Genomic DNA, 72,089 nt, shown 5'->3' with positions numbered 1-72,089 from the left:
AACACAAGAATTCTGCTTGGATAGCGAAATAACATTTTTGGTATTTTGGCTAACTTTCAGAAAATCCCAAGAGAGAGAGTGAATCTAAATCTCACACCACACACAAATACTTTTGAAAACATGATTTAATAGCAACAACTGCCATGGAGACTTATAAACTGTGGCATTCTGACATTTTTATTGTTCCTTTGAAATATGTAGCAGGTGTGAAATACATCAATCACTTGTTTTAAAATTGTAAAAGTTTAATAGTAATAAAATGGTTATAAAAATAATAATACAAATTAGAGCAATAAGAATTTGGACAATCAGACTTAGGACAATAAAGTACAATAAAAGCAAGGAATACAAACGTTCGGATGCTTTCCTAAAAAAAGCATGGCTCACTAACAAAGGATTAACCCTTAAAAGCAATAGCTTGTTGCATATTCATATATCTCATACATGATTCAAAAACTCTTTTTGAACAAAGGGTGTTTTCTGGTTATGGTCAACTTCCCCCCCCTTCATCTTGTAAATCATGATCAGACTCCATGAAGTCTGCAAGGAGACTAGTTCTTCACGATAAGGAGGCAATAATTCTTTCTCTTTCGAATTTCAGCGTCTTTTTGCTGTTATGTCTGTGTGAAGAATTTATTGATTAACTCATCTCTTTCTTGAGCTAGTTAAAAAGTATCTTACATAGCATAGTTTCTATTTTAACATTATGTTATAACCTAAAACTATATTTAACACACTACTTAAGAGAATTAATACAGCATAACTTTCTAACATAACACATATAATATTCATTTTAATATTTGCAAAAAGCCAATCATAAAATACGCATTTTTCACACGGGTAAAAGAAAATTACAAAAAGCACTCAACATTAAAAAAATGAAACTAGAGAAGAGAGAAAATAGACTTCAAACGGAATCCATTCCATTACAAAAGATTATAATAGCAAGGGTGATGAAAAGATGGGTTTGGGCTATTTGAATAATTTCATTTTAGTCAACCTTGGGGTCTCGAATTATTAAAACTAGGATATTTGTGGCAAATGTAGTGTGGTAGAGCAGAGCACTGTCAATTTAAAGAAATAAAAAATTCTAAAAGTCTGCTGCCTCCCTGGGCCCCAGGTAAGGGACATTGTTAGGAAACTGTCCAGTCTTGTATAGCCCTCTGATTATTATCCACTATTGAGTCTTCGAGTCGGAAGTGATAGGATAACAAAGAGAAGTCTGAGAGCAATCAAAAGGGATTTCAGGGACTTGTGATGATTGGCTGAAATATCAGGAGCACAGGTAGTGTTCTCCTCAATCCTTCCTATCAGAATAAAACATGCAAGACTCCATTTTTCTTCATGCAGGAAAAAGCCCATTCTTTATTCATATAACTCATTTTTATACAGTTTTACAGACCTCGTGTGTGACTCCAATTGGTTAGTAGCTTTCTTGTCAATTACTCTATTGGTTAGTTAAAGCTATTTTACTTGTCCATCAAATCTCTCTATTCTTAAATTGTTTACATATTTTCTTCATTGATTCTCATGGGATAGATTTAATGTTTATGCAGGTACTAGTTGTTTTTCACCCAGGAATAGATTGTTATGTATGAGCTTCAAAGCTCACTGTGACACTCCTGCTCGGCTTGACCAGGAGGAGCTGGCTAATAGGTGAGGAACAGGATCAATGGGATAGCCCAGAAAATAAAAACTTTAATAATGAAAATAACAAAACATGGCGCAGGTTACAGAGGCTAGATTCCAAAGACCCCTATGCAGGGCAAGCACAGCCAGGTATAGGAGCCCAGGTCAAATCACAAATGTGAACTCAGAACATGACCTTATAAGAAAAAAGTCCTGAACCAACAGAAAACAAGAACTGGAAACTTGACCAAATATAGGTTGGTTCTATTAGCATACTACTAATTTCCATGACCCCAACTCTTCCCACTGTGGCCTGGTCAGGTTCCCCCTCCCTTCAGTACCCCACCTGCCACATTTTTTGGCCAAAGCCCTCTGAAAATGCATCTGAAGCAGGAATCCCAGCAGGACAAGATCCCTCAATTCCCTCCTCTTTAGAAAAATATTCTTTCAAGATTTCTGAAAAACTCTCAACAAACATCGTATAAAACAGGGTAACAACATAAATACAACAACAGCAACTACAAAAATCAGTAAACCTGTTTTGAGCAAAGATAAAGCCCAACCCGATAAGTTCAATTTTTTGAACAGTCCTTCGAGCCAGTCTTCATCAATTTCCACTTGTAGTTTTCTGACTCCTTCTTTGAGAATTTGGATGCTTTTGTGTATGGAATTGCTGTTATCTGAGAGATTCATGCAGCACATGCCCTCAAAATCCTCACAACCATGTCCTTGTGCTAGCAGCAGGAAGTCACTTGCAGCTCTATTTTGTAGGGTAGCATGGCTGATACTGTCCTCATCTGTCAGCAGCACACTTAGTGCCCAAGATGTAGCATTGGTTTGCCTACTCAGCCAACATCCTAGATTGCCAAACATTTTCAAAGCTTTTGCTGCAGCAACCCCAGATGCCAATATTGAGGTTGCCATTCTTTTTCTTTTACCTAAAAGTTAATTTTGTCTTTGCAATCTGATTTGAATTAATGGATAGATCTCTGTTTTGGTTTGAAAAGACAAGTGTCTTCCAAGGAAGGCAGGAACTTCCCTTGAAATAGAAAATGTAAACCCTCTCCCTTCGAATTATTATGATTTTGAAATTAAGGGGCTCTCAGGCAAAGATATGGAAAGTAGAAATAACAGTTCTTTAATAGGAAAATTAAAAATACAAATGCAATGTAGCCCCACATTTCTCTTCACAGAGAAAAGCAAGACACATCTTCCCAAGAATATTTCTGAGTTTCACATTCTCTGAACCTCAGAGACAGGGAAAACAATTCTTATCATTTGCTGTGCCTGTGATTGTGCAAAAGTAGAATGCAATATGGAAATTGTTTACCCAAAGTGATGGTGTTTTGTTTCCTTGGCCTATCAGGGCCAAGCGTGTGTGTGTGTTGAGATTGTCGGCTGACAGTCACGAGATGAGTGCAGTGGGAGAGCAGTTGTGTGCAGGGTTGAGTGCTTGGCAGATTCAGTTTAGATATAATGTAATATAGTGTAATATAGTAGAGAATAATATAGTACAATAAAGTAATTAATTAGCCTTCTGATATCAATGGAGTCAGATGCATCATTCTCTCTCCCCTTTGTTGGAGTTGTCTGCAAATTCGATAATGCAATACTACAAAAAAACCACTGACAGAGTCAGAATACGATCTGACACTCTGTTGGTCGGGGTGTTGGCAGTAGTTTGATTAAATGGCAGCTGCAGTCCTCCTGGAGTGACAGATGTGGTTCTGTGTTGAAGCAGTGATCTTGTAGAAGGGTGTAGTTTTCCTCTGAAGGTCCAATGGGGGTGTAGATGGGCCTGGTCTTCCTCTGAGAATCCAGTGGAGAAGAAAAGCTGCTCCTCTGGGCATCCAGTAGGAAAAGGCTGCTCCTCTGGAAATCCAGTGGGAGGAGGCAGACTGTGGTGTTCCAAATCTCAGACTATATCCAGGTAGGAATGATTGGCTCCTCCCCTTGGGCAGAGCATCTCACAATGGGATGATGTAATTTTCTCAGCCATGCAGTGAGACTCAATGGCCTATTAACAGAAGACATTTCCCTGGAGGGAGGATTGGTTGTGGAAGAGATAAAGAAAACTGCCCAATTAACAGAAGATAACTGCCCCACCTCTAACAGATGGCAATAGAATACACACCCCCAGCCATCTCTTGCATTTCCAGCCTAAGACATTATCCACTCCTTATTCTATTTCCATCTGCATCATACCCAAATCAATAAACTCTACACAATGAAGCCTTACAAACAGTTCTCGCTTAAGATTAGGTTTCCCTATGGTACGCAATGGGTTTCTCCATCTTTATGCATTACCCAAGGGTAACCAGGTCCTTGAGCAAAAAAAATCCCATGGATGGGTTTGCCCCTGCCTGCGGTGGGATTAATCCAAACAGTCTTTCCTAAAATACCTTTCATGTGTATCACAGGAACTTTGTCTCCATCCACTGTGTGCAGGGGTTCAGACTGGGCAGGACCAGATCGATTGATGGACCCCCGGGTGTTGACCATCCAGGTGGCTTTTGCTAAGTTCAATTCCCACTTTCTGAAGGTTAACCCGCCAAGTGCCTTCAGGGTAGTCTTAACAGTAGTCTGTTGCACCGTTCAACTTTCCCAGCAGCTGCTGCATGATAAGGGATATGATATATCTATTCAATACCATGTTCTCTGGCTTAGGGGTTTATAAAGCCATTCTTGAAATGGATCCCATTGTCTGACTTAATTGTCTCAGGGGTGCCATGACTCCAATGGACTTGCTTTTCCAGGCCTAAGATGGTGTTCTGAGCAGCAGCGTGAGGCAGAGGGTAGGTCTCCAACCATCCAGTGGTGGCTTCCACCATGGTCAGCACATAGCGCTTGCCTTGGTGGGTCTGGGGCAGTGTGATGTAATTAATCTGCCAGGCCTCTCCATACTTATATTTGGACCATTGCCTATCATACCTTAGGGTCTTCACTCCCTTGGCCTTCTTGATCTCAGGACATGTCTCACAGTCATGGATAACCTGAGAAATACTGTTCATGGTTAAATCCACTCCTCGGTCTCATGCCCACTTTTAGGTAGCATCTCTGCCCTAATGACCTGAGGCATCATGGGCCTATTGAGCTAGGAACAACTCCCCCTTATGTTACCAATCGAAGTCTATCTTTGACACCTCTATCTTTGCAGCCTGATCTACCTGATCGTTGTTTTGGTGTTCCTCATTAGCCTGACTCTTGGGGACATGGGCATCTACATGACAGACTTTCACAGGTAGCTTCTCTGCTGGAGTGGTAATGTCTTTCCATTCAACAGCAGCCCATATTGGTTTTCATTTAAGCTGCCCATTGGCCTTTTTCCACCTTACCAGCCAGCCCCACAGAGCATTGGCTACCATCCACGAATCGGTATAAAGGTATAGCTTTGGCCACTTCTCTCTTTCAGCAATGTCTAGGGCTAGCTGAACAGCCTTGAGTTCAGCAAGTTGACTTGATCCACCTTCTCTTTCAGTGGCTGGTGCAACCTGTCATGTGCGGCTCCATATGTCTGCTTTCCACTTTCGTTTCATCTCTACGATGTGACAAGAACCACCAGTGAAAAGAGCACAGCATGTTTCTTCTGGTGGTAGCTGGTTGTATGGTGGTGCTTCTTCAGCTCGTGTCCCTTGTTCCTGCTCCTCTTCATCAGTGAGACCAAAGTTTTCACCTTCTGGCCAGTTTGTAATTATTTCCAAAATCCCAGGGCAATTCGGGTTTCCAATATGGTCACATTCTCTGATGAGGGCAATCCATTTGCTCCATGTGGCATTGATGTCGTCGTGGGTAGAGGGAACCTTTCCTTTAAATATCCACCCCAGCACCAGTAGTTGAGGTGCCAGGAGGAGTTGTGTTTCCATGTGAACCACCTTTGAGGTGGCTTGAACTCCTTCATAGGTGGCCAAGATTTCCTTCTCTGTGGGAGTGTAGTTGGCTTCAGATCTTCCTTAACTTCGGCTCCAGAATCCCAGTGGTCAGCCTTGAGTCTCCCCAAGCACCTTCTGCCACAGGCTCCAGGACAAGCCATTGTTCCCAGCTGCAGAGTAAAGCACATTCTTCACCTCTGGTCCCATCCTGACTGGGCCAAGGGCTACTGCATGAGCGATCTCCTGCTTGATCTGGGTGACGGCTTGTTGCTGTTCAGGGCCCCAGTGGAAATTGTTCTTCTTGGGGGTGACCAGGAAGAGAGGATTCACAATCTGGCTGTACTCAGGAATGTGCATTCTCAAAAAACCTATGGTGCCTAGGAAAGCTTGTGTTTCCTTCTTGCTGGTCAGTGGAGACATTGTGGTGATCTTACTGATGACCTCAGTGGGAATCTGACGCAATTTGTCTTGCCACTTTACTCCCAGGAACTGGATCTCTCGGGCAGGTCCTTTGACTTTGCTCTTCTTGATGGTGAAGCCAGCTTCCAGCAGAATCTGGATGATTTTCTCTCCTTTCTCAAATTCTCAAATACCTCCATTGCCGTATTCCCCCACACAATGATGTCATCAATGTACTGCAGAGGTTCTGGACCTTCATGCTTTTCCAGTGCAGTCTGGATCAGTCCATGGCAGATGGTGGGACTGTGTTTCCACCCCTGGGACAGTTGGTTCCAGGTGTACTGCACACCTCTCCAGGTGAAAGCAAACTGAGGCCTGCCTTCAGTGGAAAAAAACACTTTAGCAATGTCAGTTGTGGCTAACCACTTTGCTGCCTTGGACTCCAGCTCGTACTAGAGTTCCAGCATGTCCAGCACGGCGGTGCTCAGGGTTGGAGTCACTTCCTTCAAGCCACCATAGTCCACAGTCAATCTCCATTCTCCTTTAGATTTGCACACAGGCCATACAGGGCTGTTAAAGGGTGAGTGGGCCTTACTGACCACCCCTTGGCTCTTCAGCTCATGGATCATTTTGTGGATGAGGATCATGGCATCTCAATTCGTCTGATACTGCCAGCAGTGTACTGTCGAGGTGACAATTGCTACTTGTTGCTCTTCCACCCTTGGTAGTCCTACTGCATATGGGTTTTCTGATAGTACAGGCAAGGTGGTCAATTGCTTTATGTCCTCTGCCTCTACAGCAGTTATTCCAATAGCCCACCTGAGTCCCTTTAGGTCTTTGTAATAGCCATTCTGGAGGAAGTCTATGCCTAGAATACATGGGACCTTTGGGCTGGTCACAATAAGATGTTTTTGCCACTCCTTCGCAGTCAGGCTCACCTTGGCTTCCAACAGGGTCAATTGCTGCAATCCCCCCATTACCCCAGCAATGGAAACAGGTTCTGCCCCCACACGTCCCCGATGGCATTAGGGTACACTGCGCACCAGTATCAACTAATGCTTCATATTTTTGTGGCTCTGATGTGCCTCTCTGTCTCAGCAAGCAATCTTTAAATGGGTAATAATTAGCATTGATTCTATAATTCATAGAAGGTTGATCAATCTCCTTATTATATCATTTTATATATCATTATTAAGAAACTTATTGCTTTTATAGATAGTTACGATATACTTGGACTTAATTGGTCTACTAATCTAAACACTATCACTATTGGTTAATTAAGAAACTACCATTTGGTAAACAAATTTCTATAACATATTCTACATGTTTGCAACAACAGGTGTAGAAGTGAAGATAAGAATTGTTTCTCATTCTTTTCTCTGATCTTCTCACAGACTTTTCCCCAGGACAATGCCTGAGAAAGTTGTTTCTTTCTGTGGCCAGAGAGTTGCTGCCACACCCCTCCTTCTGATCCACACTGTCCAAAAGACCCGGTTTTCCTGTGCCTCTTCCTGACTGGAGGCAAGGCCCCTCTAGCCCTGGTTATTATTTCTTTCCTGGGCATACATACTAGAGGTATCTTTAGGGGATCTGACAGATCATACCCGGTAGCTTGGTCATAGGAGCTTGAGGCTACCTTCACTGTAGTGGAACTCCCTCGGTTATTGCTTCCCTCCTTGAGTTGACACACCTGTGCTGCCAGGACAGAAGTGGGTTTCCCATCCCACCTTCCCATATCTTCCCCATGGTCGCGCAGGAAGAAGCACAGGTCAGCTCATGGGGTGTACCCTCTCTCTAGCTGGGGAACGTTGGGCTCTGACTTTGGGGCCTGTGACTTGTACTGGTGCCATATGGAAACTGTTCTTCCTCACCTCCTCTCTCATTTCCCTCATCTCCTCTTTGAGTTCCTTAACCATGACAGAGACATGAGCCTGCATTGGGCCATTGATCATACTCTCATAATTTCTAAGCTTGTTGGCAACAGAACCCACTGTCTCTCGGTTGTTACCGTCATTAATTGTTGCAATGAAGGTAGTGTATTGAGATGGCCCTAGATTTGCCAGATTCCACAACATTTGCCCTGTGCACCTGACCTTGTTAGGGTCTTTATCAGGCTGTCCATCCCCCCCAAAGAGTACCTCCAATACCGCCACTTCTCTCAGCTGGTGGATCCCTTCCTCAAGGGTCTTCAAGTGCATTCTATGATGATGCTCCTGCATTCTCTATCTGTGGAAAAACCTCTCTCTTACACTTGTTAAAAGCCACTCACAGAGGGAAAGGGACCCTGGCTCCCTTACAAATACCTGATTCACACCTGAGTCCCGGGTCAAGGGTCCAAATTCCTTGCCTCACCACCATCCAGTTTCATGCCTGTACCCATAAGGTCCCAGACCCAAAGTAACCAGCTTGTATAAGCCTCACGTCCCAATCATACAAAGTCTTTGTGCAGATTACGAAGACTTTCATAAGTCAGGGACTCAGTGATGATCTCAACTTCTGGCTCCCCTGTGGGTTGTGAGGGCCCTCCTTTCTTATCCTTATCTGTGTGCTCTGATTTCATCTTAGACTTCCTCATTTCCACAGGGGCGACTGCTGCTGGCTGTGACTGCCTTTGCGGTTCAGCTGAAACCTGGACAGTTGTAATGTCTGTGAGTTCTACTGCTGCACCATTTGGCTCTCCATCTTCGAGGCAGGGGGAGGGTTTCTCACCAGCTGGGGAAATTTACTCCTTCAGCATCTGGCCCATCTCAACTATTTCCTTCACCAGAACTCCCACCTAGTCTGGGTGGTTTATTTCTGAGGTGGGCTGTGGGGCAGGGTCAGGTTGTGGAGTAGCATTCCTAGTCTCTGGGGCAGTATCAGGCTCTTGGGTAGCAGCCCTAGTTTCTGGGGCTGTGTAAGGTTCTGGGGCAGCATCCCTATTCTCTGGGGTAGATATCAGGGTGGTTATTCAAGTCAATCTTCCTTTATCTCTGAATGCTAAATAGAACAAGCTTAACAGTCATATCAGCAACACCAACCACTGTATGATATCATTAGCATTTAGAGAAGATTTGAACCCTTTGAAAACTGGTAGGGCAGACCCAAAGACCTGGGTGAAGGGTTGGGAGAAAATTTCCCCTGGTGTCATTTCTTCAGAGTAAGTACCATTATTAAAGTAACCCCAAAAACATACAGTTAGTGTGTGATAGCTCTGGATGCATGTGCCCACCTTCCGCAGGAAGTCAAACAACCATGAATTCCTCACCTTATTAACCCATAAAGCAAACTGGATAACAGCCATAGTAGCCTTAGTTATAGGACCCATGTTTAGATAAGGGCCTGCAAATGGGAGAAATATAGCCATAACCACATGCCACCTAAACCAAGGTAAGCTAGACCACATGTTGACACCTAACAAATTTTCTATGTCTAACACACAAAAATTAGATTATTTAAGAACTGTAATTCCTTTTTTCACCCTTTTTCTCTCGATGCCCTTGAGCCCCACAGTGGGTGCCAAAATCTGTCTTGGTTTGAAAAGACCTCCCTTGAAGGGGAGCCTCCCTTGAAATAGAGAATGTAAAGCCCCTCCCTCCAAATTATTATAATTTTGAAATTAAGGGGCTCTCAGGCAAAGATATGGGAGTAGAAATAACAGTTCTTTACTAGGAAAATTTAAAATACAAATGCAATACTACAAAAAAACCCAAAAAAACAGTCAGAATACGACCTGACACTCTGTTGGTCGGGGTGTTGGTAGTAGTCCGATTAAATGGTGGCTGCAGTCCTCCTGGAGTGACAGATGTGGTTCTGTGTTGAAGCAGTGATCTTGTAGAAGAGTGTAGTTTTCCTCTGAAGGTCCAGTAGTGGTGTAGATGGGTCTGGTCTTACTCTGGGAATCCAGTGGAGAGGAAAAGCTGCTTCTCTGGGAATCCAGTGGGAGAAGGCAGACTGTAGTGTTCCGAATCTCAGACTATATCCGGGTAGGAATGATTGGCTCCTCCCCCTGGGCAGACCATCTCACAATGGGATGATGTAATTTAATTTTTTTTAATGTAATTTTATTTGTAATGCAGTGATTTTTAATGGCTTATTAACAGAAGATATTTCCTGGAGGGAGGATTGATTGTGGAAGAGATAAAGAAAACTGCCCAATTAACAGAAGATAACTGCCCCACCTCTAACAGATGGCAATAGAATACACACCCCTAGCCACATTTTGCATTTCCAGCCTAAGACAATCTCTTACATCTTACCTTTTTTCATGAACTGGGGCAATCTCAGCTGCTAGTACAGTAAGCCTTCCTAAACTACATGGCCCATCCTTAATGCGAGATGGAATGGTAGGCCATGCTCTGTCTCTACAAATAAGAAATGTCTCAGGTAGTAACTGTAACGGGGAATCACTGGACCAGGAAATGATGGGTGAGGTGTAGTTACACCAGGTACTTTCATTTTGAAAGACTGGATGATGTGGGGGAACATCCCACCATGTATTTGGTTGCATTCTTATAGCATCAGCATTAATGATAGTATATTATAATTTGGGAGTCATTTTGATATAATGAAATCTAACACAAAAATACATTTTTACAGAGACAAGAATTTCCAATTCTTGGGGTTCTAGTGGTGCGTATGAGACATAAACTTTAAGGAATTTAGGGATTTTAGAGGAGCTGAGGTTTTAGTTAGAAATAAGCTTTATTAGAGTTAATCAAAATAAATGGGTAGGCCTTGATGAAGTTAAGAGTTAGTAGTTAACTAATAATTGATTGCTTGTCAACATAATGTTTGGTTAGCTGGGTTTATAATGAAGAATATAGAAACTCATAAATAGCTTTTAGGAACATAAGACAATTGTAGGCCTCCTCTGTTCTGAAACCAATTGAAGACGGGAATGGGAGTTCTACCAAGGATTCATTTGTCATATTTGCATTGAAAAGGTAGAAAGGTCAGAACGAGGAAGACTTCATTTACTTCCTCATTTTGGCACCCCTCCCCATGAAAGGGACCACCAACCCATTTCAAGGAACAAACTACGCATGCTTAATAGCTTTTGAACTAATTACCATACGAAGCGAGGAATGGGATGTACCAAAGTTATGAATATGCATTTGTATTTTGGGTATTCAATACTTGTATAGATAAAAGGACTCTGTAATCACCTGTAAATCACAGTGTGTATTTGGGAGCTATCCCGCACGCTGCCCGGCATACACTTTCTAACTTTAAACTGTTAGAGAGTGTTTGTCCGTCACAGTTGGATATCGGTACTAGATCAATATCCATATTTTTAATAAATCATCTGGAAATCCAGGCAGGAGATCTTCTCTCTCTGGCCCTGGGGCCAGTGGGGGTCTGGGACCCCTCTGGGTACCCACCCAGAAATTTCTGGGAAGAGGGATCCTGTGATCCCGCTGACTACCCAAGGAAAGACCAGAACCTGCTGGAACTATGGACAAAAGGTATGTTTATATTTGGGGGGAAGGTACCTTATTATTATATAAGCAGTTAATAAGACACGAGAGATGTCTCGTAGCAGTGGTCTGGTAACCTGTGTCCTGTAGTGGGGACTTGGGGACCTTTGTCCCGTAGTGGGGACCCAGGGGTCTGGTAATCTGTGTCTCATAGTGGAGATGGCAGCAGCAGTGTTGTGAATTTGGATTGGAGCAGTGGTGGTTCTGGTTTCAGTCTGTAGTTTAAAGGTGCACCTCAGTGATCCATCATTTGAGTGGCTAGTCCGAATTTTTGGGACGGGAAGGGTCCAGTTGTGGGTCGCAGACAATCTTGGTTGTGGCCCCACGCTGTGTGTGTGTATTGTAAATGGATCCGTGTTTGTTTGGTGGTTTTGTGATTTTGCGTGTTTGGGTTGTAGAAAACTTTATGTACTGTATTTGTTGTGGTTTGTAAGAGTTTGTGTTGTAAGTATTATAATTTGTGTGATTTGGTGTGTGTTATTAACCTTTGTAAGTGTTTTTGGGAGTTTCATAAGCTTGAAGTTGCGAAAGGTTTTGAAACCCACACCTGATTTGTGAAGGGACACTTTGGGAGATCTGATTTAAAGTGTTTGTATTGTGCTTGGACTGTATGTTAGAGGGGAATTATGCTGTGTGTGGGCCTGGGTAGTATGTGTTTTTGGCTGTAAAATTTTACAATTTTAGCTTCAGAATGGGCTATAGTAGTGATTCACATAGCTCTTGGTGCAGCGTGGAATCATGAAATTTCTGCCAAAACTCGGCTGATACTTTGCAAGGTTTCCATCTGTTTTTTGGTTACAGTGCGACAAGAGATACACTTGGCTCTCAGCTGCACACTTGCTACAGTGTATGAAAAGTTGCTTAAAATTTTTAACCATATTTTAATAGCAATATACCCAGAGCAAAGCATAACAGAGGACCTGATTTAATAAGTAATTAATAACCTGCAACTTGGGTAGAGTGCCTGACTACATTGTGTGGTTCTCTTAGATTGAATAAAAAGGAGGTTGCCTCCCCCCCCCTCACTTTTGTCTAACTATGAGTTCTTTCCTTAACAGCTGTTGCTCTGAACCCTGTTTTGAAGGACGTACTGCTGACCCTTTCTTTTAAAGGAAAGAGAAAAATTAATTAACAAGCTGTTTTATCCCTTTTGCTTCCTAGCACAACTATATGAGCAGGAACAGGAGGCACAGGAATTGAGAGCCTGGTTCAGGGGTATTCCCCTGCCCAAAGGAAGATTGCTACTGTAACCTGTGGATTGTGTTTCAGTGTGCAGTCTGTCAGGACTCGTGGGTCCAACAAGGGTATAGGTGGCTAATACCTAAGAGAGGAATTTGTGCTCTCTGTCTTACAAAAGAACAAAAGGCTACCCAGATAGCTATACGGATTTTGTTGGAAACTGGTCAGGAGGCCCATGGCGGCAGCAGTAAAATATTTGAGTTGGGGGAAAATGGGGTTTCAGGAACCTTAAAGAAACCAGTGGAAATTCTTAGAGTTAAGTGTGGCCAGCATATTTTTGTACCAGAGGGAACCCAAGTGAAACTTAAGAACTGGGATAAGGTCAAAAGACTTTGTGAAAAAGAAAATCTTAAACATGGGGGCAAATGAGAGCAAAGAGATTCCCAGAAGAAGCCCTTTAGGGTGTATCTTAACACACTGGAAAGAGCTGGTGGGCTACGGTGGGAGTGAAACTAAAAGAGAACTTGTCAAATTTTGCACGCAGTGGTGGCCACTCTATAGACTTGATGGAGGACTGAAGTGGCCAGCAAATGGTACACTGGACTATGAGACACTATTACAGTTAATGCTTTTCCTTAGGCGTGAACAGAAGTGGCAAGAGGTGACTTGTGCCTATATGTTTTTCAGCCTTTGAAATCACCCCGAGTGGCAAAGGGATTGCGGGATTAGGCCAACATCTGATCCACTGGTACTGGCTCTTGAAAAGGATAATAAAGCTAATAGGGAAAAGCTCAAACGGTGTTGTAGCACATGCTCAATAAATCAAAGATGCTCACACCCAAGTAAAGTGTATCCAACAGAGATCTTAGAACAAGAGATGGTAGAGGCACTTTTACAACCCCCTAGAAAATAGGAAGGAGGGAGGGTAGAGGAACGAGTAAGATCGGAACCCTCACCAACTCCAGCCTCCCCTAACTTATCTTCTGGTTCATCTGCCCTGGGAAAAACAGTAATTGAGGTAGAGGTTTCCCCACCAACTCCTGAATCAAGGGAACCATCGAGGCTTTACCCACCGTTGTCTAGTAGTGATAGTGAATGGAATGAATCTGAACCAAGCCCCAAGCTTTCCCCACAAGGTCCGATAGCATCAAGGACCAGAAAGCAAACCAGAATGAACTCACAAACAATCAGAAAACAAACTAAAGGAGTTATACAAGCACCCTTAAGGCAAGCTATAACCTCTAATGGGGAATCAAAGATAATTAAGGTCCCCTTTTTCTCAATGGATTTGGAGGCTTGGGAAAGGACTGCTAAGGGTTATCGGAATGACCCAATAAGGGTTGCTAAAAGGTTGAAGTTTATGATTAAGCATCATTCACCTGATTGGGCAGACATGCAGCTACTACTCGATGCCTTAACAGAAACAGAGAAGGAGCTAGTTTTGAAGGTAGCCAAAGATTTAGCTGAAGATGCTTGTGTACCAGCACAAGAGGATATCTAAGATGCATTTCCTCTTCAGGATCCAATGTGGGATCCCAATGAACCTGATGAATTAACACAACTTAAGAGATACCGAGACTTTATAGTGAAAGGACTAGAATGAGCAATTCCTAAAACGATAAATTGGTCAGCCTTATATGCTGTTAAACAAGGTCCCTCTCAAACACCTTCTGAATTTTTAGATCACCTGCGGGACGCGATGCGGCGACATACCACCCTGGACCCTGGATCGGATGAAGGGACGCAACAACTAATAAATTTATTTTTAGGACAATCCACAGGAGATATCAGGCCGAAACTCCAGAAGATCCGGGGCCCAAATAGCCAAGACTTGGAGACTCAATTGGATGAAGCATGGTGAGTCTTTAGTAATTGGGAGGAAGGGTATAGACAAGGGATGAAGAAATTAGTAGCAGTATTAAGGGAGGGAGAAAAGGAGAAACATGAGCAAGACCCGCTGAGACAAGGACCACCCCGACTGGGAAAAGATCACTGTGCATTTTTCAAGAAATTTGGACACTAGACAAAACAGTGCCCAGAATGAAGAATGGGTGATGAACAGAGAAAAGGCGGTTGGGGAGGAGAAAGGGTGGTTGCTCATATGAAGGAGGACTGAGGAGGACCGGAGGGGTCTACCCTAGGGGACCCTCTGGTTATAGTTAAACCGGAGAACAAAGAAAAGGAAGTGGAATTTTTAGTGCACACAGGAAAAATTTTCAGTGTTGAATAAGGCCCTAATACCTCTAACAAATGATTATGTTGTGGTAAAGGTGGCTACTGGTCAATCTGAAAGAGCATATTTTTGCAAACCATTAAAGTATAAATTGGGAAAGCAATGGATGATTCACTGATTTTTATATATGCCTAATGTTCCATCTGCACTTTTGGGCAGGGATCTGCTAGAGAAGCGGGATGCAAAAATAATATTTAAAAACAGAAATTAGTTTGGAGGTAAAGGACCAGCAATATGTGGAGTTGTTAAGCCTAATGTTAATAACCACAGAAACTGAAATTTCTATTGAAGAAGAGGAAAACTTCAAGAAAATAATGGATCAGGTATTCCCTGGGGTATGGGCTTCTAATATACCAGGGAGAGCAAAGAATGCATTACCCATAGAAATCAAGCTCAAAGAAGGGGAACGGCCAGTGAGGGTTAAACAACACCCCCTAAAGAAGGAAGACAGAGAAGGGATTAGCCCACTCATAGAAAACTTTTTGCAAATAGGATTGTTAAAATAATGCCAATCTGATTTTAACACTCCCATTTTGCCAGTAAAGAAGCCTGATGAGTCATACAGGTTAGTACAAGATCTAAGGGCTGTTAACAAAATAACTGAAGACTTGTATCCAGTAGTTGCTAACCCTTATACCTTGTTAACTCGTTTAACACCTGAAGTAACCTGGTTTACTGTTTTAGATTTGAAGGATGCTTTCTTTTGCCTACCTCTTCACTAAGCCAGCCAGAAAATTTTTGCATTTGAATGGGAGAACCCCAAAACTGGGCTGAAGAACCAGCTCACATGGTGTGTACTACCAGAGGGGTACAAGAACTCCCCCACTATATTTGGGGAGCAACTTGCCAAGGATTTAGAGTCTTGGGAACCTCCACCAGGAGAAAGGCAGTTGCTCCAGTATGTGGATGACCTCCTGATAGCCAGACCCAGGAGACATGTGTAGACTGGATGGTAAGCCTCCTAAACTTTTTGGGCCTGCAGGGGTATTGAGTCTCTCCAAAGAAAGCCCAAGTGGTGAGGCAAACAGTTATTTACCTGGGTTATGAAGTGAGTGCTGGACAAAGGACTTTGGGGCAGGATCACAAAGAAGCAATACGCCAAACCCCAAGACCTCAGACAGTGAAAGAACTGAGAACCTTTTTAGGCATGACCGGGTGGTACAGGCTATGGATTTATAACTATGGGTTACTTGTTAAACCTTTATATGCCCTGATCATGGAAGGGAGCAGAGATCTTCAGTGGACAAAAGAAGCAACCCAAGCCTTCGACCAGCTAAAGAAGGCCCTCATGTCAGCTCCAGCTCTGGGACTTCCAGACGTGAGTAAAACTTTTTTCCTGTTTTCCCACGAGAAACAAGGGATTGCCTTAGGAATATTAGCATAGAACTTAGGCCCGTACCAGAGAGCAGTGGCCTGTCTCTCCAAACAGCTGGACACGGCAGCTAAAGGATGGCCAGGGTGTCTCAGAGCCATTGCAGCAGTGGCAGTGAACATCCAGGAAGCGCGCAAATTCACCCTGGGCCAGAAGATGACTGTGCTAGTATCCCACACAGTGTCTGCAGTCCTTGAGGCAAAAGGGGGACATTGGCTCTCCCCACAGAGGTTTCTGAAGTACCAAGCTATACTAGTAGAACAAGATGATGTTGAAATTGTGGTAACTAACATTGTGAACCCAGCTTCCTTCCTCAGCGGGAGTATGGGAGAACCAGTGATCCATGACTGTCTAGAGTCCATTGAAGCCACCTACTCCAGCCACCCAGATCTGATGGACACTCCACTTGAAGATGCTGAGACCTGGTTTACCGATGGAAGCAGCTATGTCATCAGTGGAAAAAGGCACGCTGGATATGCGGTTACCACAAGCAGAGAGGTAATAGACTCTGGACCTTTGCCAGCAAACACCTCTGCACAAAAGGCTGAAATAATCGCCTTAAGTCGAGCCTTAGAGCTGGTGAAAGGAAAAGAGATTAACATCTACACAGACTCAAGGTATGCATTTGGGGTGGTTCATGCACATGAAGCCATTTGGAGAGAGAGAGGACTGTTGAATTCATAAGGGAAGAATATTAAACATGCACAAGAGATACTGAGACTACTAGATGCAGTACAACTACCTGAGAAAGTAGCCATCATGCACATTAAGGCACACCAAAAAGCGAGCTCTGAATTGGAAGAAGGAAACATGCTGGCGGACAGACAGGCAAAAGACGCAGCCAAAGGTGAGGTATTTGAGGAGGCAGTTGAGGCAACACTGATCCCAGATGGAAAAATTTCTATTGAAGGTAAGCCAGTGTACAATAAAAAGGATAAGAAACTTATTAAGGCAGAAAAAGCAGATTATAATCAAGAAGGATGGGCTGTAACAGAGGAAGGGAAACTTGTAGTGCCTTCCTACTTGCTGTGGTCATTAGTGCAAAAGGAACATGAAAAGACACATTGGGGAGTAGATGCCCTGTATAACCATCTGAAAGGAAAAATTATGGCCAGGAAGCTACAGGGCACAGAAATTCAGGTAACTCGTCAGTGTAGTCTTTGCCTCCGAACTAATACTAAAAACATCCCAAAGCCTAAAGTTGGACAAATTGGGAAAGGTTGCGGACCTAGGCAACAGTGGCAAATCGATTTCACAGAATTACTCAGGAAGGGGGAATATCGTTACCTCCTGGTATTGACTGATACCTTTTCAGGTTGGCCAGAAGCTTTCTCTACTAGGACAGCTAAAGCACGAGAGGTAACCAAAGCGCTGTTGCAAGAAATAATACTGAGGTTTGGAGTTCCAGCCACCATATCCTCAGATAGAGGGCTGCATTTTATTTCTAAAATTGTGCAACAAATTAGCCACTACCTGGGGATAGACTGGGAGCTGCATACTCCATGTCATCCTCAATTGAGTGGCCGGGTCGAAAAGATGAATCATTTGATTAAGCAGCAAATTGTAAGATTAGGACAGGAGGCAAACCGACCTTGGCCCCAGGCTCTCCCATTAGCATTGTTGCGAATTCGGACAAAACCAAGGACAAAAGAAAAATTGAGCCCCTTTGAAATATTATATGGGAGACCATATGCAGTTCAAGAAGGAACCACACCTACACAAGTAGGGGAGGAAACCCTACACAAGTATATGGTAGCCTTGAATGAACAACTGAGAGAAATTGAAAAATATGTGGCTGGAGCTCAAAACAGAGAATTAGATGGACCAGTACATGATGTACAACCTGGGGATTATGTATATGTTAAGTCTTTTGCAGAAAAGACCCTGGAACCACAGTGGGAAGGACCATTCCAGGTGCTCCTCACCACCTTTACTGCAATCAAGATCAAAGAACAGAAGGCCTGGATCCATCACTCCCGAGTGAAGAAAGCCCCTGAGGGAGTCTGGAAAGTGACACCAGGCGACAATGAACTGAGGCTGAAGCTCACCCGGAACAGCGAATAAATGAACTTAAAGAAATCATGGACATAATGGAGAAGGTCGTAACCATTATAGCCATTGCCATAGTTGTAACGGGAGCCAATGCAATACCACGCAGGTACAACGTAACTGGAATATACCGGTGCCAAGGGAGGGTCTACGATCCCCACTCTCGTAAGGCCATAAATGAGATTCTAAAGGTCACGAATGCACATTTGTGGGAAGGGAGAAATGTTTCAGGATGTAACTATGCATTTGTGCAAGATGGGTTCCATGAGGCTTACCATCCACCCATGAAACTCATTTGGATTAGCTCTGACAAATGTTTGAGTAAGTGTCCTGAGTTTAGACTAAAAATAGAGGGGTGTGCAGTGAGAGGGTATGATCTTGACTTTAACATCACTCAAGTGTGTACTGAATATCCTAAGAACAAGACCAGAACTACCTCACCAACACAAAAGAAAGCTGTTACTACCCAAAGGCCAATTATTCCAGAAGTAGAAGAGAAGCCTATAGTTCCTGTGATTACCAGAATTGGGCCATATGCTATTAAGAAAACAGGAATTCAGAGACTGCTGGTTAATCCAGAATGGTCTCTGAAGCGAGTAGAAATGGGAATTCAAGTAAATGCTGTTCAATGGCCCCAATTAAAAATTCATTTCTAGGCGCATTCCCCACTGGGACAAAATGTCTCTTCCCCACAGAACTATGGCGTCTCTTACCACAAAGAGTCTGGTGGTGGCAATGTGGCCTTCAGGTCCCTTAAACTTAACTAGCTGCATACTCCTCAGGCTGTTGCTGGTACCTTTGATCCCTGCTAGCATTCCTGGAGCGGGTGTAAGAGTCCAGTCAGTAGGCCACTTGGACTGTGAGATGACCGTCATATCTGCACCTGTGTCAACAAGTCCTGCGAGAACAATATTTTTACTGTTAAGTTCTAGTGTGGAGGTTAGTTGAGGTCGATTGAGGCTTATTATCTTAGTTCAAATTACTAAGGACTCTGATGTATTGTTAGAGTCCTGTTCAGGAAGTAAAATCGCTTGAGCAATTACCAGTTCCTGGGGGATAAAGCAAGGTGGGTCAGGGCACAAAGCTAACACAGTGATTTCTTGTTGGGATGTCACTGATAACACAGAGGGTAACACAAAAAATCCCTCGGTCCTTAATCTGCACTTTTCCAAAATTAACAGTTCAGAGGGCCGATCTTCAGGCCCAAGCTGACCTGTTGATATGGTGTGTGTAAAACAGTCAGTCAGTGTGACTGGCTTGGCACTTGCCAGCTCCAACCTGGCACCTGGGGGCAAGGCTGCTGGAAGCCCTGAAAGGAGGTGTTGAAACTCTAGGCCACCTGGTCTCTGGTGGTCATGGGCAGAAACGGCTGGGACATTTCTGTTCCATGCTTCACTGGAAGCTTCCTGAGACCGGCTTGCCATAATCCTCCTGTTTTGGGCGACCTTGGTTAGTGTGAGGTAAGAGCAACTCCTTTTGCATTTGGAACAGGCAGGAGCCTTGGCCCTCATTCCTTGTCGGGGACAGTCTCTTTTGAAATGTCTGTGTTTGCTGCATTCAAAGCATGGGCCGGGACTTTTCTTGTTGGGGTCCTTGAGGGACAGTTTGCATGGCAGGGCTAGGATCTTGCTGCTGTAGAGGTCCTTGAGGAATTATCTGCATTGCTGCCATAGCCTCAGCTACTCCCTGCCCCACTGCCTGAGCTTGCAGGGAAGCAGAGTGTTTTGGCATCCTGAAGTGATTACAGGCCTCTATCATTTGCATTAAAGTCAGCTCAGGCTCAAGGGGAAGGGCCCGTAATACTTTTTTGCATTTAGAATTTGTGTCGTAGACATCTTTTTATGAAAATCCTTTTCTTAGGATTTTTCTTCCTGAGAAGCTGAGAGGCTCCAGGAACAAAATGTAAACAATGGTTATCTGCTGCTGTGGAATGCAACAGGTGCATCTGTGATTGGCCCATCTTGGATGTTTACAATTGGTGGCCAACCACAGCCCAGTTGGCTTGGGCTCTCTGTCCGAGACACAAACCTTTATTATTCATTCCTTTCTATTCTTAGCTTAGCTAGCCTTCTGAGATGAAACTTTTCCTTCTATTCTTTTTACTATAGTTTTATTGTAATATATATCATAAAATAATAAATCAAGCCTTCTGAAACATGGAGTCAACATTCTCGTCTCTTCCCTCATCCAAAGACCCCTTTGACCACCGTCACAGAATTTGCATTTGACATGCCCAGGTTTTTAACTAATTCGTCTATAGCTTTGTCTTCTACAATTTGTTTTTCAATGGCTTGCTTAAGGTGGTCAATGAAGCTTATATACGATTCACTAGTCCCTTGCCTACTATTTACAAATGCTTGAGTAGGTGTGTTACCATCAGGCACTTGCAAAAAGTGCTTTCTTTGATGCATTTTTGATATCATGAAGCACTGCCCTTTGGAGATTTGCAGCTTGCTCATTGGGCTGAGAATATGCCCCCTCCCCAGTTAGATGTTCTAATGTTAGCATTGCCCGTGCTTCATCTTCAGCATAATCAATTAATAATTGTTTCAGTAATCCCTCCCACCCCCCTTCCTACAGTGTGAATTCAGACAGGGATAGTAGCACAGTCATCATATGTTTTAAATCATGGGGAGTTAATACATGTGCTGTAAAAGTAGCCCGTATGAGATTGTTAAAAAAGGGAGAATCTCTGCCATGATCTTTACCAGCTTTACAGAGTTCTTTTATCTCCTCATAGGCTAAAGGCTCCTGCTTGGGACTAGTTCTCCCCCGTCAATACTGCATGGGAAAAGCAGTGATTCTTGAAACCAATTCCCAATCCCCATCTTTCACAGCACTTGCCTGTATCCATTCCCATGGAGTGATGGAATCACTGGATCTAGAAGTGAGGTCTTCTTCTGGAGTGGGGGGGGGATGGGAGTGTGTGAGCACAGTGTTGTTTTTGTCCCCTGACACAGCTGCCCAGCAGCCGGCATGGGTGCCGCCATTTTGGAGATTGGCGCTTCTGGGACTGCGGTGGAGATCGGCCCCATGTTCAGCTCTGGGGTAGAGCAAGGGGTGAGGGGGGAGGGGCTACAAGGGGTTAAAAGCAGTCTCGGTTTGGGAAGCAATTGTGCGCAGTGGGATGGCCCCAGACCCCCTGGAGTCCTGTCGTGCTGGTAAGGTGGGGGAGAGGGCCGGGAGTTGGAGGTTTTCAGCTTTCTGTGCTTCAAAACTGTGCAGAAAGTAGGAAGCATACGTGCCATGAGAAAGTCTCCCTTGATTGCTAAGTCATAAAGAGCAACCCCCATGGAATCCCAAAATCTCAAAGAGAACACTCCATAGTCCGTGCCATTTTCCACTGCGCTGTGCAGGGCTGGATTGGCAGCCAGCGAGGCTGTGCTTTGGGCTGCAGCAGCTGGGGTGGAAGCAGCTGGGCTTTTTCCATGGGCAGTGGTGGGAAAGTTTTGAAACACCCATTTTAGGAGGCTTCTTAACTCACGTTTTTGGATTTTCTTGCTGTGGACTGGTACAAGTATTTTAAATCGTCCATAAATATTCCTCTGAGTTCTAGACAGTCTTATTCCCATGATAATTGGGGGGAGCAATCAGGAATAAGCATCTGCTTTTCTCTGCTTACCTGTTTTTCTGGGCAGGTATCCAAAAGAACCGAGAGAGGTCTTAGAGGCCACTTCTAACCACATCAGCTGACAATTTAATCCACAGCAGAAAAAAAAGTATCCTACTGGTTTGCCAAGACCCAGCCAAACCGAAACCAAGGAGGTCCTTCAGTGTAAGGTCCCTGTTCTTGGGGTGCCAGATATGAGCTTCAAAGCTCACTGTGATCTCCTGCTCGGCTTAGCCAGGAGGAGCTGGCTAATAAGTGAGGAACAGGAGCAATGGGCTAGCCCAGAAAATAAAAACTTTAATAACGAAAACAACAAAATGTGGTGCAGGTTACAGAGACTAGATTCCAAAGACCCCTGGGTGGGGCAAATGCAGCCAGGTATAGGAGCCCAGGTCCAATCACAAGTGTGAACTCAGAACATGACCTTATAAGAAAAAGGTCCTGAACCAACAGAAAACAAGAACTGGAAACTTGACCAAGTACAGGATGGTTCTATTATCATACTACTAATTTCCATGACCCCAACTCTTCCCACCATGGCCTGGTCAGGTCCCCCCTTCCCTCAGTACCCCACCTGCCGTGGTTTGTGACCAAAGCCCTCTGCAAATGCATCTGAAGCAGGAATCCCAGCAGGATGAGTTCCCACAATTATGTTAATGAACTATTCATACCAAGATTATTTTCACATGGGAACTTGCAAAGTGCTAGCTGCACTTAGAAGAAATTACAGGCTAGTTGGTAATTTAGCAAAGCAAGGTCTGGTTTTATGAGGCCTTTCTTTTATAATTCTTTTACCTATCACAACACTTCCAGTAGCAAGGAGTAATATTGAAAAGAACAGGCAGACCCATCAGATCAACACATGGCTCCAAGGCTGGTGTCATCAGAATAATTTGGGGATTTTTGACCATGGAATGGCCTAGTCAACACCTGGTCTAGTGACACCTTATGGGATGCACCTTTCTCTGAGGGGACAAAGCGTTCTAGCACAGGAGCTAGCGGGGCTCATTGACAGAGCTTTAAACTAGATTGGAAGGAGGAAAGGGACAAAACCAAGCTCACCAGTGATGAGTGATGTGATAGTGTGCCAAAACTTGAGGAAATGAGCACTAGTGAGATCCCTCAATCTGTTCCATGAGGTGTAAGCTACAATGAACCACACCTGAAATGTTTCTATATCAACACATGAAACATGAAGAACAATCAAGAGGAACTCAGAGATTTGGCTGAGTCCCAGAGACTTGATATCATTGGTATAAGTGTGGTGGGATGAGTCTTGTGACTGGAGTGCCATGATGGATGGTTACAGGCTCTTCAGGAGAGATAGGCAGGGCAGGCGAGGTGGAAGGGTGGTGGTGTAAGTAATGGAGGGGCTAGAATGTATGGAGCTCACAGTTTGCAACGGCACAGTTGAGAGCCTCTGGGTAAGAATTAAGGGGCAAACAAATAATGCAGATGTTACTGTGGGAGACTAGTATAGACCTTCTAGGCAGGATGATGACACCACTTAATTATTCTTCAAGGAACTAAGGGACACCTGCAAATCAACTGCCATTGTCCTTGTGGGGGACTTCATCTTGCTGGATGTTAACTGGGAACACCACACAGTGGCACAAACAGGTCCAGAAGATTCCTAAAACACCTTGATGACAACTTCATGGTACAGGTCCTAAGGGAGCTGACTCAGAAGGGTGTCCTCCTTGATCTGCTTGTCAACAGAGAGGGTCTTGTGAGTGAAGTGGAGATTGGTGACTGTCTTGGCCATAGTGACCATGAAGCAATCAAGTTTAAAATCTGTGTTGACAGAAGGAAAAGTGCCAGCAAAACTGCAACCCTGGACATGAGGAGAGCTGACTTCAGGATGCTCAGGGAACTAGTGAGCAAGGTTCCCTGGGAAAATGTTTTTGCAGGTGTTGGGGTCCATCAGTGCTGATCACTATTTAAGTACCACCTCCTAAGGGCGCAGGAGTAGGCAATTTCTAAATGTCACAAGTCAAGCAGGCTAGGCAGATGGCTGGCTTGAAAGAACAAGGATCTTCTTTTGGAGCTACTGATGCCTTGTGAAGGCTGACCTAGAACAAAGACTAGACAGAGCTAAAGAATAAAGTAGGTATTTATTAGAAGTCCTCAGTGGATACACCTTGGGCAGCACAAGACTACAGCCAGGGCTACACCCAAGATGAACCCAAAATTGTCACAAAATGGACAACTGGTCACGGGGTCTCACACTTTCATAAGTTCTGGTCCATTAGCATATTGGATTCAATTGTCCAATTATAGCTTTAGCTTATGAAGTCCCATCCTTCTTGTTTTTTTCCTCTTCAGTCCACCATTGTTTATGCTCTTGGGCCTGAAATTTGGATCATTTTTCCTTGGTCCCCAGCTAGAGAAGGAATTGTTTTGTCTACCTACTCTGTGAAGAGAGCTTACTGTCCTCTAATATGAAGCTAATATGGAAACTAAAGGCCTATCAGTCTCACTTTGGTGACTGGGAAAATTACGGAGAAGATTGTTCTGGGAGTTATTGAAAAACACCTGAAAGACAATGCAGTCACTGGTCACAGCCAGCACAGCTTCATGAGGGGAAAGTCCGGCTTGTCAAAGTTAATTTCTTTCCATGACAAGGTAATCCACCTAGTTGATTAGAGGAAGACACCTGATGTAATCTTTTTGAATTTCAGTAAAACTTATGATGCAGTCTTCCAAAGTATTGTTCTGGACAAAATATCCAGCATTCAGCTGGCTAAACACCTCATTTGATAGGTGAGCAACTGGCTCACAGGTTTGGCACAAGGAGTTATAGTGAATGAGGTAACATCAGTCTGCCGACCAGTCACTAATGGGATTCTACAGGGCTCGATTTTAGGCCCTGTGCTCATGTTCATAAATGCCTTGGATGCAGGACTTAAAGGTATACTAAGTTTGCTGATGACACTAAATTAGGAGAAGCTGTTGACTCCTTCCAAAGCAGAGGCCCTACAGAGAGACCTGGATGAATTAAAGGGCTGGGCAATCACCAACCATATGAAGTTTAACAAAGACAAGTGCCAGATTCTGCACCTGGGACAGGGCAACCCTGGATGTATGGACAGACTGGGGAACAGGGCTCTGGAGAGAAGTGCCGTGGAAAGGGACCTAGGGGTCCTGGTTGACGGCAAGTTGAAGATGAGTCAGCAGCGCCCTGGGAGACAGGAGGGCCAGCCGTGTTCTGGAGGGCATCAGGCATGGCATCACCAGCCAGTCAAGGGAGGTGATTGTCCTGCTCTGCTCTGCACTGGGGTGGCTGTACCTCGAGTACTGTGTGCAGTTTGGGGCACCACAATATAAGAAAGATCTAAAGCTGTCAGACAATGTCCAAGGGAGGACTACAAAGATGGTGAAGGGCCTAGAGGGGAAGCCATACTAGGAGTGGATGAGCTCTCTTGGCTTGTTCAGCCTGGAGAAGAGGGGACTGAGGGGTACCTCAACGCAGTCTACACCTTCCTCATGAGGGGAAGTGGAGGGGCAGCACCAATCTCTTCTTTCTGGTAACCAGTGACAGGACCAAAAGGAATGGAATTAAGCTGACAGGGGAGGTTTAGGTTGGATATTAGGAAAAGGTTCTTCACCCAGAGGGTGGTTGGGCACTGGAATGGGCTCCCCAGGGCTGCGGTCATGGCCCCAAGGCTGCCAGAGTTCAAGAAGAGTTTGTACAACCCTCTCAGGCACATGGTGCAATTCTTGGGTGTGTCCTGTGAGGAGCCAGGAGTTGGACTCAATGATCTTTGTGGGTCCCTTTCAACTCAGGATATTCTATGATTCTGAGTCTATTTAAAACCTATTCATATATTCTTGGCATACAGAGAATGCATAAAAAAATAAGATCTAAAATAAAGCTATATGAACAGCATTAATCTTGTTCCCAGTATAATAATAATAATAATAATAATAATAACAATAAGAGATCTGATTCATTTGGAAAGTGAAAATTTGAGACACATTTAGAACTTCTGAATTTAAAACTCTCAAAATATGTATATATTTTGCAGAAAATTCACAATTCGCTCATGGAACTCTTTGCCATGAGGTTTCATTGCTGGTAAGAATTTGGTGGAATTTCATAAAAAATATGCAATTGAAACATGGCTATTTTATTAACTGAAATAAAAATTATTTAATGGGTGGCTTGAACTGTAACAAACATGGTTTTAGCACCCTAGTATTTTAATTCTAGTATTGTTTAAATTATATTTTTAAAAAATAATCAATACACACAAAAAAAAAGGAGACCAAAGTTGTAATCACTAAGCAAAATTTATTTTTTTAAAGAACTTATACAGGTTCAGTAGAACCTTTACAGCAAGCAAGCTAAATAAGATTTTATCTTACATTATTAAATATCACTGATAAATAAAACCATCTTATGTATTATCCTGGGGTGACTGTATGGTCCGGCCTCCCCATAGTCTGTTTTTTTATCCAGATGTAAGTCCTGTGCCTTTAAAAGTGAAGAGGGGAAAAAGCACTGGAATGTTTTTTTGGCAAGCCATTTGTGTGTGCAGAAGCTTCACTTCCTACCCCAAATTCCTCTCTCGGTGTGTTGTTTGCGGCACAGAGAGGAAAGACAGCCTTTCCTTGCTTTTTAAGCTATTTTCTCATCTGTGAGCGGAGTCAAGAAAGTTTTCCTAAGACCATAGCTGCTTCTTCTGGAACTGTTCAGCTTTTCTCTGTCCAAGACACAAGACTGTTGCCTGGGGGACACCTGTCCCATGGCCATGGCCCGCAGGCTGGCTCTTGACTTGAAGAGACAGAGCCACACTCATAGAAAGAACTCTCTGATTTACCAGCAGTAAGAGGTTTTATTATTTAATATTATTCCTTTTTCATGCTTGTGAGTACTTTGTTTGTGAAATAAACAATTTTTTTTCCATTTTCTCCAAGGAAATTTTCTCCCGAACTGGGTGGGAGAAGGGCTGGCCAGAATCTGCCTTTTCAGAAGAGACTCCTTTTGAATGTTTCCTCCCAAATTTGTGTCAGACTGGGACACCTATACTGGTGCTGTCCCTAGAACTTCTGATGTTGCACAATTGGCAAATTTTAAGAAACCCATTAGAAATAGACATAACCTTGTTATCGCTGCCACCCAGATTTGAGGCTAGATTAAGCAACACACATTTATCTCATTCTTTAGGAAACAGGCAAGACATCCCAAAAACATACTGCCATTTCCTAGACGGTCAAATGCAGTATTATTTTTCAACTGCTTTCATGCCCTTCAGTTGTCTTTATTCCATTTCAATAAAATCTCTCTTCCCTTAAGTTACCATTTTTTGTCCCAATGATTCTTTGACCTGTACAGGAAAAAAAATCAAATCATCTGCACCTTATTGTGATTCCAAAGAATCCCTAAGATAAAAAACATAAAGAACTCTGCTATCCTTCTGTAATATGAAGTGTCACATAGGCATTACTTCTAGGATTAGTTTTCTGGTATGCAAAAAAGAGATGGTGTTATGGTCTGTTTTTTAAAGTTATTAGAAATACCTCTGCCCAAATTAAGGTGTAAATGAGACCATATGCCAAAGTCAATAGTATGGATTTTATTTAATAGTAAATGTGTGAGAGAGAGAGAGAGAGAAAGAGAGGGAGAAGAAGGAAGAGAAAGAAATAGAAAAGATGAAAAGAGCTGTGGGGACAGAAAGAGAGTGACAGAGACAGATTAAAGAAAATATCACCATTCTGTGGACCCCACTGGCATCCTGATGATCCTCTCCAGCTGATCTTGGTGGTGAGGGTCCCCCAGAAAGAATTGAATCCAATGGATTAATATACCTTCAGGCCAGGTGGGAATGTCCAGGTACCTCCCCTGGAAGCGGGGCAAGTTTGACACTGTCTTGCAGCAGACTGGGTCTGTTGCATCACTTTGCATCATGTGCAATGCTGTGGTGCAAGGTTTCAAGAATGACTCTGGAGGGCACTTTGGGGGGTCTTTGATGGATTACGGCACCCCACCAGCTGCCTCTCATATGAATGTCCTGTGGATGTGGCTTTCCCAGGGTTGGGGTTTTCACAGCTGGGCCAGTTTGTATAAAGGAGGATGGGTGTTCAGTGCCTCTGACCAGAGGTTATGTCACACACCTGAAACCTCCTCCTCCCCTCTCGGCTGGGAGGGAGTCTGTATAAAACTGGCCTCTGTGGGCTGTGGTCTCCCCCACCCCAACCCAGCCAGGGATGATTTTCTGCTGCATTTGGCTTTTTTGTGGATGCATTCTTTTCCCGAAGCTTTGTTTGTTTCTCTCTGGACCTGAGATGATTGAACAATAGTGTCCCCTTTATCTTATCTAGGCAGCTTAACTCACAGTCCAAAGTTCCAGTCAGGTATCTTCAAGGAGGGGTGGGCTTAGGTGGTTGAAGCATTTTTACACAGTTTTTCCATAACAGTCAAAAGGTTCATAATAATGTTTAAGCCATGAACCATAAGATTCCAGTCTCTGACAACAGGAAATACAGTTCTGAATAATGGGACCCTTAAGTTTTGGGAGACAGTTGAACAACCTGAATGTATTAATAGAATCAGGGCATCATAGAACCATAGAATGGCTTTGGTTGGAAGGGACTTTTAAAGATCTTCTAGTCCAACCTGCTGCCATGGGCAGGGACGCCAGATTTGGATGCAGTACTCCAGGTGGGGTCTCATGAAAGTTAAGTACAGGGGAAGAATCACCTCCCTCGACCTGCTGGCCACACTTCTTTTGATATAGCCCAGGATATGGTTGGTTTTCTAGGCTTTAAGTGCACATTGTAAGCCCACATCCAATTTTTCCTCCACCAGTATCCCCAAGTCCTTCTCTTCAGTGCTGTTCTTAATCCATTAATCTCCCAGTCTGTATTGATACTGGGAACTGCCCCAACTCAAGTGCAGGCAACTACATCAGCCAATTCCCTCTGGACCTTGGGATGCATCTTGTGGGGTCCCATGGACTTGTGTATGTTCAGTTTCCTAAAGTTGTCTCAAACGTGATTTTCTCCTACAGTAGGAGGGATTTTGTTGTCTAAGTACCAGCACTGAGGTTCAGGGGCTTGAGAGATGTGGGAAGAGAAATTACTACTGAAAACTGTGTCCAAAAATTGTTGAGTACCTCAGCCTTCTCCATGTTGATTGTTCTATCAGTTCTCCTGTCTTATTTACTGGAGGTGTGCATTTTCTTTAATCTCCTTTTTATGGCCAAAATACCTGTAAAATCCCTTCTTATTATTCTTCTCATCCCTTGCTAAATTCACCTCCATCTATGCCTTAGGTTTCCTGATCCTATTCCTACTTATCAGGGCAGCATACCTATATGCTTCACAGCATACATGTCTGTGTGAGTCATCAAAGGCAGGCGACTGGTGTAGCAGGGCATCTCCCCCACCACAAGAGAGCTTATCTATTGCTTGTTAGCAGATGAAATAACTCAGGGCATCTCACTCTCACATGAGCCTCGATGAAATAGGACAGTTTGCCTTGTAGTGAGTTATTTCACTGCCATGGAATTGATGCTTTCAGCTGACAGTAAACATTGTGCTGTGGAAGCGAGATGTCGAAAGATAAGCTGGAATTTCTGACTGACAGACACTTCACTTTACAAACTATAAAAGCTACACCAAACTTTAACAAAGCAGAAATCTGCACATTCCCTGGAAATGTGTGGGGGTCTGTCCTGAAAGTTTGGGATACCTCCTTTGTGGTCACTCCTTTGAGGGCTGAGTGAAAGGACTCTGTGTACACTAATGTCATTTTGGTGATAATTTACATTGACTCCTAACCTATACTATTTCTTTGGTAGCTTTAATATAGGTACCTTAATGTCATGCACCGTTTTATGTAATCTACTAGTAATTCTTTTGTTTTATACTGTGTAGTAAGTAACTCTGTTTAAGGCCTTTTGTCTGTTGCCTCCTGTTTATTCAATAAATGATTCATTTTATAATAGACCTAATCAGCCATTCTTAAGAACTTGCAAGCCAGAGCGATTTAGGTGCGGGTCATCTAAATAAAGCTGCTGCCAAAAATCTGAGTGTTGTAGTGTGTTTTTATATTTTGTAATACTTTGAAGTAGTTTGTTTTGTATTCCCATATTTTTCCCAAATGGTTTATCCCAGACTGTACCCCCCTCCTTCTACCTGTGTTATCCCTCTCCCGGGATGAGATCATCCCCAAAACCCCCACCCTGGCTCTCTGTCAATCACTCAGCATCCCATCCCCCCTATCCAGAAGTTTCGGTCCAAGTCATCGAGTGATTAGCCAGAGGCTAGGGGTCAGCCCCCCAAGCCCTGCCCCATACGCTGTTCTGTGTGTCTATCCCCCCAGCACCCATCCCCCAGAGATACCTATTGGTTGGTAAAATGTTATCTACTTTTGGTTTCCACCTCCCTTTAAATGTAACCTTGGGACATCCCCCGGGGCTCTCGGCAGGAGGCCCCCTGAGGTGCAGGAGCTCCTTCGGGACTCCTAATAAAACCTTGGATTCACCCCTGCTGGGAGTCGGCCCTTTCTCTTCTACCGATGTCCCTGCTGTCTCTGCTGCAGCGAAGGCAACCAGCCTAAGTGCCCTCAGCACCCTCGGGGCACAGAGAGTGTCTCCCCGCTGTCGGCCGTGTTGGGGCTGCTCCCCCCAGTGTCTGCCGACTCGGGGCTGGCCCAGGGGCTTGAGAGGCTTGCAGAGAGACCGGGACAGCTTGGCGCCCAGACGTGCGGCTCTGAGACCATCCCCGGAGCTCACGGAAGGGGCTCGGACATTCTTTCAGACTGTTCGTTAAGCCTTTGGCCGGCAAGCTACCTCAGAAGAACACACTCCGTTTTAGTGAGTTGCTCTCCTGTGGAGGAAACTGGTAACTTTTGAAGTACCCTCAAAAGTCAGTTTCAGGTAGAAGGCACCATCCCAGGATCTTCCGTTTTCCTGTCCTGCAGCTGGATTGGTAAGTTTTACCTTTCTCTTGTTTCTCCCCTCTTTGGGAGGGGGGTGTTTCCCTGCCTTCGTTTTCAGGCTCGCCGCGGAGAGCCAAGGTTTTTTTTTCTCTCTATTTTTGGCAGGCTGCCAGCTGTAGGCTTTTTTTCCTCCCCCCCCCCCACCTGGGTTGGTGAAATTTGAGATACAAAATTTAAAATCATAGCTAAAATGGGTGCTAAGCTTCCTGTATCTCACAAAGGTGTCTACTATCATCTTTTGAACATTCTTAAGAGTGAAAAAATCCGATTTTCAAAGACAGATGTTAAACAATTTGTTAGGTGGCTGTTCCTTCATTTTCCCAATGTATCAACTAAAAATATTAGTGATTTGGCTTTTTGGGACAAAATTGGTAATGAGTTATTGAGAGCAGGGAAGTCAGGCGACACCTCTCCGACAAAGTTTGCTTTTTTAGCCATGCAGATAAGAAATGTTGTAAAATCTAATCCAAAGATGCAGGAACAGCCATCCGGGAACAGTTTCAACACCTCTGTTTCCCAGAAACCCGATCTACCCCCCTCCAAGTTATGTTCTCCCTCTCCTAACCCTCTTTCCTCACCCCCAGCCCCGGCCCGAGACATTCTGAAGAAAGCTACACTCCCTAGTTTCCCTCAGAAGCTCCCTGTCTCCAACCCGGACAGTTCTAGACAAACTCCCCGGGACCCCACCCTCCCCCCTGCTTCCCCAAGTTCTGATACCCCGTCCCACAATCTTAGTGCCCGCCTTTGTACCCCCGATCCGCTTCAGGTAATTTCCCCGGACCATAATGGAGGATGCCACATGGCCGTGCCTGTTTCTTCTTCTTCCCAAAATCCTTTCCGCTCTCCCAACAACCCATTCTGCTCGAAACACCCCGCCCCTGAAACCCGCCCTCCCCGCACCCTCCCCCTGCCCCCTCCTCCCGCCCCGGCCCCGGCCCCCCCTCCTGCTCCGGCCCCGCCCCCCTCCGCCCCCTCAGAGCTCTGCCCGCCCGCCGCGGCCTCCCTCCGCCCCCCCCACTGCCCGCCCTCTGGCTCCCAAGTCAGTGTAACCAGAGATGCTGAGCTCGGCAGCCAGAAGCCGGAAACATCACTGCTTCTTTCTGCAGCCCCTGTGTCATATATTTCAGATTTAAACGGGGGGAGTCAGCCACATTATACCCCCCTTTCTGTTGATTCTGTCAAAGAACTTGCCAAAGCCCAAAAAGATTTTGGTAGATCAAGTGAATATTTTAGAGGACTCCTTAAAGCTACACTGTTTGCTAATACTCTCACACCCGCTGATATCAAACACCTTTTTTCCTGCCTTTTATCCTCATCTGAATATCTCTTGTGGGATGCAGCATGGCAAAAAGGATTGAGAGAAATTTTACCAACTCTGTGGGCTGATGGAGCTACTGTCCATGATGTTTATGGTAAATTGATATCTCTCGACCATCTCTGTGGACAGGGGGAATGGGAGGATGGAGCGAGTCAGGCAGAGGGCATTCCCAGAAAGGTTTTCAAAGAATGTGCTAGAGCAGCTGAGAAAGCTTTCTTTGGGCTCCGTCCTGGTGTTCCGCTTGAAAATTATTTGAAAATAACACAATCTTCATCTGAGTCCTTTTTGAGTTTTGTGGAAAGGTTGAGAAAAGCTGTTGAATTGCAAGTTCAGAACGAAGGAGCCAGGATGGAAATCCTCACCGAGATTGCTAAAGAAAATGCCAATGAGAAGTGTAAAGCTGCCATCCTGAGCCTGCCTCTCGATCCAACGCCAACACTGCAAATGATGCTAGAAGTGTGTGAGAGGAAAGTTACCATCACTCTTGCTGACCAGGACGAGAGACCAAAACCACAGAGAAGGATTGCAGCGGTGGACACCCCTGATCCACCATTCACCAGCCAGCTTCAGCACATCACGATGCCACAAGAGAGAATCTCCAACTCTAATCGACCTTGCCATCTTTGTGGGAAGTTAGGGCATTGGATGCCTGACTGCCCTCTGAAAAAGCAGTTTTTAGATTTTAAATACAATAAGCTTAAAAACCAGAATTCCCCAAAGGACTACCTCTCAAAAAACTGAGTAAAGAGCACTCCTTTCCCCAGCGCTATGACAAAAATAGGGTGGGCTCAATTCAAGTACAGGGGAGGGACAAGAAATCTAGTGCAAAAGATGTATTTGTGCCAAGTGAGGCACTGGCATTGAACAAAACAGAACATTCATTTGATTGGGACAATCCCAGACCAATTCTAACTACCGATTCTCCCCACAACCCTTACAGATTGGCGCTGACAGAGCCTCTCCATCTCAAGGACACTAACTGGCATTTCATATCTGTTAACCCTGAACAGCCAGGTACTTGGACACAGCTTTGCCAGAAACGTCACAGTAAGTATGTCGTCCTTGGGGACACAAAACACACACCCCAAGAAATTAATATTCCCCCGGGTCTCATATCATCAGACCCGAAACAATTTGTCATTTGGCTCCATTGTACTCACCCACCCGTGTACTTGCCCAAGGGCCAAATAATAGCCCAAGCCATCCCAGTGCCTGAGCCTCCATGGGACCAGGAGCAAGCAGACACCCTCAGAGATAAACTCCATCCCAATGTCTGCTGGACTCAGGTATTGGGAAAAGAAAAACCCAAGCTATCATGTGGGTTGCACCGCGGTGGTGAGTACAAATCTATACAAGGACTTTTAGATACCGGAGCAGATGTTACGATCATTCCATCTAAAGAGTGGCCATCACACTGGGAATTGCAAAACGTAGCAGGACACGTGCAAGGTGTAGGGGGCATTCAATTGGCAAGACAGTCAAAAAATGTTGTTCAAATTGAAGGACCTAATGGCAAAGTAGCTTCCATTCGCCCGTTTGTTTTAGATTACACAGAGCCCCTCTGGGGCAGAGATTTAATGGTTCAATGGGGAACCACAATTGACATCCCAGAAAACCCGCAGGTTTTTCGGGGAGCGGTCGCTGAAGTGCGCCATGCCCAAAAATTGATTTGGAAAACTGATACTCCAATACGGGTAGTTCAGTGGCCGTTCAACAAAACCAAATTAAAGACGCTTGAAGAGCTTGTACAAGAGCAGTTAAAGAAAGGTCACATTGTGGAGACCACGTCGCCGTGGAATTCGCCTGTCTTTGTCATTAAAAAACCCAACAAAGACAAGTGGCGGCTTCTCCATGATCTCCGTCAAATCAACAACGTTATTGAGGACATGGGCTCTCTACAACCAGGGATGCCCTCACCAAGCATGCTTCCACAGAATTGGTCTTTAGCTGTAATTGACATCAAAGATTGTTTTTTTCAAATTCCCCTACATCCTGACGATGCCCCGCGTTTTGCCTTTTCGGTTCCCACCATTAACCTGGAGGCCCCAATGAAGAGATACCACGGGAAAGTTCTCCCACAAGGCCTCAAGGTGAGTCCTGTGATTTGCCAGCGGTATGTCTCTTCCTTGTTGTCTCCAGTCCGTGAAGCTGCAGGAGATTCCATCATCCTGCACTACATGGATGACATCCTGGTGTGTGCCCCAACTGACGACATGCTTACTCACACACTTGACCTGACAATCAATGCATTGGTTGCTGCAGGGTTCGAGCTCCAAGAAGAAAAGATTCAAAAGATGCCACCTTGGAAGTACCTGGGTCTCGAAATTGGAAAGCGGACCATTGTGCCGCAAAAATTAACTATCAAACATGACATCAAAACCTTAGCGGATCTCCATCAACTTTGTGGATCCTTAAACTGGGTGAGACCTTGGCTAGGCATTTCCACCGAAGACCTAGCCCCCCTTTTCAATTTGTTAAAAGGGGGAGATGACCTTAGTTCTCCTAGGACCCTCACCCAGGAAGCGAGAACCGCACTGGAGAAAGTTCAGGAAATCATGTCTACTAGACAGGCCCACAGGTGCCAGCAGGGTCTCCCCTTCAAATTTATCATCTTAGGCAAGTTGCCACACCTCCATGGGATGATTTTTCAGTGGGAAACTGTCCAGGCAAGGAAAGGTGACCAGGTCAAGAAAGATCCACTCTTAATTATAGAGTGGGTCTTTCTCAGTCACAACAGGTCAAAAAGGATGACAATGCCACAGGAGCTGATGGCAGAACTGATCCGGAAAGCAAGGATTCGGATCAGAGAATTGGCAGGGTGTGACTTTGACTGCATTTACATTTCCTTAAACCTGAAATCAGGCCATTTGTCTCAAGCAATGCTAGAGCAATTTTATCAAGAGAATGAAGCCTTGCAATTAGCGCTAGATAGCTACACAGGCCAAATTTCGATTCACCGACCGGCCCACAAAATTTTCAATTCAGATGTTCAGTTTTCATTATCACTGACAAGTATTCAGAGCAGGACACCTCTAAAAGCACTGACAGTTTTTACTGACGCGTCTGGTGCGTCTCACAAGTCAGTGGTAACTTGGAAAGATCCCCAAACTCAACAGTGGGAAGCAGATATTGCCAAGGTGGAAGGATCACCCCAAATTGCTGAGTTGGCCGCTGTAGTCAGAGCTTTTGAGAAGTTTCCCGAGCCTTTAAATGTAGTTACTGATTCAGCTTATGTTGCAGGTGTAGTGTCTAGGGCAGAGAATGCTGTGTTGCAAGAAGTTTCCAACATTCCTTTATATGAATTACTTTCCAAGTTAGTAAGAATTATCTCTTGCCGAGAACAACCCTTTTATGTGATGCATGTTAGGTCACACACAGACCTGCCGGGGTTCATTGCAGAAGGTAACCGTAGGGCTGCTGCCCTTGTGGCAGCAGCCAAGATGGCCCCGCTCCCAGATGTATTCCAACAAGCAAAGATCAGTTATCAATTTTTTCATCAGAATGCACCTGCCTTAGTTCGGCAATTCCACCTGAAGCACAAACAAGCCCAAGCCACGTGCCCTTCTTGTCAAAATCAGTCACTACCTACCTTAAGTACAGGAGCAAACCCTAGGGGCTTGCAGAGCTGCGAAGTGTGGCAGACAGATGTAACCCACATCCCCTCACTTGGCAAATTTAAATATGTCCACGTCTCCGTGGATACCTTTTCTGGTGCCATCTATGCTTCTGCCCACACAAGGGAGAAAGCCAGTGAAGTAAAGAAGCATTTCATGCAAGCCTTCTCCACATTAGGAATCCCTAAGGTCATCAAAACAGACAATGGCCCAGCGTACAAGTCCAAAGACCTTCGGAGCTTCCTGCAGCAATGGGGAATAGAACACAAAACAGGCATCCCCTATTCCCCGACAGGCCAAGCTGTGGTGGAGAGAGCCCATCAGAACCTAAAAAAGGTTCTTCACCGACAACGGGAAGTTATGAAGATGGAGACCCCTCAAATCCAGCTGTCCAAAGCGCTGTTCACACTGAATTTTTTGAACTGTACCTATGAAAACCTTAACCCACCTATTATAAGACATTTTAACGAGAACAGTCAGCACAAACTAAAAGTCCGTCCACCAGTCCTCATAAAAGACCCTGAAACTTGGAAAATAGAGGGGCCCCATGAGCTCGTAGTCTGGGGTAGGGGATATGCGTGCGTATCCACTCTCTCAGGCTTGAGATGGATCCCCTCCAGGTGGGTGAGACCGTACATTCCTAAGGTGTCAAAGGACAAAGCTACAACACAGGTAGCCAGTGCCTGTTGGAGGAGGAAGCGCCGTCAGACTCTTTAAAGTTACCTGTTGTTACCTTATTCCTAACATTTTTTATTTTCAGTTTTAGTGTTTTCCTTTGATCTGAACTCAGCCCTGGTGTCATCAGAATGAGCCCCATCCTTCCGTTGCTTCTGTTGACAGCCGTCCATCCAAGTCAGATGTGGATCGTTCCGCAGCCTCAGGCAAATGTGTGGACCACCCTCGCCAGAGTCCTCAACCAAGACCACATTTGTTTGTCAGCCTCTTCTGTGTCTGACCTGATGTCCACTTGCCTTGTGGGGATCCCATCTAAATATGATGAATTTCCGCCAACGTTAGCTGCTCCCCTTCTTCCAGTATATAATCCGTTATCCCCTTGGGCAAAATTAATTGATAGACAAGCAGTATCAGAAAAAGAACCCCAAGAATTTGAACTCCTTGGTTCTGCAAAAGCATTTTATTGTGTTCAGTTTACGTTTACACCAAAAGATCAAGTAGATTTGTACCATGAAGTTAAACAGTTTAAAGTGAATTATACAGCAAAAATTTGGTGTAAGAAAATTTCCCAAGTAGAAATGCCTTCTACCCCTGATAATAAGCCCCGTGCCCTCCCTAAAGGGTTTTTCCTCATTTGTGGTGACAGGGCATGGGCAGGCATCCCCTCTCGTCTAATCGGAGGTCCATGCACCATTGGAAAGCTGAGCCTGTTTACACCCAACAAAACCCAAATCATGGATTGGCGAACCAAAACCAGCGCCCGCGATTCGGCCCGCAAAAAGAGAGATTTAAGGAATCTGGACCCAAATTGCGATTCTGAAATTGTACATTGGTCCAAACCAAAAGGGGTTGTGATCACCGTGTTTTTGCCATGGGTGTCTGCAGCTAAAGCTCTAGGTGAATTATCACATCTAGAGTGTTGGGTTGCTAAACAGGTCAATATTACATCAGCTGCACTTTCAGACCTCCTGGCAGACGATGAAACAACAAGGCAAGCCACCCTACAAAATCGTGCTGCAATTGATTTTCTTCTCTTGCTACATAATCATCGTTGTGAGGAGTTTGAAGGTCTCTGTTGCCTGAATCTGTCATCCAAGGCTGAAGATGTCCACAAAATCATCGGAAAGATGCAACAAATGGTCCAAGACATCAAACAAGAAACAGCGGACTGGATGGACGGACTTTTTCAAGGATGGGGACTCTCGGGCTGGGTCAGATCCATATTGAAATCTGCATTTTTAGTTTTGCTTGTTCTTCTTGTTATTTTGATCAGTTTTGGGATCATCAAGAGCATTGTGACCAAACTGATATCAAAAGCTATTTCCCCTTTAGAGATCAATCAGGTGACTGTTCCCACCTCTTCTGAGGAAGAGACAGAAACCTCTGCAGAATTTACAAAACAGCCTTGGTTTGCTGATGCTTGATATCACTCCGAGCTGAAATTTAATGTTTAGGTGCCTCTCCTTTTTTTATTTAAACGAAAAGAGGGAGATGTTGTAGTGTGTTTTTATATTTTGTAATACTTTGAAGTAGTTTGTTTTGTATTCCCATATTTTTCCCAAATGGTTTATCCCAGACTGTACCCCCCTCCTTCTACCTGTGTTATCCCTCTCCCGGGATGAGATCATCCCCAAAACCCCCACCCTGGCTCTCTGTCAATCACTCAGCATCCCATCCCCCCTATCCAGAAGTTTCGGTCCAAGTCATCGAGTGATTAGCCAGAGGCTAGGGGTCAGCCCCCCAAGCCCTGCCCCATACGCTGTTCTGTGTGTCTATCCCCCCAGCACCCATCCCCCAGAGATACCTATTGGTTGGTAAAATGTTATCTACTTTTGGTTTCCACCTCCCTTTAAATGTAACCTTGGGACATCCCCCGGGGCTCTCGGCAGGAGGCCCCCTGAGGTGCAGGAGCTCCTTCGGGACTCCTAATAAAACCTTGGATTCACCCCTGCTGGGAGTCGGCCCTTTCTCTTCTACCGATGTCCCTGCTGTCTCTGCTGCAGCGAAGGCAACCAGCCTAAGTGCCCTCAGCACCCTCGGGGCACAGAGAGTGTCTCCCCGCTGTCGGCCGTGTTGGGGCTGCTCCCCCCAGTGTCTGCCGACTCGGGGCTGGCCCAGGGGCTTGAGAGGCTTGCAGAGAGACCGGGACATCTGAGTCTAAGACAGGGCTTGTCTAAAGCTCCCATTCGATCCATAAGAGCTGGGATAACCACAAACCCATGGCTAAAACACAAAGAGTAAATTTATTTCTGTCACCTTGCTAACTGAGGGGTCCCCAAAGCAACACCCAGGTGTAGCATATGAAAATGAGACTCACAAGCTGAGAGCAAAATGAATCTGTTTATTGTAGAGTTAGGACAGTACTTATACATTTAGTGTGAGAATTTTTGTTCAGTCCTTTGCATGCAACCCGGTTGCGGGCCTGTAATAAATCTGTCAGCCTGACTGTTAGTTTCCTCAAGGTTTGCAGGCTTCGAAGAAACAGGATGCCTTTCCTGTTCTCAGATAGTGTGTAATCTAGGTTCTTCCATGCTTCCCAGGAATTTTCTGCAGTGCCAGGTTTTGCTGTTTCCTTTTATCCAGGCAGAGGTACACAAGCAAAGACACAGGCACCATAAACTTGGTCCATGCTAGAGGATCACCAGCCTGCTATTCACACCTGTTGATCAAGGGTTAGAAACCAGTGAAGAAAGAAAGAAAGAAAGAAAGAAAGAAAGAAAGAAAGAAAGAAAGAAAGAAAGAAAGAAAGAAAGAAAGAAAGAAAGAAAGAAAGAAAGAAAGAAAGAAAGAAAGAAAGAAAGAAAGAAAGAAAGAAAGAAAGAAAGAAAGAAAGAAAGGTAGGTAACTGTCATAGGCAATTCCCTTTTGAGGGGAACAGAGGGCCTGATATGCTAGTCAGACTCATTCTTCTACTGCCTCTCTGGAGCCTGAGTATGACATTACTAGGAAACTCCCTGGTCTGGTACAGCCCTCTGATTATTACCCACTGTTGGCTGTTCAGGTTGGTAGTGATGAGCTTGATGAGGGAAGTCCAAGGGTGATTAAAAGGAACTTCAGGGCACTGGAGCAATTGGGTAAAGGGACAGAAGGGCAGGTGGTATTTTCCTCAATCCATTTGGTAGCAGGGAAGAATACTGAAAGGAACAAGAGAACCCACCTGATCAACACGTGGCTTAAAGACTGGTGCCATCAGTGGAATTGTGGGGTTTTTGATCATAGCACGGTTTATACAGTATCACCATTGAGCAAAAAATGACACAGATTCACTAGAAGGCTGGTTTGCAGAACAGCAGCTTTAATATGAAAATTATCTTCTTTTTATAGATAGGTTTTACACATTCTACTTGATTGGCTAGTTAACAAAAGCATCTTTCTCACAAACAGTCCTTGAGAAGAACAGAAAAACAGAGAAGGAAAACACCACCTGCAGGTTGTTTATACTAACAAGTTATCATCGTTTCTACAACTCCCTAAAAAGTCTCACAAGTCCACTGAGAGAAAACAAAGCTCATTTTCTCACTCTCTGACCAGGCTGTTGCAGCCACAATACAGCAATATGTTATAAATACATATTATAATGTTGGCTTTTTGCAAATATTAAAATAGATGCTATATGTATAATGTTAAAGTAACTTTGCTATAAAGATATAGTTTTTATTTCTGCTATTAACTAAACTTAGACATAGTAGTGATATAGCTATGCTTGTGGTAATTGAACTGTCTGCTTGGTTGGGATAACATCCAATGAACGTACGATGAGGACCCCTGCTACTGACATGCCAACTATCAGCACCTACCATCTGTAGACAGTATGGACCCAAGCCCAAGCTGGAGGTGATAATAAGAATGGACTAAAACCACAGCCAAGAAATGTGCATGCTCTAAAAAGGTGGACCTGAGGAGGAACCATGATAAACAGTTCTTGGAACATGTAAACAAGTTTGGGGAAAAGTTTAAATATACATAATTTTTTATGAATATGCAATAGGCTGATGCAATAGAAAAGGTATGTAAAGGGTGTCTCCAAAATAGCAGGTGTGCTCTTGGCTGAATGCTAAGCACCCAGCTGTTAAACTTTGCTTTATTTTTGTATCCTATTGTCCTTTATTAAACTTTTAAAATTTTACCAGGAGCGTGAACCTCGTTTTTCACAACCAGGCCTGCTGGAGACAGGGTTTGCCTGTCTAAAAGGGCAAAGAAGACTTCAGCCCATGAGTTGGTGGGGCTGATTGAGAGGGCTCTAAACTAGGTTTGAAGGGCAAAGGGCATAAGGCTCGGTTCACCAGAGACAAGCCTATGGGCAGCAGGCCAGTGTTTGGGGTGAAATCAATAGTCCAGGTGAAGTGCATTGTCTCAGTTTAGAGACAAGTTTAGGAGAAAATGCTCTGGAATGAGTGTTTCCTCTAAAGAAAAGGGTTTCAGCAATCCCTTCCCACCAATAAGAAATTAATATTAGTGGATGAAAGTGAAAAAAACCCTGCCATTTATTGAGAAAGTGCCCACATGGTGTGGAAAAAAAATTAATAAATGCTAGATATTAAATTGTCAGAACATTACACCCCCTTCCCCACCCCAAAACAAAGAAAAGAACCCCAAAATGCCAGGGAAAGAGAAAAAGCAACAACCGACAATGTGGTGGGGAGGAACAAAATGGAACCCAGCTTCTGTCTCAGGGAAGAAAAAACCAAAAAATTCACGCAGCAGCTTGGGAAAAAAACAAACAGATGGGTATCTGGTGAATCTTTGATGTTCGTGTCCTCTTCACAGCAAATTAACCTGGTGGATTTACGGTCCTTTCTTTCGCTGGGTCAACTTTTCCCACAGCTCCTGACTAGTCCCAGCTGATTTGTCTCCCGTCAACTCTCTGATCTCAGACCAAAACCAAACAGTCCAGGAAAAAAAAACAAAGGCCACTGAAGGATTATTGCTGCAGTCTCCAAGGCTAGGGAAAGGGGAAAAAAACCTTCTTGCTTAAGCTAACAAAAAACCAAGCTAGCTAAGCAGCAAAGTAACCGCCGTCTGCTCTGCACCAGGGACGCCTGGGAGTGAGGCTTTGAAAAAGTCCACAGAAGAGCCCTCAGGGTCCCCTCTCTCTCAGACTCAATGTAAAGGTACAGCAAAGATTTCTGGGCATAGAGTAGCCTATAAGGGAATAGAGTATCATCATAAAATCACCCCAAGACATGCATCCACACCAATGCAGAAGTATGGGTAAAAACCAGGAGGAGCTGGAATCCATTGTGTGTTAGTTTAAAACAGTCTGGGTTTCTTTGGTGGGCAGAAGTGTTGTATTGCACTAAATAGTTTATTTAGTTCTTGTTTTGCACCAGGTGATTTGAAATTTGCACTGAGTATGTTATGTCACGTAGATTGTTACTTCCTTTCTCCCATCACATGGTCTCTCCCTTATCCACCCCTGTGCCCTATACCCCCTGGTGGTCTGTCCCCTGGTTACCCCTCCCCTCACCCCTCCTCAATGGCATCCCATTGGCTACAGTCCTCTTTCCCCGCCCCCATTCCTCAGGTATAAAAGTCCCCTGCAAGAAGGCAAGGGTTTCTTTTCCACCTGGGAGGTCGCCAGAGTCTGAGGTGTCCCTTCCCAAGCCAATAAACAGGACACTCATTCCCATGTGGAGAAGAGCATTTCTCGTCTTTTGCTTTTGTCCGTGTAAGACTGTGTGGGCCAGGGTCCATAGCTAGCTGGAGTGGACTCAAACAACAGCCCGAGAGACACAGATCTTACACAGGAGAAACCACAGTGGCAGCTTCTGAGAGAGAAGCTGCTCAAAGCTTCTACTATGTCCAGCAGAACCAATCCCTGAAGACTGGCGATGGACATATTGCTAGCCCAATTAGAGAAGTTTGTAATGCCTCAGTGAAGACATATTTAAGAAGGAAAAAACTGCACGCAGTTCCTCTTCTTTGTCCAAAGGGTGGGGGGGGGGGGGGGGGTATTGCGGCTGGGGACCTCCCAACGCTGTGAGTGGCCCCACGGCTGCCGGGGCCACATAGCAGGGGCCATGAGGCCACTGCCATCTCAGCACAGCTTGCAATGAACTTTGCCTGCTTAGCTGCTTTTAAGCAGCCTTTCTGCAAGCAGAAGGGCAGAAGCAGCGGCAGCATTGTCTCCTTTTTGGCGCCCCGCGTGAAGAGAGGTTCTGAATGGAGTCAGCGCCGCTGCAACTGGCAGTGATCATGCAGTGCCAGCAGGGACCACATGGCCAACAGTGAGCGGCATAGCAAGCGATTTCCCTGATACTGAGCCTAGACAAGATCAACCTTTCAGTGCTGCAAAACACTATAAAAACTTTTCAATTGATAGAACTTGAGAACAAACCTATGGACAACAATTTTCTTCCGAGTCAAAGAAAAGGAAAAGGTGAAAACATGAAGAGAACATGGTGACACTAAGGTCAGTGAAAAAGAGGAGGGGAGGAGGTGCTCCAAATGTCAGAGCTGAGATTCTTTTGCAAGCTGTGGTGAGGACTATAATACAACAGTCTCCCGGTAATTCATGAAGTTCATGGGGGGATGCAGAGATCCACTCACAGCCCGTGAGAAAAGGTGCTCACACTGGAGCGACTGGATGCTGTAATCTAGTAGGAAACTCGAACAGAGAAAGAAGACCCTTGCTACCAGAGATAGAGGACCCTTGCTTTCAAAACTAGAACAGCTCATCCTTAAAAAACTACACCCCATGAAGTAATGACCTAAGAAAAACAGTTGTGGGAAGATTGTTTGCCCATGGGAGGGACTCATATTTCAGCAGGTCAGGAAGGACTGCTACTCGTGAAAATAAATACCACGCTGGAAAAGTTCACAGAGAACTGTCTCCTGTGGGAAAGACCCCACAGCACAGCATAAAAAAAGAAACTCTTCCCTAAGCAAACTGAAGAAAGGTTTTTAGAAATAACAAACTGACCAAAGACTCCCATGTTTTGTCTCTCTGTGCTGTCAGTGGGAAGGCAGAAGGGGCTGAAAGGAGGAAAAAGGTGTTCTAAAGGTTTATTTTAGTTCTCATTATCATCTTTTAATTCTGTTAATAAATGTTCCTTATACCATTCAAATTTGAGCCTATTTTGCCCTTAGAGTGTTTCTTCCCGATCCTTAACTCATAAGCCCTTTGGTTTTTCTTTTCCCCTCCTTTTCTTAGCTATAGCAGAGGAGAATGAGTGAATAGTTCTTCATGGGTGCCTGGTCCCTAGCCAGTGTCAAACCCTGAAACACTGATCAGCAGGAAAGCTATGATGTAGCTGCTTGTAGCAGCATGGGGGTTTGGATGGTGGATGCTGCTACCTATTTCCCAATAAGCATTTCCTGTGGAAAAGCCACTTGGGTAAGCATTCAGGCTAGGCAATCAAGTCCACACACATCGCACTCACCACAGCAAGCTCAGTGAAGGGAAGCAGAAGGGTCTTTTATATGGTCAGTTCCAGTGAGGTTTATTTGAGCACGCTGAAGGGAAACCAGAGACAAAAGACGAGCCATGTGCTCTGCACAAGGCTTAAGTAGGGGAGGGCACGGGGGAAGGTACAAAGGGCAGGGCAAAAGCCATTGGCTTTCATGGGAGACGGGGCTGGCCACCAGGGGAACCAAAACCAATGGGGAAACAGGGAAAGGAGAAACCAGAGGAAGTTGGGACATATGGGGAAAGGAACTGGGATGGATCACTGTTATGCAAGAGTCCATGAGGAAGACCTTTTTGCCCGCCCAGGTGGGAGGAACTCTATGGTAAGTCTCTCCAAGGGAGGGCTCTGGGGATTTCCCTGAGGGGGAAGGAATCAGAGGATTCCACAACTCCCCTGTTTTTTGTTACTATGAAGACTTCCCTGATGGACTTCTGCAGACACTTAACTAAACAGGGAAACATGAGTAAAACAATAAAAACAATTATTACAATCCTAAAAATTCCTTTAACAAAAGATGAAACCCATCCTGTCAACCCCCATTGTCTGAAAAGTTCATTGATCCAATCTGGGTTTTTTTCTGCTTTTAAGTCCTTTATTTGCTCTCTCAGCTTCTGGATGTTTGCGTGGATAGATTCTGAGTGTGAAGAAAGGTTGAGGCAGCACATCCCTTCAAAGTCTTTGCAGCCATGTCCATGGGCAAGAACTAAAAAGTCTATGGTGGTTTGGTTTTGCAATGCTGCATGCCTGGTAGTCTCAGTGCCACTAAGCAGGTCACTGAGTGCAGTGGAGATAGTGTTTGCCTGCTTACTAAGCCAACACTCCAGATGAGAAAGCTCACCAAGAGCCTTAGCTGCAGCCACCCAAGGTAAAAAATTGAGACCATGACTCTCTTTCTTTGTTACAATTGTAAACTTAGCTATTGCAATTTTCATCAAATTCAGTATATGATCTCTTTTGGTGTGCCAATTTCCCTTTTTGCTTCCAATTTTGGAGTAAAGTTATGTTTGGGGTGAGGGTAGTAAGCTGGGCAAGGCTACAGGGACCCCTTGAAGACATGAGGGGATCCAGGCCCATACTCAGTCTCCACAGATAAGGAACACTCCCCGGGGCAGCACTTTGAGATGGAGTGAGGATGAAGAAAGTGTAGGACTGGTGTAATTACACCAATTTGGAGGGGTATCATTTTTATTAAATGGGGTTACATCTTTCCTATGGGCAGACTTGATAAGTTCAAGGCAGGTCAAGTGGTGGTTGGGAGGTTGATATTGAAACTGGATACAGTAATGTGCTTTAGAGGACCCAAACAGCTCTAATTCCTGGGGTTCCTCTGGGGCTCGAGGTAGGGTCTTGGTCCACCCATCCCAAGTGTCTACTGGATTGAGTTTGTTATCTGTATATGGGTATTCATTTGCTGCTAAAGAAATCCTAGGCGCGTCAAGAGAAGTTTGTCCATGCTGCCCATGGACAGGCATAGATTGTCTTGCTGCAAAGTCTTGGCTAGTGTGACCCAGATGTTCAGATTGGGCTGAGGGACGATCCACAAACAAGCTCATGGAAAGCTGAGGAGCATCCAAAATCCTGTCTGGAACAGTTGGAGGTTCCCTGCTGCCAGAGACATGGCAAGATGCTTGAGGGTCATGAGATGATCTGTGAGTTTGAAAAAATGGATTTTTAGACTTATCTAACTTTAACAGCCCCTCATATCTTCCCATCTTATGCCCTCAGTTTTTACTGAGTAGAAAAGGGGTGGGAAAACAAGAGGGGATAACAGTGCAACAAACTAAAGGGAGATAGCAGTAAAACCAACTAAAGAAGGTAACAGTGCAAAACAGTGAGTGAATAAAATTCAACAGAGAGTCTTATAATCTTTTGGAGCAGTGGAGTCATCTTCTTCTGTGACAAATGTCTGCGTTTACAGTCTTTTTCTTTGTTCTCCTTCACGCTACCTGAGCTTGAGCTCTTTGCTGTCTCTGAGGTTCCGGGAAAGTGCCTCTGGGTGCTGCATTTGGTGACTTGATGAACAGCTTGACATTCTTGCCAGGAATCCACCTTGGGCCAGATTCTGTGGGCACACAAGCATAGCCTCTGCCCAAAGTTACTAATGGAAATGGACCCACTATTTGCTTGGATTCAGGGTCTTTGATCAGCACAAGGGGTTTCTCTGTGAGCTGAGCTCTGCTAGTGTTGGAGAAGTGCCTGACAATGGGGGGATTTGCCTCCATGAATGAATTATTAAGAAAATTGATGACATAAAGAGCCTTACATAATCTTTCTACATTTGGTAGTGTTTCAACTTGCCCACGCCGCTGATCAAGGACTCTCTTGAGTGTGTGGTGAGCTGTCTCTACAACAGATTGCCCCGTTGAGGAGTGGGATATGCCAGTGGTGTGTTTCACCCTCCATTGATCTAGGAACTGTTTGAAATTTTTGGAGGTGTAAGCAGGACCATTGCCTGTTTTGATGGCTTGGGGAATGCCTAGGGTGGAAAACGCCAGAAGAAAATGTTTGATAACGTCTTTGGCCTTTTCTCCTGAGTGAGCTGATGTGAATACAACCCCAGAGAACGTATCTATGGACACATGGATATATTTCTGTCTCCCAAAGGGTGCGTAGCGTGTGATATCTGTTTGCCACAACTGTAATCTTTTGAGGCATCGGGAGTTAACCCTGGCCCCCATGGAGGGCAAAGCAAACTCCTGGCAATTGGGGCAGGAGCTCACAATTGCTTTTGCCTGTTCCCTTGTGATTTTAAACATATGGACAAGGGCTGGTACATTTTGGTGAAAAAACTGATGGCTCAATTTAGCCTAATTAAAAATGTCTGGCAGGGTGGTCGGCACTGCCATGGCTAAAGTACCTGCTCTCTGGTTGCCCTCTGTAACTGGTCCTGGGAGGTCAGTTTGTGACCTCACATGCATAATGTGATATGGTTGCTCTTTGTTATAAATGATCAGCCAGAAATCCAAATTAATAGATGCGAAAGATTTTATTTTCGCGACCAAAATACGGTCCTCAAAAACCACAGTCAAAGAGACAGCGTCAACCCCAGGATCGGCGCTGGGTGAACCTATATCCAACATCTATTGCATCGGATCCCCCTCTGTTCACAAATGCCGTTTCCAGCGGGGCTGTTTTATACAGTTTTTTATGCCTGAGGCAGAGGTGCCCTGCTTTCTTTTGTAACCCCACATATGGATGAAGGTTTTTTTCGCTGTGCAGGGCTGGACAATTGCTGTTTCCTGAGTAGTGGCAGGTGCTGATCATGTCAGGGGAAGTATTCAGATGTATGTTCCTTGGCAACTTCTGTTATCTTGATTGATGGTATCTACCAAGCGATGATCACCCTTGGGTGTTCCCTGATGGCTCAGGAGGAAGCCCATCTCTGCGCCGGCCACGTTCTTTTATTAGTAAACAAGGCATTGTTCTCCTGCTGCCACCAGGAGTTTTGTAATTCCAATGTAGTCATCTGTCTCCGGGCTGCTCGTGGTCAGAGGCTCATTGGATGTTAGAATCTTTTTACAATTTTTATTTTATACATTCTCCCCTTAAGCATGAATTACTTTATAACATATATTACACTCTTGGTGGGAGAGGAGGTATGTTAACTGTCGTAGTTGAGACGGTCATAGTTGAGACAGAGACGATACAAATCAACACTCCATTTTCAGAAGGCTTCAAAACCAGTTTTATTATAGCATGCATGCTTTTTATGCATTCTTACAAAACTCATAAGTTTACACTTTACTCATTTGTCAGGAAAGACAAACAAAGTGCTTAATTAAATAGACAGTTGCAGGTTTCTCTTATTTATCCTTCTCTCTTTCTTAGTTTCTATGTCAACGACCTTGGTAGGAAATTCTTTCAGGGGTAAACATGGATCCTCTTATCAAACCTCTCTGGCTCACAGAAGTCTCTGAAAAACCTCTTCCACAATTCCCCCTTTTTTTGTATTTGAACCACAAACACAACTGCTAAGGACTTTTGCAGGGCCCTTGCAAAAATCAAAGCAGACTAGGAAAACACAAAACAATGATTACAACCACCAGCGAAATTAATAGTCCACCTTCCAACAATACCCCAAGCCGTTCAACAATACTCCAACTTGCAAAGAAACCACACAACCATTTCCATACATTTATTCACCTGCAAATTACTAACTTCTTCCTTCAAATCCAAAACTCCTGTGAACTGATCCACTATGATCTAACAAGCCGATACAACACATATCCTCAAAATCCTGATGTTCATAACCATGCACCAGCAATAAATATGTACAAACAAGGCACATAGAAAATGAATTTTCAAATGCTGTTACAGACCCCGCAGTCCCTTAATGACACATTTATGGCAGGATGACACTTTTAGTTGAATAGATTTTTCTCCACACAGAATTAGAGACCAAGTCATCTGTCCAGTCACCACTTAGTTCTAAGTAACATCCACTTAACTTTACAACTGGTTGCTGCTATCATAATGGGCAGTTAACCTAGCTGTTCAAAGTGTGGAACCTTAACTACTAATTCAACACCCCTATGCAAAGGCAACACTTCTCCCCTAGGTACATTACATTCTCCTATTTTGGGAATGTCAGTGCCATGCAAAGGGAAATGAAACAAGACACATTACTCAGCACTACCAACTTCTTTGTAGAAAAATACAAAGAACTAAAGTAAAGGTAACATCCACCAATTTAAATTAGAGTTTTCAGCATCAGTCAATATTCCCATTTGCTCTGCCTTGAATTATCATCTTCACAGCATGTTCTTTGAAGGTCCATGCTTCAATCCACTTAGTGGCCAGTGTCACCCATTCATTCTACTTCAGTTGTGGAACCACCCATCCTGTTCCTTCCTATATACTCCAAATAAGACTTAGCACAACGAGCAAAAACCCAACGGGGGCCATTCTCTGTCAGAACACACATGTCCCTTCCTTCACGTTATTAATTCCATTGAGCAAGTTCACCTTCCAATAATTGAATCTTTAACCCATACCTTAATATTTTTACAAACATTTGACTACTTAGAATTCAAAGAAGAAAAATGATAGAATATAGGAGACAACTGTAAATCAGGTAAAAGACATAAAAAATTTAACACATAAACAGCTTTATCTAATCTCACTTAAGGTAACTCCCTATACATTCTCCCTTTTTATTTTTAAACCTGGCACTTCAAAACACCATGAGCGCGTTCAAAAATTGCTTGGCCTATTGAAATATGAGGAATGATCAACACCCCAGGGATGAAAAACATCTGCAGTTTTTGTGAAACATATGCCAGGCCTTTATCCGTCTTTATAGGTGATGGAACACCTAAAATAGAAAAGGCATGGCAAAAATGACAAATAACATCCCAAGATGCTTCACCTGCCAATGCTAATGCAACCATGGCATGAGCAAAGATGTCAATTGTAGCATAAACAGACTTTAAACGGCCAAACTCAGGCATTTTATAACATCTGTTTGCCATTCTTACAAAGGGAGTCGGTCTCAAGGATTGGTACCATAACATTATGAAATTTGAGTCATATGCCAATCAGGACAAGAAGAAATAACTGATTTTGCTTCACTTTGTGACAACTTAAATTATTGACATAGTGCCTAAGCCCCTTGGTGAAAAAATTGATGAGATAACACATTAGGTGTTGCCTTCTTGTGAAGGCCGCGATGACCTGGTTTCAGAGTCCAGCACGGCGACCTCCTCCTTGGGATCCTTCGGGGCCAATAACGGACGCTAACACCAATGTGGTGGACGGTTAAAGGCCTTTATTGAGGGGTCTCAAGGGTATTTATGGACTAAGGGGTTTCTCTACGTCAGACAGGGGTTTGGCTATACTTTCTAGGGTTAGTATGGAGTGGAAAGTTACTGGCATCCATAGGTTAGGGGGGCTACCTGTTTGGCTACATTCCAAGGGTGATCCTTATCTATGGGGAGGGGGGCAGAAGGATTCCTGTAATTTTCCGTCACAGCCCGAAATCTTCCGAACGCCTGTCCCTTACTACTACAATTAGGTACCATTTTTACTGCTAAACCAGCCACAAGGGAATCCACATTGATCAATTAAGAAGACCCTTGTTGAATCATCACTTCATGTTCCCAATGATCATCCTTTTTCCAGGCTTACAGCTGCTTTTCCAGTTTTCCCTGATCCACCTGTAAAAACTGTTGTACCTTCCACTGAAACAGGAGAACAAATTTGTTTTCCCTAAAAAGGAATGTCTTAGTCAAAGTCAAAATAGGATGAGAAGGTAAATGATATGTTATTTAACCTGTAAAATAGGATAAAGCAGATTGCAATTCATGATTATTTTGAAAACCGCATTCAAAATACTATTGTTATACAGATATCACAATAGTTACAAGATCGTGGCCTAGAATTTTATGACAACATCTGCGACACTTATAATGATATCTGCAAAAAAACACATTAAGTCCTGAAGCTGTTTTTCAGGATCTGAAAGATAAATATTTCCATTCCAAAATATACAATTTATCTTCCCAATCATCATTCCATTGACACAATATTCCACATGGTATTGTTGTTCTTTCAAAATAAATAATTACACATCAACCAAAGTATTTATCCTGTTAACAAGTTTGCATGTCAAAGCTAATTCAACTTCTTCCATGACCTTTTTTTTTACTGCATCAGTCAAATATCTCTCATCAGTAGAAGAAGTAATCCCTGACAATAATTCAAACAAAGGTTGCATTTGATAATTAGTTATCCCTAAATACAACCTAATCCAACCTATTGCATCCACTGGTTTTTATACATCAGTAACAGTTTTAACTTCAAAGTCTAATTTTACAGGTTAAGAAATAATCCAAGTATTGGTTATTATCAACCCAAAATGTTTCTGAGGCATCTATTTCTGTACTTTCTCTGGGGCAATAACTAAACCAAAAGTTTCCAAATTTGTTACAACACATTGTTTGATATCTGACAACTGTTGGTTACTGTCAGAAGCCAACAAGATATCATCCATGTAATGATAGCAATAGCCATTACTAAATTGGCTCTCGCACATTTGATAAGGCGTGTGCCAGAAACCATTAGAACTTTCCATTGATATCTTTTATTAGGTTCAGCATGATTTAAAGAGGGCACAATAAAAGCAAATTTTTCCTTACCTTATTCAGCCAATGGAATGGTAAAAACCCAGTCTTTTAAATCAATGATAATTATCTCCAATCCCTGTGGAATCATTGTAGGTGTTGGAAGACCTGGTTGTAAAGGTCCCATTGTAGCCATTACAGCATTTATCTGCCGTAGATCATGCAAAAGTCTCCATTTTCCTGATTTATTTTTTATCATAAAAACAGGGTGTTCTGGTTTGAAAGCAAAACCAGTGAGAGACTCCAAGTCAGAAATACAATTTATTAGGAAAAGGAAAAAAACCCAACCAAAATACATGCAATAATACAAAAGAAAAAACCACTGACAGAGTCAGAATACAACCTGACACCCTGCTAGTTAGGGTGGTGGTAGCAATCCAGATGAAATGGTCTTGTTGAAGTGGTGATCCCATAGAAAAAATCTGGTAGCTCTTGTCCTCTGGAAACCAGTGGGTAAGGGCAGCTTGTTCTGTCCCAAACCCCAGATTATATCCAGGTGGGGATGCTTAGCTCCTCCCCCCGGGCGGACCATCTCACAATGGGCAGATATCATTCTATGAGTCATGCGGTGGGTCCATTAAACAGAAATGGCTCCTGGAGGGAGTTATCTCTGAGTCATGGGGCAAGGCTTTGATGGGCCCATTAACAGGAGATAAGGAAACCAATGCCCCTTCTGGTTTCAACAGCTCTTGAAGATGGGAATAGAATACATCTTTATACTGTAACCTAGGACAATGACCTTGGTAGGAAATTCTTTTAGGGGTAAACATGAATCCTCTTATCAAACTTCTCTCTGGCTCACAGAAGTCTCTGAAAAACCTCTTCCACAATTAACTTCAAAAAAAAGCTGTACAAATCTGGATTTGGCACTTCCTTTAATAAGGAATGTTCTGCTCTTTCAGCTATTCCAGCAACATAGGCCGAATCAGTAACCAGATTCAAGAGTTGTTTGAACTTCTCAAAGGCTCTGACAGTGGCTGCTAATTCTGCGATTTGTGGGGATCCCTGAACAATTTGATCATCAGACTCCCACTCCTGAGTGTCAGGATTTTTCCAAGTCATAACTGACTTGTGGGATTTTCCAGAGCCATCAGTAAAAACAGTTAGTGCCTTTAAAGGAGTTCAACTTTTTAATGATTTTGGGACCAAATTAAAACACTCATTAAGTAGTTCATGTTTCTGTAGGTGGATAGAGATTTGACTTGGGTAGCTGTCAAGAGCGAACTTTGGGTGTTCATTGGTCTGGAGCAAAGTTTCCAGATCACCCGATCTCAATGGAAGGCAAATGCCTAGGGTTTTGAGGCGTGATCTGGCTTTTATGAGCTGAGCCATCAGCTCTTGGGGTGTAGTGATAGTCTTATGTGGTTGGTGCGATCAGAACATCCACTCTATGATTAAAAACTGGTCCCTCAGAGTGAGGTACCACTGGAAAATGGGCCCATGAAACTTGGGTGACTTACCCAAGATCACAAATTGGAAAGGCAGGGTAGGATCAGGGTGGTGGTCTTGTCTCATGGACAGTGCCTCTGATACTTTTTGGATCGCCACCTGGGCTTCCGGTGTGATTGTTCACAGTGAGTCGAGGTCATCGCAGCCTTGCAGGAGGTTGAAAAGGGGTGCAAGGTCCTTGGTCGTGATCCCCAGCAGTGAACAAACCCAGTTTATGCTCCCACATAGCTGATGTAGGTCTCTCAGGGTTCTCGGGTTGTCCTTGATGGTGAGCTGCTAGGGTACGATGGTCCTTTCACCGATCCAGAGTTCTAGGTTGGTCCATGGGCAGGTCCATTGGATCTTCTCTGTAGCAATTTCAAATCCTGGTCCTTCAATGGCTTGAATAGTCTTTTTGAGAACAATCTCCAAATAATAGTCACTCTCAGTGCATATTAAAATATCATCTACATAGTGAAAAATTATGGCATCCGGGAATTTTTCTCTAATGGGAGAGAGAATGCAAGCAACAAACATTTGGCAGATGGTGAATTTTTCATCCCTAGGGGAAGAACTTGCCAATGATACCTTTTTAGAGGGGCTTGTCTATTAAATGATGGCACAGAAAATGCAAATCTTGGGGCATCTCTGGGATGGAGAGGGCTGTTAAAAAGCAATCTGATATCAATGACTGCCAGTTTCCAACCCCTCAGGAGCACTGAGGGTGAGGGTAGGCCAGGTTGCAGAGGGCCTATGTCTTCAATGACCTCATTGACCTTCCTGAAGTCTTGCAGGAGCCCCCACCTGTCTTTGCCTGGTTTACAGATGACAAAGACAGGGGTGTTCCAAGGGATAGTGGATGGTACTATGTGGCCCTTGGACAGCTGCTCCTGTACTAGGGATTTGAGCGCCTTTACTTCTGAAAGGGGCCACTGATCAACCCACACTGGTTCATCAGTTTTCCATGTGAGCAGTGGGGTAGCGCACTCCACAGTGGCCCTAGCTAGAAATCCTGTGGTGGTGAGGGAAGTTCAAGCCTTGCTCCCCGTTGAGACAAAAGGTCCCTGCTCCATAAGGTGATAGGTGCCCTTACTACAAAAGGTCTTACTGTGGCAACCTGGCCCTCAGGTCCTTCAATAAGGATTGTCTGTTTGCTCTGCATAGAGGTGGCATCTCCTCCAATCCCAAAGATTACTCCATTGGCTGGCACAAGTTCCTAGCCTTCTGGCCACTCAGAGCAGGCAATGATGGTCAATTCTGCTCCGGTATCTGCTACTCCTGGAAGATAAACTTTGTCCCCTTTGTTAAACAAGCCACACTCTGTAAGAGGTCTATCTTTGTCCACAATCTCTGTCCAAAAAACCATAGGGTTTTCCAGCAAAGTGTCAGTCCAGGTGGGGTATGAGGAAAGCTTGGGCGATGGGTGAGCCCTTAGACAAAAATCAAGGTGGGTCTATACATGTGGCAGTCACAGTAATTTCATCCCTTGGTCCCACAGTCCGGACTTCCGGAAGTACTTGCAAACTGTCTGGTCCGTTAACAGTCCCCTATGATTAAAATGTCCCTTGGTTTGCCAGAAGGTCCAAATTTACCAGTTGGAATTTGGTAGATGGCCTCATCATCAAACTGGACAGAAAGGGCGCTTACCAGCGTGTATCGTGTCCCTGCCTCAACGTGTTGGTAGATCTTGGAGAGTCGGAGCTCTTTCCTCTCATCACAGACGGTGTCTCAGTGCCTTGACTTTCCAGGATGGTGGGGAAAGAGGGACAGAACAGCTTGGCATTTGGTGTCATCGTGCAGGACTGGCCTGTGCTCCGCTGGAAGTTTCCCTGGTGTTTCTGTTAGGATGGATGATGCTGAACCTGCTGGTGGTGTTGAAACTGGGGACAATGTTTTAAGTGTTCTTTACAGTCTGGGCATGCAGCAAAGGGACAACCAGTGGAGGGGTATATCTGGAAAAAGTCTTTATCACATTCCACCTTGGGGTGGCCTAGTTCATGACCCTTATAGCATCAAATATTTTGTTTCTTTTGTGCCACAAAGGCTTCAGCTACTCCTTTATTGACTGCTAGGGCTACTTTGTGTTTTGTAGTTGTGAGACAGGTACAGACTTGCACCATTTGCTGAATGGTGGGTTCAGGGTCTGGAGGGAGTGCTCTTATAATTTTCTTGCATTCCTGATTTGCGCTGGACACCGCTAGTTTACTGAGCAGCTCTTCTCTAGCACTTGGACAATCAACCTGCTTATCAATAATGTCCTTTAGTCTGTCTATGAATTTAATAAATGCCTCATCAATACTCTGATGAATGTCAGCAAAGTTTTGTTGCAGGGTGGTACCATCAGGTGTTTGGAATAAGGCATTCTGGGCAGCATTTTTTATATCCTCTAAAACAGCTGAGTGTAGATTTAGGGCTTGCTGCTGTGGATTTTCAAATTGTCCTTCCGTTCAGGTGCTCTACTGTAAAATAAGCTCACTCATCCTCAGTTTTGTAACTTTTTACTAATGTTTTTACTAGTTTTTTCCAAATTGATTTCCACAGAAGAAGCTCTGTAGGTGAAAGGAGGAGGGACATAACTTGCCGAAGATCATGGGGAATGAGGATGTAAGCTGAGAAAGTTAATTGTAATAGATTCTTAAAATATGGAGATTTTTGTCCATAATCTTTAGATGCCTTGCATAATTCTTTGAGTTCACCGTATGGAATATATTCCCATTTAGGGGCTCTCCCTCTCCTGTATATAACTGGGGCTGCAAGGCCTTTTAGTTTTTGAGAGAATTCCCAATTACAATCAAAGGCTGCTTCCCTTTGAACTTTTGCTTAGTGATCCTGAAATTCACTGTCTGAATCTGAGGAGTCACTGTCCTCTGGAGAGGAGACAGATGTGCTAGTAGGAGAATGAGAGCTCCGGCTGGGGAACACTCGGTCCTTGGAGCCTTTCATGTTTAAACTGGGATGCTTTGGATTAGCTTCCCTCCTGGTGAGGGGTAGGGGTGTAGGATGGGGGGCGGGACCTGGGGGACCAGCAGCGGGACCCAGCTGGGGGGAAGGAGACCCGGCAGGGGATCCATGTGGGGCACTGGGGAGAAAGTTCCTAAGAGAGGGATCCCCACAGCGGTAATGGCTGGTGAGGGGGGATAGCTTGGCACGGAAGCTGCTGCAGCTGTAGGGAAACTGGGTGTCATGGCGGGGGGACCTGGTGCCGCCACAGCCATGCGGAAAACATCCGCTGTTTGTACTGATGCACGAAAGGCAAGGACAAAGTCCCTTTCAACTGGTTTGGTTAAAAGGGGATGTTTATTTCAGTGCTGGGCGGACACGCGGGATCGCTCCCAAAGGCATGTGCCCTTTCAGCAGCTTTTAGCCCTCCATTTATTCACAAAAGTCATGCATATTCTAAGAAGCCTATACATATTTATTACTTGTCACCCCCCATTCCCCGCACGGTATTATAATGAGTTTGCATGCTCACTGTGGCTGCGTAGTCCTTATTCTTTATTGAGTTGGGGGTCGTAAAATGGGTCTGTGGGCTTAAAAGACGAAAGAGGGGGAAGTCTTCCTCTCCCCTAAACTTTTCACCTTCTCCTTGTTGCTAGGACTACCTGGCCTGCTGGTCTCTTCATTCTGGTCTTGATTAGTTTCGGTGTCAAAATTCATAATGTATGGGTCTCTCTGGGCTGGCTCTGAGTGTTATGCGATGTATATTGATTTCACCTGAATGTTACCAGATGTATATTGGCCCCGCTTTGGCTGGCTCTAAGTATTACCAAGTGCAAACAATCAGTCTTGGTCAATTTCTAATCCTTCTACGAAACGATCTACCTTTATTGGTTACATTCCTAACTCCTAGCTTCTAAGCTTTCTAAAAAAAGTCCCTTAACTTGTTTCCCAATATCTAATTCTCTAGGCTTTATCAGAATACTATGGTTCAGTACAAGCAGAGGGGCTGCGGGGTGGCCCGGGGGCGGGGGGAGGGGGGGGGGATGTGTGCAGTGGCAACAGGGGTAGGCGGGAGCGGGTTGGGAAAGGGACCGACCGCGGGGACCGCGGCAGGCGGTGAGGGGAAGGGGGAGGGTGCGGCTGAGGGGAAGTGGGGGGGTGAGGCGACCATTGGAGAGGCGGCAGCGAAGGCTGCCAGTGTAAAGGAGGGGGGGGCTTGCCGAGACCGCCGGGACCATGGCCAGAGGGGAAGGGGGGCGCCAGTAGCAGGGCAGCTGCCACTGGGAAGGGGCTGCCCGGCACGAGAGCTGAGTCGGGTGCGGGCAGGGTAGGGTGAGGCGCAGGAATAGGGAGACCCAACACAGGGGTGGGGACAGGAGGAGGGGCTGACGCTGGAGGAGGGGCTACCGTGGGAACAGGGAAACCGACACGGGGGTGGAAAACTCCAGTGCAGGGGCAGCATTGGGAGGAGGGGCCGATGCAGGGGGAAGGGCGATCACGAGGGCGGGGGAAGTCGGCATGGGGGCGGTGCCTGCCTCAGGGGGAACGCCCAATGTGGAGGCGGCACCTGCTGCAGGGGCGGGGCTCAGAGGTGGGGTGGGGGAAGGGAAGGGAGGAGGATCCCAGATGCCATTTTTTGTGGCCAAGGCGGGAAAATTTTGCACCAAAGCATTCAAAATGGGAGATCTGGCCATGTGACTGGCACCATCTGTCCAATAGAAGTTAATGGAAGTTCAGGATAAAGGAGTGTAGGAGAAAGAGTTTGGTTAGGGCCCAGGCTGGCATGGCCAGTACCAGCTTGAGAAGGGGACAGAAGAGGTCTGAAGGTGGCAGGAGGCAGGTAGCACTCCTGCACATTTTCTAGGTGGTTTTCATCTCCAAACTTGTCCCGAGGGGATGAGGGCACAGGGACAGGGGGGTTTGAACATGATAACTGGGGTACAGAACTTTTAGTTTTCTCAGAACCCTCTCCCAAACCCTAAATCACCTTACAGATAGAATGAAAAAGTGGATAGAACTTCCCAACCCGAAGATCCTCTTCATTTTGGAGATAATACATCTTTTTCCCAACATTATCCCAAAACTCAACAGACAAAACTATCTCACATGTAACGCCCGGAAAGTATTTGAAGATCCAAAGAAAGAGAACCTTTAAATCCCCCTTAGAGAACCTAACATTATTTTTAACAAGGGCATTAGAAACTTGGCAATAAACTTCTTTCTTCTCAATAGTGTAATATATGTTAGAAGTAATTAATGCTATAAAAGAATGTATTTTATAAAGATTGTGAAATCCAAACGAGTCTCTGACCACAGGCAGCCTGAGAGGCAGACGTCTATTCAAACTCTGAAATTCCTGAAGGTGGCCAGATAACAATCGGCATTTAGCTTATGAATAGACGCACCCAGCGTGATGATCACCACCATCCTGAGCCATCAGAAGACGCCTAAGAGCAATCATCACCCTGTTGATAACATCGATCAAGATAGCTGAAGTCGTCAGAAAGATAAATGTGAATACACGACTTCCCGGGATTTGATCAACGCTGGCTATCAACTAGAAAACGGCGATTGTCCAGCTCGGAACAGTGAAAGAACCAACTATGAATATGTAGAGTTACAAAAGAAACTTGGACTCCTTTGCCTCGGGCATAATGAACTGTATAAAACATCCCCGCTAGAAGCGGCTCTTGTGAACAACGGGGGATCCAATGTGATAGAGGTCAGATCCAGGTTCACCCAGTGCCGATCCTGGGCTTGACACTGTCTCTTTGGCTGTGGTGGTTTTGAGGACCGTATTTTGGTCGCGGAGAAAGATAAATAAATCTTTTTGCATTTTTGGCTTTCGATTGATCATTTATAACAATAGTGAGACGAATAGTGGATTTGTCTTTGCAAAGAAGCTGTGGGTCTGCTGGTAAATAAAACTAGCACTGGGAAATAAAAGAAACAATGGGAAGGATTCCACTGATTGATGAATGGAAAACGATATTAGCTTTTACAAATAAACTTTAGGTTGGCTGATAAATGAAATTAGACATTGAAAGATGAAAGAAACAATGGGGAAGAAAAACCCCTCAATTCCATATCAATTAAAAATTAAAAGGGAAGTTTATACATTAGAGAGAAATCTTCAGTATCCGGAATATCGGAAAGTCTTTACCTCTCAAGTATCTCAGCCAATGGGGAAAGAGAGAAGGGAAATGTGGCCAGGAAATTAGGATAAAAAGGAGGCTGCATCCTCCAAAAATTAGAGAGACCCCAGGGGAATGACCCATGGCCTCTCCCTTTATTAGAATAAAGTAAAAGGACTCCTCTGTCTCCTTTTTGGACATAAATCTCTGATGTTTGTGGACTAATTTTCCTAACAATAGTGAGTTTAGAACCCATTGATCCTTCTCCCTCCTATGAGATAAAAACAGGAAAAAAAAAGGTGACCTTCACCAGAGAACACTTACCACACCAGTGGGTCAAAAGAAAAATCTCTCAGGAGTCTTGCTGATTTAACCAGCCCTCAAGGCCTCGAAGGTTATCAGTCGGCCCTCGATAAATTCCCCAGAAAATTGGGGCTTTTTCTCTTGGGGAACTGGAACACTTGACTGTGACTTAAAATCCAGTCTCAGGCCACTTTCAAAGGGCTAATTTGAAGCCCAGCAGTCAAGGCCCAGTTGGTGCACCAATTGTAGCAGCGTGGGAGCTCTGATGGTGGTTGCTGCTACCTATTTCCCAATAAGCATCTCCTGTGGAAAAACTGCTTGGGTAAGCGTTCAGGCAAGGCAGTCAAATCCACACACAGCTGCTATCACAGAAATGTGGTGGGGTGACTGTTATGACCTGCCCTCATAAAGGCAGGAGTAACTCAGGTTCTTGTTAATAGATCCCTTGGGCAGACTGGAATGAAACAACACTGAATGATCTATGTTTGTCTATATATATATAGGGTTTGTTTTAGAACAATTTGGTTACAACGGAAAGAAGGTATGGAGGTGATTTGATTATTAATATCTATAGTAATATAGCAATATAGAAGCATAAAAATATTACTTAAGAAAATGCATAAGGAAAAGAAAGAAAGAAAGAAAGAAAGAAAGAAAGAAAGAAAGAAAGAAAGAAAGAAAGAAAGAAAGAAAGAAAGAAAGAAAGAAAGAAAGAAAGAAAGAAAGAAAGAAAGAAAGAAAGAAAGAAAGAAAGAAAGAAAAAGAAAGGATAAGAGTAGAAAGATACATAATCAACACCCATGGATCTGTGACAAGGCTTGATTGTTGCAGCTTAGATGTCTACTGATCAAAGTGATGGTCTTGATCCATCGGGGGCGGGGGTAAAAGCCCATGAAACACAAAGTCCAATGGGTTAAAATACACCCAGGATAGGTGGGAACGCCTAGGTACCTCCTCTATCTGTGGGGGAAATTTTTTACTCTCTCTTTGTGAAAAACACCAACCACTTGTTTTTAAAATTTTAAAAGTTTAATAATATTAAAATGGTTAAAAAAATAGTAATATAATTAGAGTAATAAAAATTTGGACAATTAGGATTTAGGACAATACGAGACAATAAAAGCAAAGAGTTACGGACAGTCCAGGTACCTTTTTCTGGGCAAAATAAGCTTGAAAAAGGACACCTGTTAACAGAGGATTAACCCTTAAAAACAATAACCTCTTGCATATTCATACATCTCATACATGCTGCATAAATTCCATTCAAACAAAGGATTCAGTCTGGTCAGTGTCAACTTCTTCCTCTTAATCCTAACGGCGTCTTCAGGGTTGAGTGAGGTGAAAAGAAGTAAGTTTCTTCTGATAAGGGAGCAATAAATTCTTTTCCTCTGAAAGATTTAGGTGTCCTGTGGCTGCTATCTCGGTGTGAGTCCTCTCTTTAAAAAAAGTATCTTGCATAGCATAGTTTCTATTTTAACATTATGTTATAACCTAAAACTATATTTAACACACTACTTGAGAAAATTAATTCATTGTAACTTTCTAACATAACATATATAATATTCATTTCAATATTTGTGACAACCCAATCATAAAATACACATTTTTCACAATCCCCCCTCTTATTCTTTATAAATCATTTGGCTTGAGCAATATTTCTTGTCTACTTGCATCTTCTGGACTATGCTGGCAAAATAAAACAGGGGATTACACAAGGAAGAAATATCAAAACAGTTTTAACACATAAAAGGAAAAATCTTAATTTCTTCTATCATTTTATCTCTAATACATTACCCCACCAGCTAGGTTTTTACATTGTTTTCTAATTTTTGTACTGGTACCTGGGTTGGTTTTGTTGGTTTTGGGGTTTTTTTTGTTTGATTTTTTTTTTAAATATCTTTTGCTTTTCCCAGAATGACATCCCCATTGTCATCTATTTTCAACATTATGATATATTAAGCTTTCCACAAACACCCCCTTCTTTAGCCAATAAATACTCCAAAGCCAACCTATTCTGATACACTACAGTTTTTGCTTGGCTTTGCTGACTCAATATTAATTCCAATGCCTGAGAAGCTTTATTTGTTATAATTTCTATAACTGCTTGGAGTCTTGTAATACTATTCAACATATATTTTGGGGTCAACACAGAGTTAAATTGCTGTGCTGGTTTTACCTTTTTGTTTACTATTTGTTTTTTTACCGAATCCTGAAATCTATCTTTAAGATTAAATGCAAAATAAATCTCTCTCTCTCCTTTTGGACATTCAATTCCCTGTCTATTACCACTTTTTCCTAAGTTTCTTGCAATCCAATAATTTTCTCCATTTTGCCTACAGGTTCTTAATTTGGATGGGTTATAACAGTGGCTGTTGACATGGGTGTGTGTAATAAAAGAGGAACTTTGGTTTCTTTCCATGTGATGCATTCTGTAGCATTTGTGACATGATCTTGCTGGTATCCCGAAAGGGAAAAGACAACAAATGAGCGCCAGAAACAGGAATAACAGAGGTCCAGTATGGCTTATGCTCTCACCTCCCATGCCTGTGAAGTTGCAACCCACAGCAGGTGTATTTGATCTTGGTGGCGAATATAGAGGACAATCTGGTCTTGCCCTCTATTTCCTTGTCACTTTCTCTTAGCTAATTTCCAGGCAAATCGTTTTTGACACACCTTAACTGTGGTTTCCCTCCATTCCTCAGGTATCTCCCATTCAACAGGCACTAATAATTCCCATTCACAAAACAAAGTTATTACTTTAGCAATTCTTGAAAAAAGAGCATAAATTTTGTGAACTACAATAATAATTATTCCCACAATTCAAACATTTACTTATAACCCAGCTAGCATGTCCAGTATTGGGATGAATCAAATAAAGTTTACAGTATGGTACTGATGGAAATGGTAATTCCCCCTCTCCCCTGTATAATTCACGGGCTAAGGTCAGAATATAAGAACTCTGACCCAAACAGTCCTGATCCTTCTGTCTGAAGTATTCCTCCCCAAGGAGATGTTTTATTCAGGCAGTGCTTGAAAACAGTGATGTAACCTTTGCCTTATTTCTTAATTAGGTGTTATTCTTTGTACATTTCTTGGATCATTTGGGTTTTCCCAAACCATTGCCACCCAGTCCCTGTTTGAAAGTCAATTTGGTATCAGCCAGTTTAGATGTGATAGTCCATTCCTCAGGTTCTTTCACAAGTCCTTTGATTTTGCTGGCATGAATTCACCCTCTTTCCATGGTTCATATTGCTGTTTCAGTAGTACCTGGAAAGGACTTCTTAATAGCACAGTGATAAAAGAAAGACAATACTGCATTAACTTTTACCATTAGCTTTCTTCAAAACTTTCTGGGTTTAGCTAAAAGCTTTCTCCACAGCAGCCTCTTCTTCCTGTATCCAGCTGTGCTAATAGCTGCAGAGGCAAATTCTTCTTTCTGTGAGCTACAATTAGTTAAACAAGAAAGGCCAGGCTGATTTTAACACGAGATGAATCACATCTATTGTTTTTTACTTTTTTTGGGCAACATTTAATTGTTTTAGCCTTACATACCCATTCCTCAGAACAAACGCCTCCTCTTTATTTTTTTCACCGCATTTCTTTCAATGCTGTTCCTCGCCCTTCCCCCACTACTGCCGCCTTACTGCAGGGTCCCGGCCAGGGCAGATCCTGCCCTAGAGGGAGTGGGGGAGAACTTACAGACAGCCACGGGCATGGGGACCCTGGGGGCATGCCTTGGGTCCCTTTCATCCCTTCCCTCTCTCTCTCTTTTTCGCTCTCTCTTTCTCTCTCTCTCTCCCAGGACCCACTTGCCGGGACCAACGCTGCCATCCTGGACTCAGTGCCCTGCCACTCGTACTCGAGCCGTCACACACCTCCCAACCTTGACAACCCCAAACTTGGTGTATCCAGGTGCGCGTATCCAGGTGCTCCTGACATTCTTTTTTTTTTTCCTGCATCAACATATCCTCTTTTGCCTTCAAGGAAGGCCCGTTCGGCTAAACCTTTTCCAGACCCCAGTTTGGCATTGAATAACCTCCTAACAACCATGTGTTAAGACACTTCCCCAACCTTTGTGCAGAAACCGCATTCACACTTCTGTTCTCCTCCAGCACTGACATCATCACCCCACATTCCAACATCCCAGAGTCTGCTAACCACCCCTCTCCCTTCTTCAACTTCTCTCTTTCTTCACTTCTTACTTTCTTTTTCTTTTCCTTATCTTTTTCTTTGATTCAACACACCTCGGACTGTACAAGGTGTACACACAACTAGTTTACTTCCAAAAGTAAGCTTACAACTTTCTTTTACTAGGATTGCAGTAGCTGTTATAGCTTGAATACATACTGGCCAGCTGTGGCTTACTGGGTCCAACATCTTTGATAAATAAGCTACTAGTCTCTTTACTCCTCCCCACTCCTGAATAAAAATTTTATGAGCTACTCCATTTTCTACATTTCTGTACAAATGAAAAGGGTTTTTCTAACAAGGGTAAGCTCAAAGCTGGTACTTAGGCTTGTTTTAACTCCAACTCTTCTAATTTGACATCATTTTCCTTTGTTAATTTTCTATATAAAAAATTTATTGCATTTGTGTACCCATCAATCCATAATCTGTAATATTCCAATAATCTGAGTAGTTTTCTGATTTCCCTCTTTGAAGAGGGAGGGAGAAGAGATAAAATTCCTGCAATTCTCTCGTGGTTGAGTTTCTGGCTACTCTTATTTATTAAATGTCTAAAATATTTTATCTCTGTTTCTACAAATTGCAGTTTCTCTTTTGATACCCTTAATCATTTTTTCCCCCAGAAAATTCAAAAGTTATATAGTAGCTTTTCTAACTTTAACTTCCGTTTCTCCAAAACAATAGTTTCTATTAGGCTTCTTTACTGGGAGAATAGGGGTATTATGAGGAGACATACAAGGTTCTAATGTCCCATCCTTTTAAAGTTTTTCTATTACTGTCTTTAAACCTTCCTGTCCTTTTAAAAATATGGGGTACTGACATACACATATAGAACAATCCTTTTTCAATTGTAACACTTATGGGGTCAATATTTAATCCTCCCCTATTTCCTTCCCAGCCCAAACTTTCTTTTTAACTCTTCTTTATTTTCTTGGCTAAGTTTTAAAACTCTAGTTGTCGTTTTTCCTTCTTGTGTTATAACCTCTATTCTTTTTCTATAAGTCTTTTCTTAATAAGTTGTTATCTGCCCCAGGCACTAATAAGACATCCTCCATCTAAATTTTAGTTTCTCCTTCAATTACCACATCTTTTAATGACAGGAAATGTGAAACTCTTTCCTTTTGTTCCTGTTACTTTTACAGTGCCTTTGCTTACACTATAACTTTTTGGAATATTTAACAGGCGTGATCTTTCTGTCCCTGTCTACTACAAATTCTAATTTTTCTTCTTGGGGACTCTAAAGTTATCACAGGCTTCAAATAGTGTTTGTTCCTAAAAAATAGAGCTTATACCTTCTCTATTTCCCCATTGTGCCCATTTCTTGGAGGATTTTTAAATCTTTTATCTGATCAGGACAATTTTCATATTTCTCTTAAATCTGTTTAGCCATTCAGTTGGAGTTTCTTCTTTCTCTCTTAAAAGCTGTCCCTTAAAAACTTTTTTCTTTTTTGCATTTCACCTTCAATATGCTGCTTCATTATTCCCTTGATTATTAAATTACGATAGTCATTAATTTGTTTCCTCCCCTCCTCATTATTTTGACCACACTCAGGAGGTGCAGTTGGCATTTTGTCTTTTCTGGGGGGCCCCTGCAGATTATCTTTTTCCCAAGCTTTTATTGCAGCTGCTCTGATTAATTGCTTTTCTTCCTGAAAAAATATTACTTTCATTATAGACTGCATCTCTTCCTAAGTATAAATGTTTAGACATAAAAATTGGTCTAATTGTTCAGCTGTGCCTATGGGATCCTCCAAAATCCCTTTGATTTCTTTTTTTTTTTTAATTTTTGACCTCAGAAGAAGTCAAAGGGGCATTTACAAACCCCGTTCCACCCCCTCCCATTGGGACATCTCTTAGCGGAAATAGACCAATCCCTTCATCTAACTCTCTTTTTTATCTTCTACAGCCTTTCTCTCGTGTTTTGAGAAAGAATTTGGAGAGGGCTGCCTTTTAACTGAGCTCCTAGTGGTTCAATAAGGTGCTTCCTCTAGAGAGAGAGTTTCCCTGAACAGCCGGAGCTGTGGTTACCAGGGAACGGAGCTCAGGGCAGGACGGGGGGGTGAGGGGAGGATATCCCGCCGAGGCTCGGTCGGAGCATGGGCGGGGTCTGCTGCTGGAATCGCCAGAGGGGGATCTTCTGGTAGAGACCAAGCCAAAGCGTGGGTAGCCCCCACATGGCTTATGGCGGCTGATCCGGCAGCTCCTGGCAGAGAAAAGACAGGCGGGAGGCCCCGGCAGCAGCGGCGGTGCCCAGCGCAGCCGGCACAGGCAGGGCAGCCCGGGATGGGACGGCCGGGACCCCCCCGCCTCGGTGCAGTCGGCGTGGTGATCATGGACCACACGGCAGGACAGACCCCCCCCCCCCCCTCCCCCCCCAGCATGGCTGGCAGAGCGGCTGTAGGCCAGGCGGCTGGGACCAGGGCAGACAAATCCAGTCACGGGGCCAGGGCTGGGGTCTGGGCGGGGACCGGCGGAGCTGCCGCAAGCAACAAGCCCGCACTTGGGACGGGAAACTGGGCAAACGGAGCTGAGGCGTGCAGCGAGCCGGGACCAGGGACAGGCACGTCGTCCGCAAACGGAGGGGGCAAGACCTGCAAAGGATCCCACTCTTTTTCTGTTTTTGTTTGTTTGCTTGTTAGTTTGTTTTTTTGTCTTGTTCCCTTCCCTTTCCTTTCCCCTTTTTCTTTTATTGCTTTGTCTCGGGGGTTTTTGATATTTTAAAGATGTTATTTTCTTACGATCTCCCCCCCCAGCATGCGGTATATTCTGGATTAAACGGTTTTTTACAAATAAATACAGAGCCTAACAAATCCAAACTTCTGCTTGGATACTTTGAAATGGTCGACGAACTAACTAATGACCTCCTCATGTTGTTTTTCTCGTCACCTTTTTATTTATCCTTTGGCAAATTATACATCTTTAAGTTACTTGCTTTGCTACTCCAAAAAACCCAATGCACCCATAGTTCCCTAAGAAAATGATCACACAAAGCCTGAGAACCCCAGTGGGTTTTCTGATGCATGTCTTCTAATATTTCCCTAGTAAGCATTTTATTAAGTAGGTGTCTTCCATCAGGAAGTTTCCATTTCCCTGATTCATCTTGTTAATCTCCTATCTTATTTAATTCTTTTTTCTCTGCTTCCCTAAACTTTGGAACTTCCAATTTTTCCTCATTTGGAGTTAATATTAACATATCTCTTTCAGCTCCATTTTCTGCTGCATCCTTGGCTTCCTGATCTGCCAAATTATTTCCTCTTATTTCTGGAGTCTTTACCTTTTGGTGTCCCTTAATATGTACTGTAGCTATCTCTTTTAAGTAATTTTAATGCTTCTAAAACCTCTAAAATAAGTTCCTCATGTACTAATCCTTTTCCTCTTGAATTAAGTAATCTTCCTTTTAAAAATTTTTTAAAGGTATGTACTACTCTAAAGGCATACCTTGAATCAGTATATATATTTCCTTTATTTTGTGTTAAATATTCTAGGGCTCTTTTAAAAATATATAATTCACAAGTTTGAGCTTAGTAGTTTAAGGTTAATTTCCCTTTTTCCATAGTTTGCATGTTTTTCCTATCAACTACTGCATGCCCTGTATTTTCTCCTTTTGCAAGGAGTTATAGCTCTGTTAGCTGACATAACTCCCAAAGGGCTATTTTGAGGTATCTCTGCTAGTATGCTTTTATTTCCCCCCCCCTTTTTTTTTCCTGTATCCAACTTACTGGTTTTCTGTCCCATTTTTCAAGATCTTATCTATTCATCCCCTGCCTCTGTTTCTCACTTTTCTCTAACAACCTAAATACTACTTTTCTTTTAACTACAGACACACAAAAATAAAAAAAACTTTTTCTCACACTACTTTTCAATACAATACACCTCCCTCCAAGGAGATATAGTGAAGCTTAAAATAAACGATCTACATTACATGTACTTTCATTCGTCTGCATTCACTCACTTTTACTTCTCATTCACTTCCACACATTCTTTCACACCCTCAGGACCCAAAGTGGATCCCTGTCGCCAGAGAATCGCGGGTCCTGGTGCCCCCCCCCTCGCCTTGGGGTTGGCCTCCGGGTTTCAGTGTCACCGGGCCTCTGGGAAGGGACCTGACTCTGGTCACCTCTGGTGCCAGTTCACCTGTGAAGCTGTCTGCGTGTCACTCATAATCTTTAGCCATGGCCCTCTCCACACGCCAGGGAGAACAATGGCCTGTTTGCGGGTCACATACACCTCTTTCCACAACCCCCCCATCCCACCCACCCGGGAAGCTGAGGCTGATTTTGTGTTTGACTCATTCTCACACATACAAGACAACAATAAGGTACTTTTTACTTTCAAATCACCTATTACAATTTTAGGTGTTACTGACCAGTCCTGGTGCTCTTGGATATCCCTCAATCCAGCTGTGTTGTCCAACCCCAAATGCTCTTGGGCATATCCTCAATCCAACAGAATTTTGCTCAACCCGGGATGCTCTTGGAATGTTAATGTCTCAACCCAGCAGGTTTTAATTCAGGATGCTTTTGGGCACTCTTATCCCTCAATCCAGCAGAATTTTTAGGGGGCCCTTTTGTCCTGTTTCCTAGTGGACTGGGCTAGGAAACTCCTCTGCTCCCTTCCTCCAAGGGGGTCCACCCCTCCCTGAGACCCAGTCCCAGTTACCCCAGGGGATTCTCTCACTCCTTTTATCACTTGCTTTGTCTCTTTACTGGCCGTTTTTCTCGTGAAAGGAGGGAAACGCAGCATGGGAGACCCCGCACTCAAGTAGCAGGTCTGGGATAACCAGCCCGCCTCTCAGCCACACACACATACATCCTCCCATACCTGCTCCCCTGAAAAGTACTTACCAATTCTTTTCCCTTTCCAGGTTCTTCGTGTGCACTACTAGTCCTAGGGGGCCAATTACCGCGGTTTTAGGGAGCCTTTTTCCCTTCTCTTTGTTTTAATGCCTCCTTTTATCCACCGATCGTAACTGTGCCTGTCAGTCACACTAGGGGAAACAGAGTAAGGCTGCCTAATAGGGCAGGGCATGCCTTCCTTACTCTGACTCTCCTAAGGCACCAGCAGCGAGGTGTTAGTAACCATCCTCTGCTACCATAATTGTGAAAAATGCCAATCACTTGTTTTTAAAATTTTAAAAGTTTAATAGTAATAAAATGGTTATAAAAATAGTAATATAATTAGAGTAATAAAAATTTGGACAATTAGGATTTAGGACAACATGAGACAATAAAAGCAAATAGTTACGGACAGTCTGGGTACCTTTTTCTGGGCAAAAGAAGCCCAAAAAAGGACACACATTAACAGAGGATTAACCCTTAAAAACAATAACCTCTTGCATATTCATACATCTCATACATGATGCATAAATTTCATTCAAACAAAGGATTCAGTCTGGTCAGTGTCACCTTCTTCCTCTTAATCCTAATGGCGTCTTCAGGGTTGAGTGAGGCAAGAAGAAGTTAGTTTCTTCTGATAAGGGAGCAATAAATTCTTTCTCTCTGAAAGATTTAGGTGTCTTGTGGCTGCTATCTTGGTTCAAGTACCTCATTCCTCTCTTTAAAAAAAGTATCTTACATAGCATAGTTTCTATTTTAACATTATGTTAAAACCTAAAACTATATTTAACACACTACTTAAGAAAATTAATACAGCATAACTTTCTAACATAACGCATATAATATTCATTTTAATATTTGCGAAAAGCCAATCATAAAATATGCATTTTTCACACTCTTGCAACAGACTTTGGATCTGTTGCAGCACATTTGGATCTCATGTAGTTGTTTGGTGGAAGGCCTCAAGAATGGGTCTGGGGGCTGTTATAGATGGATAATGAGATGATTGGCTCTCACAATTAAGGGATGAATATTGTATGAATATTAAGAGAAGCTTTATTGATGTTATTGTGATTTAGATGTCCTCTGTTCTCCCCATACTTCCCTTCCCCCCTCCCCCCCCCGTATTGTTGCCATCAGACAGCCTGGGTTGTCTAGGACAGGTAGAAAGAAGGCGTACACATGTGCCCCTTACATGGGGGATTTGGGAATGGAAAAGCTTGTTGCTAAGGGGGTGCGGCATGGCAACACCTGACCCTCCAATCAAGTTACAAGAAAGCAGTCTCCATCAATAGACGGCGAAGAAGAATTGACATACAGACTTTGGGAGGGGCCAGGGTTGGCTGATGCAACCCCCAGGAGTATAAAAGACTGAACATCCATCTTGAAGATGAGCCAGCCACGTGGTATACAGCTATGAAGGTAGCTTCCAGGCCTGTTTTTCCTTATTTAGTCCTTCTGTTGTATTTTTGTAAAGGTTTAATAAACCTTTTAAATTTTTTAACGTGAGTAGTTGTTTCTTACAGGGGCACTTTGGCACTTTGGAGGTCTTTGATGGTTTATGATCCTTTCTCAGCTGTCTCTCATGTCAGCACAGTTGAGCCAGTAAGGCCTCATCAGGCCATCTGCCGGGGCCGGGGGCGGGGGGGAGGGAAGGGCAGGGACCTTTACAACTGAGATGAGTTGTGTAAGGATGGGCAATTAGCATGATAAGAAACACCATCCAGCCTTGCAGGATTTGCCCCTTCCTACCCCTGCCCAGCCGAACTGATTTTCAACACAGCTGCTCAAATATTCAAGAGGGTGGGCTTTGGTGGTCGTAGATGAGTAATTGCTTCTTTGCACAGTTTGTTAAAGTGGACCAAAGTCCTTCAGTGATTTTTAAAAATGTTTAAGCCATTAACCATTTCAGTCTCTCACAGATGATTCATATGACTGTAGTACTGAAATGGATGACTATAAGCCCTTCATAAGGGACAACCAAGGAAGGAAAAGCAGTGGAATTGCTCTGTATATTAGAGAGTGTTCCAACTGTATGGAGTTCGGTGATAGTGGTGATAAGGTGGAGTGCCTGTGGGTAAAAATTGGGGAAGGCCAATGTGAAAAATGCATATTATATGATTGTCTCTTTGCAAACATTAAAATGAATACTATATGTGCTATGTTGGAAAGTTATGCTGTATTAATCTTTTTAAGTAGTGTGATAAATATAGTTTTTAGGCTATAGCATAATATTAAAATAGAAACTATGCAATGTAAGATACTTTTTGTAACTAGCTCAAGGAATGGATAAGATAATCAAGAAATTCTTCGCATAGAGATAGCAACAAGACACCAAAATTTCCAAGAGAAGAATTATTGCCTTCTTATTGGGAAAATCTAGACTTCTCCCTGACTTTGAGGAGCTAAGAAATTGATTTATAAGATGAGGCGGGGAGCAGAAATTAGCAGAAAATACCCTTTGTTTGAAAATAATGTTTGAGTCATGTATGAGATATATGAATATACAACAGGCTATTGCTTTTAAGGGTTAATCCTTTGTTAGCAAAGTGTGCTTTTGTGGCAGAGTGCAAAAAGCACCTGGACATCTGTAATTCTTTGCCTTTTTTTTGTCTTTTATTGTCCTAACTTTGATTGTCCAAATTCTTATTATTAAGAGCCTGAATGAGAGATGTGGGACTCCAGGTGGCTCTTCAATATGCAGTTTATTACATCCAAGATGTTACACCAGTCCAGGGTCGTGGGCAACAGAGCCTGTGCCTACAGCTGTCAGCTCCAGCCTGGAGACCCTTTGGTTTTGGTTACAATGCATTATATACTTTTATTTGCTTAGCATCTTAATACACTAGAACTAATCTATACCTTAACTTTTATCTATAGCCTATCATATGTCACCCTGGGTTTTTAAGATTTTCTAAGCCTTCTGATGTTGACATTCTTGTAGTGAATTTTCTCACACACTTTCTGTAAATAACTCATTGTTTTGCATTCCTTTATGGAGGAGGAGAGAGTTGATGGACTGTTGGTTTAACCAGTGTCATTGGAGAGGTGCCACTGTCACCCTCCAATCCACTGTCACTTTTGGAAAACTATAAATGTTGGAGTCAGAAAATAAACGGCCCTTTTTTTCTCTTTCACCTTGAGAACGGTGTGAGCGTGTGTTCTTTTGTGTCCTATAGCGACATCTGGTGACCCCGACGTGTGTATTGCAGCAGATTGCGGTGAGGTTTCCCCCCCCCCCTTTGGTGCTTTGCCTGCGGTTCTTGGGGTAATGGCGAGCGCTGTGGGTTTTGAGGAGGATCTCCTCCTTTTGGATCTTTGGAGGGGGGTCCTGGAATGGAAACAGATTTCTGTTTCCTGGGATGACTTCGAGAGATTGTTTCTGTGGGCCCGGGAGCAAGGGTTTCTTTCGGGTCCTGAGAGGGTGTTCTCCAGGGAGGAGTGGTCTCGTGTGGGGACCCGCCTCATGGAAGCCCTTTTTGACGATTGCACTCTAGATGCGGGACCGCTGCTGGTGCAGTGGAAGAGATGTGTGGAGCTTTGGGAGGGGTCTGGCTCTTGTACCCCTCGGAGTTCCCGGGGAAGCTCTTCTGCCTCGGACGTGGAGGAGGGGGAGTTTGAGTTTTTGTCCGATGTGGAGTCCCCCTCCCCGCCTCCGGACGGTGTGCTGGGGGGCAGAGCCCCGTGGGTTTCTGCGGGCTCTGTGGATTCGGCGGGCCGTCCTCGTTCTGCTTCGCCCGGCGTGGGCGGTGGGGTGGGGGACGGGTTGCCTTTTCTTTGTGCCTTTCCGGTTCTTGAGGGCCAGCCTCCGCCTCGGCTTGAGTCTGGTTCGGTGACGACCTGGTGTCTGAATTGCGGTGTTTCCACGAAGTTCCCCCTGGCCACGGCGGGGGCGGGGTTGCCCACCTCTGAGCCGGGCTCATCGGCGGGGGGGGCGACTTCGCCCGTCCCTGGGCCTGCGCAGCCTGCTGGGCATGCGCAGTCGGTGGAAGCACCCGGGGGCGGGGCGTCACCCGTCCCTGGGCTGGCGCAGCCCGCTGAGCGTGCGCAGTCGGTGGACGCAGCTGGGGGCGGGGCGTCAGTTGGCGTTCTGTCCGGCCCCGCTCCGGTGGGCGGGCAGCCCGCCCCTCTCTGCTCGGTGGGGGCGGTACCCGCTGGGCAGTCTTGTGGTTTGGGACGGACCCTCATAGGGGGCTTGCCGGGCTCCCTGGTGCCATCCCACAGCGACACAGCTGCGCGGGCTGCGTCTCTCTCGGCGTCCTGTCCCTCCCCTGTGTCGGGGGCCGCGGGCCCCGCGCCGGTCTCGTCCCGGCCCGCGCCGGATTTGCGGGCCGCGCCGGTACCTGCGTCCGCCGGGGCGCCCCCTGCTGGAGCTGTAACA

The sequence above is a fragment of the Agelaius phoeniceus genome, chromosome W (genome assembly GCF_051311805.1).
Source record: "Agelaius phoeniceus isolate bAgePho1 chromosome W, bAgePho1.hap1, whole genome shotgun sequence".
NCBI lineage: Eukaryota > Metazoa > Chordata > Aves > Passeriformes > Icteridae > Agelaius > Agelaius phoeniceus.
This window is presented reverse-complemented; position numbering follows the sequence as displayed.